The sequence below is a fragment of the Salvelinus fontinalis genome, chromosome 12 (assembly GCF_029448725.1).
Source record: "Salvelinus fontinalis isolate EN_2023a chromosome 12, ASM2944872v1, whole genome shotgun sequence".
Classification (NCBI taxonomy): Eukaryota; Metazoa; Chordata; class Actinopteri; order Salmoniformes; family Salmonidae; genus Salvelinus; species Salvelinus fontinalis.
Window position 1 is genome coordinate 36,353,303 of NC_074676.1, and position 70,949 is coordinate 36,424,251.

Genomic DNA, 70,949 nt, shown 5'->3' on the forward strand with positions numbered 1-70,949 from the left:
GTCTACACCGTTTGTTGTTTTGTTAGTTTATTAGTCAAGTTCGTGTTTTCGTGTTATTCTTTAATAAATTATGTCTTCAAACTCCGCTGCATTTTGGTTCCCTCACTACTCCTCCTTTTCGGTTGAAGAGGAGGAGGACCGCCGTTACAGAACCACCCACCGATCCAGAACCAAGCGGCGTGAAGTCGAGCAGTGGCCTGCTACACAGGAATCATGGACTTGGGAGGAAGTATTGGAGGGTAAAGGACACTGGGCTCACATTGGGGAATATCGCCGCGCTCGTGAGGAGATGGAGGCAGCGAGAGCCCAAGAGCGGTGGTATGAGGAGGCAGCAAGGAGACGTGGCTGGAAGTCCGAGAGGAGACCCCAAAAATTTCTTGGGGGGGGGGGCTAAGATGTAGTGGGCCAAGAGGTAGTGGGCCGAGGGCAGGTAGGAGACCTGCGCCCACTTCCCAGGCTTACCGTGGAGAGCGGGAGTACGGGCAGGCGCCGTGTTACGCAGTAGAGCGCACGGTGTCTCCTGTACGAGTGCATAGCCCAGTGCGGGTTATTCCACCTCCCCGCACTGGTAGGGCTAGATTGGGCATTGAGCCAGGTGTCATGAGGCCGGCTCAACGCGTCTGGTCTCCAGTGCGTCTCCTCGGGCCGGCTTACATGGCACCAGCCTTACGCATGGTGTCCCCGGTTCGCCTACATAGCCCGGTGCGGGTTATTCCACCTCCCCGCACTGGTCGGGCGACGGGGAACATTCAACCAGGTAAGGTTGGGCAGGCTCGGTGCCCAAGGGAGCCAGTACGCCTTCACGGGTCCGGTATTTCCGGCACTACCTCCCCGCCCCAGCCCAGTACCACCAGTGCCTACACTACGCACCAGGCTTCCAGTGGGTTTTCAGAGCCCTGTGCCTCCTCCACGCACTCTCCCTATGGTGCGTGTCTCCAGCCTAGTGCCTCCAGTTCCGGCACCGCGCACTAAGCCACATGTGCGTCTCCTAAGTCCTGTGCACACTGTTGTATCTCCCCGCACTCGTCCTGAGGTGCGTGCCCTCAGTCCGGTACCACGCACCAGGCCTATAGTGCGCTTCGAGAGGTCAGTGTGCCCTGTCCCTGCTCCCCGCACTAGGCTTGAAGTGCGTGTCCCCAGTCAGGTGCCTCCAGTTCCGGCACCACGCACCATGCCTACAGTGCGTCTCAGCCGGCCAGAGTCTGCCGTCTGCCCAACGGCGCATGAACTGCCTGTCTGCCATGAGCCTGCAAAGCTGCCCGTCTGCCATGAGCCTACAGAGCCTTCCGCCAGACAGGAGCAGCCAGAGCCTTCCGCCAGACAGGAGCAGTCTGAGCCATCCGTCTCTGCAGCGCCATCTGAGCCATCCGTCTCCCCAGCGCCGTCTGAGCCATCCGTCTCCCCAGCGCCGTCTGAGCCATCCGTCTCCCCAGCGCCGTCTGAGCCATCCGTCTCCCCAGCGCCGTCTGAGCCATCCGTCTGTCCCGAGCCATTAGAGCCGCCCGTCTGTCCCGAGCCGTCAGAGCCGATAGTCAGTCAGGAGCCGCTAGAGCCAGTCGTCAGTCAGGATCTGCCAGAGCCGCCAACCAGACAGGATCTGCCAGAGCCGCCAACCAGACAGGATCTGCCAGAGCCGCCAACCAGACAGGATCTGCCAGAGCCGCCAACCAGACAGGATCTGCCAGAACCGCCAACCAGACAGGATCTGCCAGAGCCGTCAGTGAGCCATGAGCGTCCAGAGCCGTCAGTGAGCCATGAGCGTCCAGAGCCGTCAGTGAGCCATGAGCGTCCAGAGCCTTCAGCCAGCCATGAGCGTCCAGAGCCGTCAGCCAGCCATGAGCGTCCAGAGCCGTCAGCCAGCCATGAGCGTCCAGAGCCGTCAGCCAGCCATGAGCGTCCAGAGCCGTCAGCCAGCCATGAGCGTCCAGAGCCGTCAGCCAGTCATGAGCTGTCCCTTAGCCCAGAGCGGCTATTTATTCAGAACTGCCCCTCAGTCCAGAGCTGTCTCTCTGTCCGGAGCTGCCTTTCAGTCCAGAGTTGCCCCTCTATCCTGAGCTACCTCTCTATCCTGAGTTACCTTACTATCCTGATCTATCCCTCTGTCCTGAGCTATCCCTCTGTCCTGAGCTATCCCTCTGTCCCGGTGCTGCCCCTGGTGTCGATGTTACCAAAAGGATTTAGTGGGGGTAAGATGAGGGTGGTCATTCATAGGGGGAAATGGAAGCTGGGATTGACTATGGTGGGGTGGGGACCTCGCCCGGAGCCTGAGCCACCACCGTGGTCAGATGCCCACCCAGACCCTCCCCTAGACTTTGTGCTGGTGCGCCCGGAGTTCGCACCTTATGGGGGTGGTTATGTCACGTTCCTGACCTATTTCTGTTAGTTTGTTGTATGTGTTAGTTGGTCAGGACGTGAGTTTGGGTGGGCATTCTATGTTTTCTGTTTCTATGTTGGTTTATGGGTTGCCTGGTATGGCTCTTAATTAGAGGCAAGTGTTTGGCGTTCCTCTAATTAAGAGTCATATTTAGGTAGGTTGTTTCACAGTGTTCATTGTGGGTGGTTGTCTCCTGTGTCAGTGTTTGTCGCACCATACGGGACTGTTTCGGTTTGTTTGTTCATCGTTAATTTATGTGTAGGCTATTTTCCCTGTTCGTGCGTTATTCGTGTTATGTGAGTCCGTTGTCCAGGTCTGTCTACACCGTTTGTTGTTTTGTTAGTTTATTAGTCAAGTTCGTGTTTTCGTGTTATTCTTTAATAAATTATGTCTTCAAACTCCGCTGCATTTTGGTTCCCTCACTACTCCTCCTTTTCGGTTGAAGAGGAGGAGGACCGCCGTTACACCATGAGGTAAAAAATTAACAAATATGTGCTTCAAGTACACAGATGATATTCAAATGCTACTCATTAGACTTCCACTCAGGGGATACTCACAATATAAAAGTGTCAGTCTTCCCTAAAGGCCTTTCAACTGTTACTAGCAGCAGGGATGCCCCCTGAACTCACAAGAGGTGATCGATTATTATAAGTTTTTTAATGAATTTTTCTTGATTTGTATGTTGTTGTTTTTTTTATTATTTAAATGGTATAGCAATACACAATACAATATTTTTTTTTACTCATGTCAGGCTAATATTCAAATGACATTTCTCTTGAGCATTAATGGGCACATACAAAAGCAAATAATATTTATTAACATTTTATAAATACTTTACTGATATACTTAATCCACATAAAGTATATCAGTAAAGCATTTATAAAATGACTGTACAAAAATATCTACATAAGCAATGTTTTACTGCAGTTTAATTACATTATATCATAATAAAGATATTCATCTTCAGACAAAACATTTCACTTCCAAGCCGCTGAATAGCCAAAATAAAGATCTGTGCACAAAACATTTATGTTTTACAAATTGTACAATGTACCTGTGAATAGAGCTTGTGAATTTACCTCAAGAATATGCTTGTTATACTTACATTAATGTTGAAGGCATACAAGTGTTTGAGGATAAACCTAAGTATTGTAATTCAAATATCAGGGCATTGGCCAGTGCTTCATGCCTGACTCCCTTACAATTAATATCTGAACGAAGCACTTTTCCTGTATCACAGCTAAGACACATTAGCCATGTCCTTCCACGACCCCAGTTATACACTGCTCAAAAAAATAAAGGGAACACTTAAACAACACAATGTAACTCCAAGTCAATCACACTTCTGTGAATTCAAACTGTCCACTTAGGAAGCAACACTGATTGACAATAAATTTCACATGCTGTTGTGCAAATGGAATAGACAACAGGTGGAAATTATAGGCAATTAGCAAGACACCCCCAATAAAGGAGTGGTTTTGCAGGTGGTGACCACAGACCACTTCTCAGTTCCTATGCTTCCTGGCTGATGTTTTGGTCACTTTTGAATGCTGGCGGTGCTTTCACTCTAGTGGAAGCATGAGACGGAGTCTACAACCCACACAAGTGGCTCAGGTAGTGCAGCTCATCCAGGATGGCACATCAATGCGAGCTGTGGCAAGAAGGTTTGCTGTGTCTGTCAGCGTAGTGTCCAGAGCATGGAGGCGCTACCAGGAGACAGGCCAGTACATCAGGAGACGTGGAGGAGGCCGTAGGAGGGCAACAACCCAGACGCAGGACCGCTACCTCCGCCTTTGTGCAAGGAGGAGCAGGTGGAGCACTGCCAGAGCCCTGCAAAATTACCTCCAGCAGGCCACAAATGTGCATGTGTCTACTCAAACGGTCAGAAACAGACTCCATGAGAGGGTGGTATGAGGGCCCGACGTCCACAGGGGGGGGTTGTGCTTACAGCCCAACACCGTGCAGGACGTTTGGCATTTGCCAGAGAACGCCAAGATTGGCAAATTCGCCACTGGCGCCCTGTGCTCTTCACAGATGAAAGCAGGTTCACACTGAGCACATGTGACAGACGTGACAGAGTCTGGAGACGCCGTGGAGAACGTTCTGCTGCCTGCAACATACTCCAGCATGACCGGTTTGGCGGTGGGTCAGTCATGGTATGGGGTGGCATTTCTTTGGGGGGGCGCACAGCCCTCCATGTGCTCGCCAGAGGTAGCCTGACTGCCATTAGGTACCGAGATGAGATCCTCAGATCCCTTGTGAGACCATATGCTGGGGCGGTTGGCCCTGGGTTCCTCCTAATGCAAGACAATGCTAGACCTCATGTGGCTGGAGTGTGTCAGCAGTTCCTGCAAGAGGAAGGCATTGATGCTATGGACAGGCCCACCCGTTCCCCAGACCTGAATCCAATTGAGCACATCTGGGACATCATGTCTCGCTCCATCCACCAACGCCACGTTGCACCACAGACTGTCCAGGAGTTGGCGGATGCTTTAGTCCAGGCCTGGGAGGAGATCCCTCAGGAGACCATCCGCCACCTCATCAGGAGCATGCCCAGGCGTTGTCGGGAGGTCATACAGGCACGTGGAGGCCACACACACTACTGAGCCTCATTTTGACTTGTTTTAAGGACATTACATCAAAGTTGGATCAGCCTGTAGTGTGGTTTTCCACTTTAATTTTGAGTGTGATTTCAAATCCAGACCTCCATGGGTTGATAAATTTGATTTCCATTGATCATTTTTGTGTGATTTTGTTGTCAGCACATTCAACTATGTAAAGAAAAAAGTATTTAATAAGAATATTTCATTCATTCAGATCTAGGATGTGTTATTTTAGTGTTCCCTTTATTTTTTTGAGCAGTGTATTTTGACGAAGCACAGTACTATGTAGGCTTGGAAGATGCTGATGCTGATAGTATTATTAATCCTTTGTCTCTCGCTGTAAGCCAATTGTACAAAACATAGGCCTATTGAGTGATGTAACGTCACAACAAGCTGAAGTCAATTACTGTAGCCTTGTTAGTACATAAAGCTGCAATATAATTAATGTACTTTACAGTACAACCCTGAAATCTTAACCTTTTCACCATTGTATCTTTCTCACGGATTTTTTAGAAGTACTGAAATGTAATGATTAATGTGAGCACAAGATGGTGCTATTTATCTATCTATCATCTGTACTGCTACGAATAAGTGACAACAAATCCGTGAGTGTAATGTGTGTATGTGTGTTTGTGGTGTGTGTTTGTGGTGTGTGCGTGTGTGTCTGTGCGTGTGTGTCTGTGTATGTGTGTGTGCATTTGTGGTGTGTGTGTGTCCGTGCGTGTGTAACAGTATAGCTCTAGTCCGTCCCCTTGCCCCGACCCGGGCGCGAACCAGGGACCCTCTGCACACATCAACAACAGTCACCCACGAAGCATCGTTACCCATCGCTCCACAAAAGCCGCGGCTGGTTCAAAGCAAGTGACGTCACCGACTGAAAGGCTGCTAGCGCGCACCACCGCTACCTAGCTAGCCATTTCACATCGGTTACATTCTCTTCTGGTGGAGCCTGGCTAAACAGGAGGCCAGACTCTGTAGCATTATTTCTTAACCTCCATGGAGGTCCATGGAGCAGCACTGGTTCCTGAGATGTTGCTGACAGGTCCCTCAGATAGTTCATAGTTATGGGAGAACTTCACTTCTCAAGTGTTCAATTTCAATATAAGTGGCCCACCAAAATTGTTTGTTTAAATCCAAAGAGAAGATCCATAATTTTCCAGTCCCTAGTTCAAAATCTGTTGCAAAATCCCTGGTCTATAGGATAACACAGACACTGGTAGGGTTGTGCTTGTCCATAACAGCAGTGGTCGTCCTGCCGTTCTTACTGCCAAAGTCCTCAGGGTAAAGGGCTGCGTATCCCACCGCCTCCACAGACCTCCTCTTCTGGACGAGGTGGAGGAGGATACGGTACGTCCCCGTCAGGGGGCTGCGATTGTCTGTATAGGTGTTGTTCTGCAGGTGGACTCCCTTGATGCCCAGATCAGACAGGGCCGACTTCACCTCCTGCTCCTCCACACACAGGACCTGGGAGGTCTCAGCCATGTGAAAGGGTGTCTGGGGCAGGGGGGCGTACGCCCGAGGGTACTCAATGCTCTTCAGCCACGTGCTGGTCATTATCAGGGAGATGGAGTCACGGTCGGCGGGCACGGACCTCAGCATGCCCTTTATGGCCAGTTGGCAGGGGTTGGGTACATAGTCAGGGAAGGCGTAGGCTCCCTGCATGATACAGCGCTTCAAACGACCAAGGTTGTCGGCGTGGAAAGGCATGGTGGCGGTGACCATGAAGTAGAGCAGGATTCCCAAGGCCCAGATGTCCACGTAACGACCCACGTAGCCTTTGTCTTTGAAGAGCTCTGGAGCGGCGTAGGGTGGGGAGCCACAGAACGTGGTGAGGACTTCAGATGGAGCACTCACGATACTGAAGCCAAGGTCTCCCACCTTGATGCAGTAGCTGGTGGTGTAAAAGATGTTCTCTGCTTTCAGGTCTCGGTGGACGATGTTGTTGTCATGCTGAAATTATAACAAAAAGGGGTAAGGTGTGGGTACGTTAGTTGGATGTGCTACAAAATTACGATGTGCTCTCTGAATCAATCAAGCAAGAATAGCCTACAATAATTGGATACATTCTGGAAAATCCTGGCCATAGACAATGCATGATTTATGCAAAAGTTATGCATCCAATCCTCAAGTTAGGAAGCTGCCTTAATCACAGAGTGGAATTGACATCTGTGCCCGTCTACTGTTCAATGCTTTGACTGGCTATAGCTCACCATGTGTTTGATGGCAGAGATGATCTGGGCAAAGATGAGCTTGGTCTCCAGGTCAGACAGACGCCCCCGGTTGGTGATACGTGAGTAGAGATCTCCTCCACTACCGTACTCCATCACCAGGTACAGGCGCTTGGTGGTCTCAATCACCTCATAGAGACGAACAATGTTAGGGTGGGACAGTTTCTCCATACAGCTGATCTCTGTGGCAAACAGAGACTGAGACTTCTTGTCCAGCCGAAGCTTATCCAAAATCTTGATTGCGACCCTCTCTGAGGGAGGGAGTGAGAGAGAGAAAGACACAGAGAGAAGGGGGGGAGAGGGAGAAACCAATACAGAAATGATAGGAGAGCAGGAAGGGTGATGAGACATGGCAAATGGTGTAATTTAATTTGAAGCTTCACCAAATTATATAACGTCCAGTGAAACATGTGCCTGAGAGGAGAATGTGAGGGTAAATGAAGAACTCTCCTTTTCCCCACCCCCCATCTCGCCATCTCTCCTGTGTTATTTCCCTGCAGGGATCTCTAACTGCCTGCTACAGAAATTAAACAGAGCTGTATAAAACATGAATTCACCACAGGGGGTGAGGGGGGGATCTGAGGCGATCAGGAGGTGCTTAGTTCAGGTGACCACCCCTTGTCCTCTGGCATCAGTATTCACCCTGTTATAATACCCCCCTGGAGACAGAGTCTGTGTGGCAGGCATGGGAGGCTAGAGACAGGGTCAGCTCAGAGGGAACCAGTCAGTAAGAATGTGTTAGAGAGCTATATCTTCATACTGCCAGGTCCCAACCATTGAGTAGGAACTGTAATGTCCATTTTGTTACATTTTCCAAAGTGGCATCAGTTGGTGTACTGAATGGAACATATGATTATATCATTGGAGACGAGGTACAGTGTATTGCTCAACTCTCACTCTGTTTACTGTACCAGTCAGGCTTGACTAGATTAATGAATTGACCAATTAATAATTTAACTAACTACTGAAAAGATGACAAACAAATAAATCTCTCCTTACCTTTAGTCAGGGCATGGATACCCAATCTAACGTGGGAGAAGTTCCCACACCCTATTTCCCCCCTGAGCTCGTAGAAGGAGATCCTCCGGCCCAGTATGAGGTCGTTGACTACCCTCTGGTCATGGTTCATGTCATAAAGCACCCTCTCAAACGGTGTCTGCCTCATCCTCTGTTCTGGGGTCAGTTCTGGTATAATAGGACAGGTTGAAAGGACTTTGGGTGTTTTATCCAATGGCGTTACACTCGTCTCACTTGGCTTGGCTTTCTTATCCTCCTTGTCCTTGCGTTTCGGCCACGCTAGTCTGGATTTGAGTCCTAAAAGGCACAAAGAAAAAAAATGAATTACAGGTGAGATTTTAATTTGGGTGAGGTTCCCTGTGTTCAATGTCAGGGATTACGATTTGGGACTATTGGGGGTAGATGTTCTCTGGCCTCTCCAGTTAGCTCTATTCACATAAAATAACATCACACAACTTCTTAAATATCCTACCGCTCCCTTCTATCATGCATTGATACAAATGACTTACCTGTCTTTCTTATTCCTGTTAGCTCCTATTGGATCAAATGGATCATTGAGCATTGATACAAAGGATCATTGATTCAAACTGTCACATATTATAACTCTCTCTATCTGACATTCTTTGTTAGAGGCTTGGGGCACAGCTCTGCTGATGGTCTGGCTGGCCTTAAGGATTCATAATAGCAGTCAAAATGTCTTTTAGGTCATCGTTACAAAAGGTGATTTAATTGCAGACGTGGAGCTCCACCATTACCTCTGGGTAAATGTGCAGTATGCAGGACTGTCATAATGAGATTGGCTCACACTAATCTCCATGCAGGAGACTCCTGTTGACTTGAACGGAATGTCCGGCCAGCTAAATAATCACCTTAACAGCTTTAAGTGACATTGACTATTCTTACTAGTGCATATTGGAGACAGCGACACTTGGAAATAGCACAGCAGTATTGACTCTAAGAACTCCCTATGGTCAAATACATGGATCTGTTTAGTTTTTTTTTATCCCAGCGAAACAAATCATTCAGTCCCTCAGATACAGTAAATCAATCAATAATGAACAATTTACAAATCGAAAGGAAAACTACATAAAGAGCAATGCATTTAACAATGGAAATAAGTGCTAGACTTTATTGTGTTATCCTCAAGGATTTTACTCATGTGCATGTATTGCTTTTCAAGTTTTATGTGTGCTTATTTTTTAAAATGGTTGTATTAATAAACTAAACTAAACTGTCTAGTAAGAGGAGAAAAGGCAGTGATTGGCATGTGTGCACACTGCTGATTACAATATATGGCACATCAAGCACTATCCCCTAAATTATATGTGGCCTTGTACTTGAACTGAAGATCATCAACTCGAAGCATAAAAAGAGGTGGGGATTGACCTTACACACAGCATCACTACATTATTTATTTTGTGGGCACAGATAAGGTGTTACGCCCTGACCGTAGAGAGCTTTTTATGTCTCTATTTTGGTTTGGTCAGGGTGTGATTTGGGTGGGCATTCTGTTCTTTTTTCTATGCTTTCTATTTCTTTGTTTTGGCCGGGTATGGTTCTCAATCAGGGACAGCTGACTATCGTTGTCTCTGATTGTGAACTATACTTAGGTAGCTTTTCCCCACCGATGCTTTGTGGGTAGTTATTTTCTGTTTTGTGTTTCTGCACCTGACAGGACTATTTCCGTTTCGTTCATTCTCTTTGTTATTTTGTTATAGTGTTCAGTTTAAATAAAAAGCATGAACACTTACCACGCTGCGCTTTGGTCCGATTATTCCTCATCCGACGACGACACCCGTTACATAAGGTCAGGTTGGGTCATGGAGATATATGACTGTGAGGTCAGAACCAACATCTATAATAGTTGGTAGGATAAGCCAATGAGGCCTTCGTCTAATGAGGTCAGAGCAGAGAATCTCATTTTGGGCCTGGGCAGGCCATTATACCGTTATACAAAATCTTATGTACAGTATAACTGTATTGTGCATTCCTACACTGCTTTGAGAAATAAACTGAATCAAAAGTAATAATTGGGCACTGAAGCACTTAACAATGTTAAATCCATGATATCCCTAGACATTGCTCTTGTAAAGAGTATGAATACGTGAATTACATGTAAAAATAGGATGGGACTGAATCCCATGGTTCTGTAATGTAGCCTACAGTATGAACCAATGTAGCCTTCAAACAATAGACTGGAAAAGACTATTAAAGTCATGACGGCCCAAGACAACAGGTGCATCAGGCTTTTTTTATTTTATTTAACCTTTATTTAACTAGGCAAGTCAGGCTTAAAGGAAATGTTCACCCAAATTACTGAATTACATATTGATTTCCTTACCCTGTAATCAGTCTATGGACAAGGTATGACACCAATCCATGCTTTGGTTTAATTTCCCTGTCACAAATCCCATTCACAATCAATGTCATATACTTTCGGATTATTTGGACATGATGCGCGAAAAATGCTGATATTGGTAGGCCACCGTGAAAAGGAAACAAAACCAAAACATGGATTGCTGTCATACCTTGTCTATAGACTGCTTACAGGGTAAGGAAACCAATGTGACATTTTGTAATTTGGGTGAACTATCCCTTTATGAGCACAGAACCATTTTAAAAGTGATAAGGGTATCTATACTTATACATTTAGGTTTAGCTCATCCCTATATATTTGTCATCTCAATCTGGTTTATATTTAATGGATGCTGACACATCAAAGATGTTGCTCTCCCCTTTGGAAACACTCTCAATGCAGGTCAGGATTAGACAGAGCTCAGTTTAGGAGGTTAGTTCTGTTCTGAAAATACAACTGAAAATGCAATAGATAACACTCAGTATAGGGAGAGCACAAGACGTTGAAATTACTTATTTTTGGTTTAAAAGACGTTGAAAAGACGTCTTTCAACCAATTTTGCTCACTGGTACAGTACTGTACTCTCTCGCTGTGCTACAAGAAGCTATCTGGTTGAACTGTTACACAACACAATGATCAGTTACAACTGGATCGGTGCCCCTGAACTTTATGTGATAATATATTCTGATGCAATGCAATTCCTTATAGTTTCTCTGTAACCTGTAATGTTTTTCAACATACACTAATATCAAATTCATGCCATTATTTTTGCCTAGGTGTCTGTTTTGTGCTTGCAATTGCCTTATACGGTACATTGATTCAGAAATGAATGTAATAACAGGAGTTCCCAGGTAAAAAGCAATGAGGTTTGCACAGAATTCCAATTTAAAACCACAATTTTGATTAATTTGTTTGATTCTATTCTACTATTGCAGTAACATACACCATTTCATAATGCCCTATAGAAATGGCAACACATTGTTATGGGGCACAATAAATAACTGCTTTTGTCTTATTGATCTGATAGAAAATGTTATGTATTTTATCTAAATTTGTTGGGACCAAATTAAAGGCCTAAATAAGTAGACTACATGCAATTAGACTATATGTCAACCCATATTGGCGTAATGAACACATCTGCATCTAAAATAAACAAAATATCAAAAAAGTTATTTATATGCACTTTATATGCTCTTTCGCATATAACTAACTACTCACAAAATAATAGTTTTAAGTGTTACCTGGTAGTTGCGGATCCCTCATCCTTTAAGTCCAGCAGTAGAGAAGATACAGTGTGTGTGAATGGAGTGGCTCACCATCACTAAACCTCAGGGCATCACCCTGCCAATCCTATTATCACCGTGTATTAATATCCATTAGAGACTGATATAGACAAGGCAGCACTAAATCTCTGGACACGCAGCTAGAGCACTTTTCTATATCATGTGAATCTAATGTAATGATAAACATTAAACATTTTATTGAAAGGTAGGCCAATCAAATTCAATATTTATGACAGGTCTAGCTACAAACAATTAATAATTGCTCACATTTCTACAGCAATAGAGAAATGGAGATGGCAATTGAATGCAACAGATATATGATAGAGTTCTTAATTAGTGTCATGATCTGTCATGTTTCCTATTCAGCATCGTGGGCGTTCTGTAGTCAATGTTCTAATGTAATGATAAACATTGAACATTTTATTGAAGGGTAGGCCAATCAAATTCAATATTTATGACATGTCTAGCAACAAACAATTAATAATTGCTCACATTTCTACAGCAATAGAGAAATGGAGATGGCAATTGAATGCAACAGATATATGATAGAGTTCTTAATTAGTGTCATGATCTGTCATGTTTCCTATTCAGCATCGTGGGCGTTCTGTAGTCAATGTTTCACAACGTTTAGGAGGAGCGCTGAGGAGTTGTGAACACTTTGTTTGGCTTCCGTTCGAGACAATCGTCGCCTCATGAAGTCGGCAATTTATCCAATCACACACAAGGAATAGATGGCGGGAGTGAAAGGGGAGGGACATTCGAATGTGTGATTCTCGAATTCGAGCACATTTTCTACGCTAGGAAAGTAGCACATGCTAACTACGAACTGTATGTGGCTACAAGAGAATGGCGGAAAGTGTTGCAGTCTCTGTCGCCCCCTTGGGACCCACAGAGTCGGACCCAGAGCGATGTGAAGGCGAGGAAGAGGTACGGGGGATCGAGGCTGGCGAGAACAACCAACAAACGGGGCCTGTTGCAGGAGGTCCCCAGAACCGTCTCGCGAAGTTACCGCTATCCCGCATCAAGGCATTGATGAAAGCCGACCCAGACGTGTCCCTCGCCAGTCAAGAGTCTGTGTTTATCATAGCTAAAGCCACAGTAAGTTAAAACTATTACGTGGAGTAGCTACCAGTATGATAGTTTGTTTTCATATTTGGTAGCCTACAGTCAACATGGACTAATGCCATGTAACTGGCTAGCCAGCTGATTTATGGTCCTTGTTGTAGTTAGTTGAGTATCACAGGATGACACAATACCCATAAAACCTAGAGGTCAAACAGGGAAATGGTTCCTATCGTTTTCCACCTTTCATTTTTCCCATAGGGGATTTTGGAAACACTTACAATAAGGACTGTGTTTCGTGTAGACTTACCCTGGCGCGACGTTTTCATAGCTGTGTAAATCTCTCCTAACAAATATATTTGCATGTATTTACCCTCCCAAAAATGAAATGCTAATGTGGCTATCATAAGGAACTACAAATGCTATGTTAATCTGGACAAGACTGCCAAATTGAAGTAAAACTAAGATTCTATGGATTAACTATATAATTTTAGCTAGATGTAGGAATAGATAGGCTAAATTTCTTTAAATGGACAATTCTGTGAACTGTCTTCTGCACATTTTTTTAAATTGACACAATACCTTTTAGCAAAGGGATCAGTTAGCGATGATGTGGTGGAGCTTGCAGGGATTTGTAGTTTTGCATTATGTCTATTTTGATGCTAATTAGCAGTTTTGAATCTGAGCGTAAATAGAGCCGAATATATTGATAAGTCACCTTGTCCGAGAGAGATTTACATAGTTATCAAAATGTCACGCCAGGGTAAGCCTACGTCAAATCAAATGTTATTGGTCACATACACATATTTAGCAGTTGTTATTGCGGGTGTAGCGAAATGCTTCTTTGTGCATAGCTCCAACAGTGTAGTAGTATCTAACAATTCACAACAATACACACACATTTAAAGGAAAATTATGGAATTAAGAAATATATAAATATTAGGGTGAGCAATGTCGGATTGGCATTGACTAGAATACAGTATATACATATTAAATTAGTAAAACGGTATGTAAACATTATTCAAGTGACCAGTGATTCCATGTCTATGTACTTAGTGCAGCAGCCTCTAAGGTGCAGGGTTGAGTAACTGGGTGGTAGCCGGCTAGTGACAGTGATTAAGTTCAGTGCAGGATACTGGGTGGAGGCCTGCTAGTGATGGCTATTTAACAGTCTGATGGCCTTGAGATAGAAGCTGTTTTTCAGTCTCTCAGTCCCAGCTTTGATGCACCTTTACTAACCTCTCTTTCTGGATGATAGCGGGGTGAACAGGCCATGGCTCAGGTGGTTGATGTCCTTGGTCTTTTTGGCCTTCCTGTGACATCGGGTGCTGCAGGTGTCCTGGATGGCAGGCAGTGTGCCCCTGGTGATGTGTTGGGCAGACCACCATCTGGAGAGCCCAGCGGTTGCAGGCTGTGCAGCTGCTGTACCTGGCAGTGCTACAGCCTGACAGGATGCGCTCAATGGTGAAAGTTTGTGAGGGTCTTAGGGACCTAGCCAAATTTCTTCACTACACTGTCTGTGTGGGTGGACCATTTCAGAATGTCATTGACGTATAGGCCGAGGAACTTGAAGCTTTTCACCTTCTTTACTGTGGTCCCGTGGATGGGAGTGTGCTTCCTCTGCGGTCTCCTGAATCCACCATCAGCTCCTTTGTTTTGTTGAGGGAGAGGTAATTTTTCTGGCACCACTCCGCCAGGGCTCTCACCTCCCCCCTGTAGGTTATCTCGTCATTGTTGGTAATCAGGCCTACTACTGTTGTCGTCTGCAAACTTGATTGAATTGGAGGCGTGCATGGCCACATAGTCATGGGTGAACAGGGAGTACAGGAGGGGGCTGAGCATGCACGCTTGTGGGGCCCCTGTGTTGAGGATCAGCATAGTAGAGGTGTTGTTTCCTACCTTCACCACCTGGGGGCGGCTCGTCGGGAAGTCCAGGACCCAGTTGCACAGAGCGGATTTCAGACCCAGGGTTCCGAGCTTAATGTTGAGTTTGGAGGGTACTATGGTGTTGAAGGCTGAGCTGTAGTCTATGAACATTATTCTTACATAGACATTCCTCTTAGGGCAGTGTTCAGTGCGATGTCTATTGCGTAGTCTGGATCTATTGGGACGGTATGCAAATTCAAGTGGGTGTAGGTGTAAGGTGGAGGTGATATTATCCTTAACTAGCCTCTCAAAGCACTTCATGATTACAGAAGTGAGTGCTATGTGGCGATAGTAATTTAGTTCCTTTTTTACACTTTTTTATTTAACCTTAATTTAACTAGGCAAGTCAGTTAAGAACAAATTCTTATTTACAATGACGGCCTACCAAAAGGCCTCCTACGGGGGCTGGGATTAAAAATAAAAGATAAATATAGGACAAAACACACATCATGACAAGAGAGACAACACTACATAAAGAGAGACCGAAGACGACAACATAGCAAGGCAGCAACACATGACAACACAGCTTGGTAGCAACACAACATAACAACATGGTAGCAACACAACATGGTAGCAGCACAAAACATGGTACAGCCATTATTGGACACAGACAACAGCACAAAGGGCAAGAAGGTAGAGACAACAATACATCACGCAAACCAGCCACAACTGTCAGTAAGAGTGTCTTTGAATGAAGAGATTGAGAATACTGTCCAATTTGAGTATTTGTTGCAGGTTGTTCCAGTCACTAGCTGCAGCGAACTGAAAATTGTAGCGACCCAGGGATGTGTGTGCTTTTTGGGACCTTTAACAGAATGTGACTGGCAGAACGGGTCAAGTATGTGGAGGATGAGGGCTGCAGTAGATATCTCAGATAGGGGTGAGTGAGGCCTAAGAGGGTTTTATAAACAAGCATCAACCAGTGGGTCTTGTGACGGGTATACAGAGATGACCAGTTTACAGAGGAGTATAGAGTGCAGTGATGTGTCCTATAAGGAGCATTGGTGGCAAATCTGATGGCCGAATGGTAAAGAACATCTAGCCGCTCGAGAGCACCCTTACATTTACCTTTGCTTTCGTGGGTACAGGAACAATAGTGGACATCTTGAAGCAAGTGGGGACAGCAGACTGGGATCGGGAGAGATTGAATATGTCTGTAAACGCTCTAGCCAGCTGGTCATGAAACACAGCCCTTATTTGAAGTGTTTCTAAAATCCCCTATGGGAAAAATGGTGGACTGCTAGGTTTTATGGGTATTATGGAAAGGGAAAAGGGGACAACTAGTCAGTTGTACAACTGAATGCATTCAACTGAAATGTGTCTTCTGCATTAACCCAACCTCTCCACTGTGGGGCTCTATAGCCGACAGTAATTGCGGGCTAGTCTTTGGGTGCTGAAGTCAGTCCTTCTTTGGGATTTGGATGGTGGATCGCATTCAACTTTTAGGTGCATACACCGCCACCTATTGTCATGACCTACCTACATTAAATTCTCTTCATTAGTCCTGTTCCTCTACGAATGTGCAATATAGCCCTAGACAACACCACCTTTACTCATTAAATATACACTATCCCATTCCACTACATTGACCCCATCTGCTCCTGCACCATGCTAAGGTCCTGGGAGGATCGAACACCACCTCTCAACAAACCTTGTAACTATTTTGATGTCAAATCTCTTATACCCAAATACATGTCTCCAGCTGCCACCACAACATCTATTTTCTGTGATTTACATTCAATAACTGCGGTACAGTTGATAACCATTGCTATGAATGCTAAGAAGCCAAACTTACTAATGCATAAATTACTTGTTGGCCTATCGCTCTGTGCTGGCACAAATCTACTACTCACTGGAATCCTCTCAGGATTCCTCACTCTTTTCCCATCCTTGTCTACTTCAAAATACATTTTATTTGTCACGTGCTGAATATAACAGGTGGAGACCTTAGTGTGAAATGCATGTTTGAGCCTTCCTCTGACACTGCCTAGTATATAGGTCCTGGATGGCAAGCAGCTTTGCCCCAGTGATGTACTGGGCAGTATGCACTACCCCCTGTATTGCCTTACAGTCGGATGCCGAGCAGTTGCCATACCAGGCGGTGATACAACCGGTCAGGATGCTCTTGATGGTGCAGCTGTAGAACTTTTTGAAGATCTGGGGACCCATGCCAAATCTTTTCAGTCTCTTGAGGGGGAAAAGGTACTGTTGTGCCCTCTTCACGACTTTCTTGGTGTGTTTTGGACCATGATATTTTGTTGGTGATGTGAACACCAAGGAACTTAACTCTTGACCTGCTCCACTACTGCCCTGTCGATGTGAATGGGGGCGTGGTCTGCCGTCCTTTTCCTGTAGTCCATGATCAGCTCCTTTGTCTTGCTCACGTTGAGGGAGAGGTTGTTTTCCTGACACCACACTGCCAGGTCTCTGACCTCCCTATAGGCTGTCTCATTGTTGTTGGTGATCAGGCCAACCATTGTGTCATCAGCAAACTTAATGATGGTGTTGGAGTCGTGCTTGGCCACAAAGTCGTGGGTGAACAAGGAGTACAGGAGGGGACTAAGCACGCACCCGTTAGGGGTCCCCATTTTGAGGATCAGCGTGGATGATGTTGCCTACCCTTACCACCTGGGGGTGGCCCATCATGAAGTCCAGGATCCAGTTGCAGAGGGAGGTGTTTAGTCCCAGGGTCCTTAGCTTAGTGTTGAGTTTTATGGGCACTATGGTCTTAAACACTGCGTTGTAGTCAATGAACAGCATTCTCACGCAGGTGTTCTTTTTGTCCAAGTGGGAAAGGGCAGTGTGGAGTGCGATTCAGATTGCGTCATCTGTGGATCTGTTGAGGCGGTATGCAAATTGGAGGTGTCTAGGGTTTACGGGATGATGGTGTTGATGTGAGCCATGACCAGCCTTTCAAAGCACTTCATGGCTACTGACGTGAGTGCTACGGGACGGTAGTCATTTTGGCAGGTTACCTTCGCTTTCTTGGGCACATGGACTATGGTGATCTGCTTAAAACATGTAGGTATTACAGACTCGGAGAGGTTGAAAATGTCAGTGAAGATACTTGCCAGTTGGTCCGCGCATGCTCTGAGTACACGTCCTGGTAATCTGTCTGGCCCGCGGCCTTGTGAATGTTGACCTGTTTAAAGGTCTTGGTCACATCGGCTACGGAGAGCGTGATCACACAGTCGTCTGAAACAGCTGGTGCTCTCATGCATGCATCGGTGTTGCTTGCCTCGAAGCAAGCATAAAAGGTATTTAGCTTGTCTGGTAGGCTTGCGTCACTGAGCAGCTCGCGGCTGGATTTCCCTTTGTAGTCCGTAATAGTTTGCAAGCCCTGCCACATTCGACGAGCGTCAGAGCCTGTGTAGTACGATTTGAGCTTAGTTCTATATTGACGCTTTGCCTGTTTGGTGGTTCGTCAGAGGGCATACCGGGATTTTTTTTTTTATAAGCGTCCGGATTAGTGTCCGACTCTTTGAAAGCGGCAGCTCTAGCCTTTAACTTGGGCGGATGCTGCCTGTCATCCATGGCTTCTGGTTGGGATATGTACGTACATTCACTGTGGGGACGATGTCGTCGATGTACTTATTGATGAAGCCGGTGACCGAGGTGGTATACTCCTCAATACCATTGGATGAATTCCGGAACATATTCCAGTCAGTGCTAGCAAAACAGTCGTGTAGTGTAGCACCCGTGTCATCTGACCACTTCCGTATTGAGCGAGACACTGGTACTTCCTGCTTTAGTTTTTGCTCCTAAGCAGGAATTGGGAGGATAGAATTATGGTCGGTTTGCCAAATGGAGGGCGAGGGAGAGCCTTGTATGCATCTCTGTGTGTGTGGAGTAAAGTGTGGAGTAAAGGTGGTCTTGAATCTTTTTTTTCCTTCTCCCCTCTGGTTGCACATGTGACACGCTGATGGAAATGACTTAAAACAGATTTAAGTTTCCCTGCATTAAAGTCCCCGGCCAATAGGAGCGCCGGTTCTGGATGAGCATTTTCTTGTTCGCTTATGGCCTTATACAGCTCGTTGAGTGCAGTCTTAGTGCCAGCATTGGTTTGAGGTGGTAAATAGACAGCTATGAATAATATAGATGAAAACTCTCGGTAGAAGTGTGGTCTACAGCTAATCATGAGATACTTTACCTCAGGCGAGCAATATCTTGAGACTTCCTTAATAATAGATGTTGTTCACACCCCCCAATTCTCACAAGGCACCCCGATCTCCACCCCCTGTATTTCCGTAAATGCATTATTACCTCCAACTTGGCCCAATTCACATTTCCAATTGCCCATCCTGACATACCGAGCTAGAACGGGCCCTACGTCTCAACTAATAGCCAAGCAATTATTCAGCAACTTCCAGAGAGGGTCAGGCTCCTTGGGCTTTGTGGTGGCTACTCTGGTTTGGGTGTCCTCGGCAGTCTCTGTAAACAAGTGGTCACACATTGTTCTGGGTTCCACTGCGCAAAGGGGGTTCGTTGAGTTTTATGAACATCAAGGCAGACGCACAGTGACTTGACTTTTTTTTCACAGTTCTAATTGGCCAAGTGGTCAAGCCTCCTACGGGTCTCCGCAGTGCGCACACACACACAGCCTATAGTTAATCATTCTAGCCACTCCCAGAGATAAGACAGGGAAGAAACCACCATTTACCTCTAGGCTGCTATACATATTTATTTGGTTTGTCATTCTATAATTTTTCATGGAATTTTAGTGGTAATTAAATATCATTTGATTTAGAAATCATTAGAATGCGTTTTCCAGAAGTAGTTTTACCAGCTCCATGTATTCTAAAATTGAAAAGTGAGGGAGCGCCGCTCCTGGATGTTACTCACTGTTTACTAAACTTCAGTTCATGTCTTCCAGGAACTCTTTGTTGAGATGATTGCCAAAGATGCCCTGGTGTATGCCCAGCAAGGAAAGAGGAAAACTTTGCAGAGGAAAGATTTAGGTTAGTAATAGTAATGCCTATATACCATATGCTTAGTGTAATGGTCACCAACCCCTGGTTCTGGAGAGCCGCAGGGTTTGCAGACTTTAGTTCCATCCCCGTACTAAACACGTATTAGGCCTATACCTGATTCAACTGATCGAGGTCTTAGTGTTGAGGTAGAACAAAAGCCTGCGCACCAACTCCCACCAACAGTAAACACTTTCATTGTAGGACACACACACACCTCATTGAGGGCTTGATGATTCGTTGACAAGAGGAATCCGGTGTTTATCTGGGGCTACAGCAAAAGTGTATATTTGAGTTGGTGTGCAGGCTTTTGTTCTACTTCACCACTAAGACCTTGGTAAGTTGAATCAGGTATAGGCCTAACTCTACAGGACCAGGATTGGTGGCCACTTAGGCTAGACCAGGGGTAGGCAACCCTAGTCCTAGGTTTTTGATTAAACCGACCTAGAAGACCAGGTGTGTTGAATTTAGGCAGTCACTGAACTGATCGATTAGCTCAGTTGGTCAGGTGTGGTGCCTAGTTGGAACAAAATCCTGAAGTACCTACCGGCACTCTAGGTACAGGGTTGGCTAGCCTTTGACTAGTTGTTCCTAACTATTGTTTTTTTTTTCACTAACAGACAATGCAATCGAGGCCATAGATGAGTTTGCTTTTCTGGAAGGTAAGTTCTCTTCCATTCTCTGCCAAGCGTGCTTCTTTACTAAACCTCTACCATGTTTTTATCCTCATAAGATTGCTAATAGATTTTATGTAATTGGATGATCATGCTGTGATGCATTAGCCTGATTTCATTGGCTGTACTGAATCGGTAATGATTCAAATAAAAGTTTATGGGTTGCGTACACATATTTGCAGGTGTTATAGCAGGTGCAGCAAAATGCTTATGCTACTAGCTCCAACAGTGCAGTAGAATATCTTGCAAATACAATACAAATAATAAAATCAAGAAATAACAATCCAAAGTGAATATATAGTTATATACACTGCTCAAAAAAATAAAGGGAACACTAAAATAACACATCCTAGATCTGAATGAATGAAATATTCTTATTAAATACTTTTTTCTTTACATAGTTGAATGTGCTGACAACAAAATCACACAAAAATGATCAATGGAAATCAAATTTATCAACCCATGGAGGTCTGGATTTGGAGTCACACTCAAAATTAAAGTGGAAAACCACACTACAGGCTGATCCAACTTTGATGTAATGTCCTTAAAACAAGTCAAAATGAGGCTCAGTAGTGTGGGCATGCTCCTGATGAGGTGGTGGATGGTCTCCTGAGGGATCTCCTCCCAGACCTGGACTAAAGCATCTGCCAACTCCTGGACAGTCTGTGGTGCAACATGGCGTTGGTGGATGGAGCGAGACATGATGTCCCAGATGTGCTCAATTGGATTCAGGTCTGGGGAATGGTCCATAGCATCAATGCCTTCATCTTGCAGGAACTGCTGACACACTCCAGCCACATGCGGTCTAGCATTGTCTTGCATTTGGAGGAACCCAGGGCCAACCGCCCCAGCATATGGTCTCACAAGGGGTCTGAGGATCTCATCTCAGTACCTAATGGCAGTCAGGCTACCTCTGCCGAGCACATGGAGGGCTGTGCAGCCCCCCAAAGAAATGCCACCCCACACCATGACTGACCCACCGCCAAACCGGTCATGCTGGAGGATGTTGCAGGCAGCAGAACGTTCTCCACGGCGTCTCCAGACTCTGTCACGTCTGTCACATGTGCTCAGTGTGAACCTGCTTTCATCTGTGAAGAGCACAGGGCGCCAGTGGCGAATTTGCCAATCTTGGTGTTCTCTGGCAAATGCCAAACGTCCTGCACGGTGTTGGGCTGTAAGCACAACCCCCACCTGTGGACGTCGGGTCCTCATACCACCCTCTCATGGAGTCTGTTTCTGACCATTTGAGCAGACACATGCACATTTGTGGCCTGCTGGAGGTCATTTTGCAGGGCTCTGGCAGTGCTCCTCCTGCTCCTCCTTGCACAAAGGCGGAGGTAGTGGTCCTGCTGCTGGGTTGTTGCCCTCCTACGGCCTCCTCCACGTCTCCTGATGTACTGGCCTGTCTCCTGGTAGTGCCTCCATGCTCTGGACACTACGCTGTCAGACACAGCAAACCTTCTTGCCACAGCTCGCATTGATGTGCCATCCTGGATGAGCTGCACTACCTGAGCCACTTGTGTGGGTTGTAGACTCTGTCTCATGCTACCACTAGAGCTTTCAAAAGTGACCAAAACATCAGCCAGGAAGCATAGGAACTGAGAAGTGGTCTGTGGTCACCACCTGCAGAACCACTCCTTTATTGGGGGTGTCTTGCTAATTGCCTATAATTTCCACCTGTTGTCTATTCAATTTGCACAACAGCATGTGAAATTTATTGTCAATCGGTGTTGCTTCCTAAGTGGACAGTTTTTGATTTCACAGACGTGTGATTGACTTGGAGTTACATTGTGTTGTTTAAGTGTTCCCTTTATTTTTTTGAGCAGTGTAAATTACACTGAGTGTACAAAACTTTTGGAATACCTTAATATTGAGTTGCACCCCCTTTGCCCTCAGAACAAACTCAATTCGTCAGGGCATGGACTCCACAAGGTGTCGAAAGCATTCCACAGGGATGCTGGCCCATGTTGACTCCAATGCTTCCCACAGTTGTCAAGTTGGCTGGATGTCATTGGGTGGTGAACCATTCTTGATACACATGGGAAGCTGTTGAGCGTGAAAAACCCAGCAGCATTGCAGTTCTTGAAGCACTCAAACCAGTGTGCCTGGCACCTAATACCGTACCCTGTTCAAAGGCAATCTTTTGTCTTGCCCATTCACCCTCTAAATGGCACACATACACAATCCATGTCTCAAGGCTAAAAAAAAATCATTCTTTAACCAGTCTCCTCCTCTTCATGTACAATAAGGGATCATAGGTTTCACCTGGTCAGTCTTTGTCATGGAAAGAGCATGTGTTCCCTAATGTTTTGTACACAATGTGATAGATACTGTCCGTGTGTGTGTCTATCACACTGTGTATAAAACATTAGGAATGCCTTCCTGATATTGTGTTACATTATGGGGTATTGTGTGTAGATGGGTGAGAAAAGAACAATGAAATAAATAGTTATTGCATAGTTTGGAGCGGTCATTGTCCTGCTGCAAAGTCTGGATCCCAACAAATTAGCTGGGCTAGACAATCTGGACCCTCTCTTTCTAAAATTATCTGCCGAAATGGTTGCAACCCCTATTACTAGCCTGTTCAACCTATTTCGTATCATCCGATATCCCCAAAGATTGGAAAGCTGCCGCGGTCATCCCCCTCTTCAAAGGGGGAGACACTCTAGACCCAAATGGTTATAGACCTATATCTATCCTACCCTGCCTTTCTAAGGTCTTTGAAAGCCAAGTTAACAAACAGATCACCGACCATTTCGAATTCCACCGTACCTTCTCCACTATGCAATCTGGTTTCTGAGCTGGTCATGGGTGCACCTCAGCCACGCTCAAGGTCCTAAACGATATCATAACCGCCATCGATAAATGACAGTACTATGCAGCCGTCTTCATCGACCTGGCCAAGGCTTTCGATTCTGTCAATCACTGCATTCTTATCGGCAGACTCAATAGCCTTGGTTTCTCAAATGACTGCCTCGTCTGGTTCACCAACTACTTCTCAGAGTTCAGTGTGTCAAATCGGAGGGCCTGTTGTCCGGACCTCTGGCAGTCTCTATGGGGGTGCCACAGGGTTCAATTCTCGGGCCGACTCTTTTCTCTGTATATATCAATGATGTTTCTCTTGCTGCTGGTGATTCTCTGATCCACCTCTATGCAGACGACACCATTCTGTATACATCTGGCCCTTTGGACACTGTGTTAACAAACCTCCAAATGAGCTTCAATGCCATACAACACTCCTTCCATGGCCTCCAACTGCGTTTAAATGCTAGTAAAACTAAATGCATGCTCTTCAACCGATTGCTGCCTGCAACCGCCTGCCTGACTAGCATCACTACTCTGGACGGTTCTGACTTAGAATATGTGGACAACTACAAATACCTAGGTTTCTGGTTAGACTGTAAACTCTCTTTCCAGACTCACATTAAGCATCTCCAATCCAAAATTAAATCTAGAATCAGCTTCCTATTTTGCAACAAAGCCTCCTTCACTCATGCTGCCGAACATACCCTCGTAAAACTGACCATCCTACCCATCCTTGACTTCGGCGATGTCATTTACAAAATAGCCTCCAACACTCTACTCAGCTAATTGGATGTAGTCTAGCACAGTGCCATCCGTTTTGTCACCAAAGCCCCATATACTACCCACCACTGCGACCTGTATGCTCTCGTTGGCTGGCCCTCGCTACATATTCGTCGCCAAACCCACTGGATCCAGGTCATCTATAAGTCTTTGCTAGGTAAAGCCCCGCCTTATCTCAGCTCGCTGGTCACCATAGCAACACCCACCCGTAGCACACGCTCCAGCATGTATATTTCACTGGTCATCCCCAAAGCCAACACCCCCTTTGGCCGCCTTTCCTTTCAGTTCTCTGCTGCCAATGACTGGAACGAATTGCAAAAATCACTGAAGCTGGAGACTTATCTCCCTCACTAACTTTAAGCATCAGCTGTCAGAGCAGCTTACAGGTACAGTGAATCTGTAAATAGCACACCCAACTACCTCATAAACCCCATATTGTTATTTATCTTTTTGTTCTTTTGCACTCCAGTATCTCTACTTGCACATCATCATCTGCACATCTATCACTCCGGTGTTAATGCTAAATTGTAATTATATCGCCTCTTTGGCCTATTTATTGCCTTACCTCCCTAATCTTCTACATTTGTTCACACTGTACATAGATTTTTATATTGTGTTATTGACTGTGCGTTTGTTTGTAACTCTGTTGTTTTTGTCGCTTTGCTTTATCTTGGCCAGGTCGCAGTTGTAAATGAGAGCTTGTTGTCAACTGGCCCACCGGGTTAAATAAAGGTGAAAGAAAATAAATAAAGTAGGAGGAAATTGGCTCCAATTAAGCGCCGTCCACAGGGCATGGCGTTGCAAAATTTAGTAATAGCCTTCCTTCTTCAGGATCCCATTTACCCTGTACAAATCTCCCACTTTACCACCACCAAAGCACAACCAGACCATCACTTTGCCTCCACCATGCTTGACAGATGGCGTCAAGCACTCCTCCAGCATCTTTTCATTTTTTCTGCATCTCACGAATGTTCTTCTTTGTGATCTGAACACCTCAAACTCAGATTTGTCTGTCCATAACACTTTTTCCAATCTTCCTCTGTCCAGTGTCTGTATTCTTTTGCCCATCTTAATCTTTTCTTTTTATTGGCCAGTCTGAGATATGGCTTTTTCTTTGCAACTCTGCCTAGAAGACCAACATCCCGGAGTCGCCTCTTCACTGTTGACGTTGAGACTGGTATTTTGTGGGTACTATTTAATGAAGCTGCCAGTGGACGACTTGTGAGGCATCTGTTTCTCAAACTAGACACTAATGTACTTGTCCTCTTGCTCAGTTGTTCACCGGGGCCTCCCACTCCTCTTTTTTTATTCTGGTTAGGGCCAGTTTGCGCTGTTCTGTGAAGGGATTAGTACAGATCAGTGTACGAGATCTTCAGTTTCTTGGTAATTTCTCGCATGGAATAGCCTTCATTTCTCAGATCAAGAATAGACTGATGAGTTTCAGAAGGAAGTTCTTTGTTTCTGGCTGTTTTGAGCCTGTAATCGAAACCACAAATGCTGATGCTCCAGATACTCAACTAGTCTAAAGAAGACCAGTTTTATTGCAGCTTTAATCAGGACAACAGTTTTCAGCTGTGCTAACATAATTGCAAAATAGTTTTCTAATGATCAATTAGCATTTTAAAATGATACACTTGGATTAGCTAACACAACATGCCATTGGAACACAGGAGTGATGGTTGCTGATAATGGGCCTCTGTATGCCTATGTTGATATTCTATTAAAAATCAGCCGTTTTCAGCTACAATAGTAATTTACATTTACAACATGAAGAATGTCTACACTGTATTTCTGATCAATTTGATGTTATTTTAATGGCCACAAAAAATGCTTTTTTTTCTCCAAAAACAAGGACATTTCTAAGTGACCCCAAACCTTTGAACGGTAGTATATATTAATAATAGATTTGTATAGTATGGTTGACAATATTTTGTTTTTTGTTTTTGTTTTTCTATGTTCTCTTTCAAGGTACTCTAGATGCCTAGACACTCTCAGAAGAAAGAAGGCAGTTCAAAGATCAGAGGCATTTGGAAACCAGACTGACCTGTGTTGCTTTTGAAGTGACATCACTGAGTTGGTAATTGCATATTTGAGAAGATTTTGGTACTGGTTGCAAGGAGTTCCCTTCCTGAACATGTTCAGTAAATACTGACATCATTGATGATCCTCCTTCAATCAGTCTTGTATGCAAGGAATCTGACTTTTTTGTTGTTGTAAATAATGTGAGGTATGTTGAAATAAATCATACAAATGTTTGTAAATCTAATAATTGTCGTTTTAATCAAGAAAGCTTTATTGGGAACGGTCATTTATTTTCAAAAGAAATACATCCATCTTCATTTAGTGTTCCGTAGTGTCCAGCTGTTTAGGCAACAACTACACTGTGCCAGTTTCCAATGTGAGGAAAATATAGACTTAACATTTTAATAAAATGGAAAGTACGAGACATCAAATTCTATCCGGCCAAAATCATTTAAAACCTCTAGCAGACACAATGCTTTACAGGGGGTCTAGCAAATGACCAGGTCTATATTTTGCGGACTAAGGGGTAAGACGTTGGGCATTTCCTTTCCTAATATCTATTACTCTGTCTGCAGGTTCCAAGCTTAAAGACTATATTTACGTATCATACCATTATATCCTGTTTGTTTTGCTGTTTCTATAAACTATCGGGCCAGAGAGAGGGACTTGAGCTGCAGGACAGGTCCATAATCAAAAAAGCATAATATGAGCTTTTCTGAAGATTTACGATGGCTCACGCCAGGACAGACACACATGCCGGGGAAAGTGGCTGTGCTGGTGGTCTGGAGCTATGGCAAATGAAATCAAGACTGGACAAAAAATACCCAACATCTTAGGCACTCCTTGTGCATTCCTGAATAGATTCTGCTTTAGTGTATCAACAGAATGGTGGGTTGAGTGCAGTTTAGCACACCTGCCATTTAATTATATTGCTGCAGAACAATATTTCATTCCCAAATTATTTCTAATGAACAATTACACACTTCATTAAACATATATCAAATCTGATGGGTGTAACTCATCCCTTGGTTACTTTTCAGTATTTCTGAGAAATTTCTGTCATTTAATGTCATTGTAATTTATTTCCTAGCACCAGTAAAATTGGGAGGATTATTTATTACAAGGTCCCCTACCTTCTCGATTTGACATGTTTTTCTTTTTGCAGTTTTTGATGAACACATCCGTTTTGGAAAAGTGTTCTGTTTCCCCACATTGAGCACTGTCAAGATCATTGAGTGTTGCAATGATTTTAAATAATTGATTTCTATGTTTAACCAAACACGTTCTGGTTTAGTGTTACAGTATAAAAATACAAACCTGTGTGAACCACAGATGTTAGTTTGAGGACTGCCTCAAAGGGTTCCAGTCTACTCCCACCAGTCTACTCCCACCGTTCTATGCCAGGCAGCATAGAACATCTAGTGACCTGGCTATAATAAAATATCATCACATGTTGCATTATTTTATTTGCCACAGTAAATAAGGAAATTATCATATAAAGTAAGATGGTTCCACCTAGAATCATTCATTATGTAACCATGAAGAAGTGTTTGTGTTTTACACCCATTTTAAATGACACATGAGCATATATAGAATATGTCTTGATTAATTTTTTCTAAAGTTTACTATTCCCTAAGTCAAAACATCCCCAACTTTATGGGGATTGTGTCAACTCATGCTTTTTACAAGATCAGAACATAAAGAACTGTGAAACAACTTTTAAATTAGGGCATAAAGCTGATTAAAAGTGATCAATCTTCAGGTAGTTGTAGAGAAGACCATGTCCTAAAATGACTATAATCACCCATTCATTAACACTGTTCCAGACATTCCATACCAAATTTGATGTGCTTGATAAATTATATATCTCAAAATTGGACAAAGATGTGCCCTCTGAAACCTAACTTAACACTAGATCGAGTCCCCGAGCTGACAAGGTAAAAATCTGTCGTTCTGCCCCTGAACAAGGCAGTTAACCCACTGTTCCTAGGCCGTCATTGTAAATAAGAATTTGTTCTTAATTGACTTGCCTAGTTAATAACACTCTTTTGGGTTAAACAGCCCTGGCCTGGACCACAGGTATAGTTATCCTTACCCTACAACATCCCCAGGACATACTTATCCCTCCTCTGACTCTCTACCTCCTCAAAGAGGAACACTGGTGTAGTCCATGACTTCATAGGTGGATTTACAGTCACTTGTTTTTTTTAATACTTTTACAATGATCTATTAATCGCCCCAAAGATATGCATGAAATGTGTCTGGCTCAGGAGCAGACTGGAGTAATGGGGAAGGTATGTTTTTGCAGCTGAAAGATTCCAATCCTGATTTCTTAAGGGTTGAATTCTTGCCCCCTCCACACCCCTCAACAGACTGCATAGTTTCACTTCCAGGGCTCAGGTATGCACACAGTAGGGATTACACTGTGGCCTTGTCATCTTAATAAATGCCACTACCTAAATCCCATCGTTCAGCAGGGATTTAAAGCATAATTTTTCCTGTATTCATTGGCGGTGTGTTTTACCACGTTGACTATTCATTGAATTTGGAATTCTCTCCAAGTGTGTATTATCCCTTTGTACAACTACATAATTATATGGAACAATACATTTCCAGTAGCTACTGCTGTAAAATACAAAACAAGATATGAAGTGTCTTAACGTTACAGTAGTTAATAGCTTAACACTTCCTTGTATTCACTGGAAGCATTTATTCTAAGGTACATTAAACAGTGGGTATTCAGTCTCAAAATTAAAAGACTAATGTTATTTGGGTTTTCTTGTCCAAAAGGTTTTTTTTTCTCCAGTTTTTGTTTGTTTTTCAGACAAGGGTTTTATTTCATTTGTTCAGTTTTAACTTTGTGTATATTTTATGTATCAAATATTTTTATAGCATTCCTTCCACTTCCTTTTGCAACCTTGTTTATTTAATTGAATACCAAAGGCATTAGAGAACGTGCTGTAATTCTGCAATAGTTTCATTGCTTGGTTAGAAGGGAGGTTTCTGACATCGTAGGGAGCATCAGCTGGGTTCTAATGACACCCAACCTGCCAAAGCAAACGGTCTCTTCCCAAAGACACCACTCTGAGTCTCCGGGTCATTCAATCATCAGCGTTAACTTTGTATCCATTTCCTCTAACATAAGCCATTTTACATTTTATTATTTAGTTATAGTCGTGAATTTGGGGGCTTGTCCCACACGGGTCCTAAAGGCAATTAAGTAATGCACTTGCCAACTTTTTCTATTATACTTTGGATGCTCTCGTGGGCAGCACGATGCATCCCATTTCTGACACCAAATGTTGTAAATTCATGGGGTAGCCTTCTGGGACTTGCATTTGTCAGTCCAAGACCTTTGCCATTACACCAAGAGAGGTCCAAACCTCTTGACAAGGTTGTGAGGTGTTGTATTGAGAATGTTAGAATCAAGCTTCTATACAAAGTCTGTCACAGTTGAGACTATGGAAGCTATAATGTACATTAGTCTGGCAGATCAGCTCCTGTTTTCAATATTTATCATAATCTTGTGATCTGTCTAATGGTAGAGAGCTGGTTGCTATTTTATGTCATCGTCTGACTATTGACATCTGTTTTGAACATATTTAGTTGAAATGAAAACCATAACAGGAGCAGACACACCTAATACTTGTTGTCTCCTGCTAATCACATCCTGCTGCTGTTGGTTCAACTCACTCTTTAATAATGGGAATTGTTGATGCTTGAACCACAGATAAGCTAAAGCCTTCAAGCGTACGGTGGTGGTTGGTTTTGGAAACAGGCTGCGTGTAACTTTCTTGTATTTTGAACCATGTCGGTATTATTGATGCCTTAGTCATATGCATGGATAAAAACCACATGAATGTATTACAGTACACCAGTGGAGGCTGCTGAGGGGAGGACGGCTCATAATAATGGCTGGAACGGCACAAATAGAATGGCAGATAACACCTGGAAACCATGTGTTTGATGTATTTGATACGATTCTGTTCCAGCCACTACCACGAGCCTTCCCCAATTAAGGAGCCACCAACCTCCTGTGCAGTACACTGTAACATTTGTCTTATAAGTAGTGTATCACAGGCTTTGTGGTGTTCCCTGTATTGCACAGGAGGTTGGTGGCACCTTAATTGGGGAGGACGGGCTCGTGGTAATGACTGGAGCGGATTAGTTGGAATGGTATCAAACACGTGGTTCCCATGTGTTTGATACCATTCCATTTGCTCCGTTCCAGCCATTATGAGCCGTCCTCCCCTCAGCAGCTTCCACTGATGTATTTTGCTCAAGCAGTGGGTCATAACATAGCAGTGGGTCATAACATAGCAGTGGGTCATAACATAGCAGTGGGTCATAACATAGCAGTGGGTCATAACATAGCAGTGGGTCATAACATAGCAGTGGGTCATAACATAGCAGTGGGTCATAACATAGCAGTGGGTCATAACATAGCAGTGGGACATAACATAGCAGTGGGACATAACATAGCAGTGGGTCATAACATAGCAGTGGGTCATAACATAGCAGTGGGTCATAACATAGCAGTGGGTCATAACATAGCAGTGGGTCATAACATAGCAGTGGGTCATAACATAGCAGTGGGACATAACATAGCAGTGGGTTATAACATAGCAGTGGGTCATAACATAGCAGTGGGTCATAACATAGCAGTGGGTCATAACATAGCAGTGGGACATAACATAGCAGTGGGTCATAACATAGCAGTGGGTCATAACATAGAAGTGGGTCATAACATAGCAGTGGGACATAACATAGCAGTGGGTTATAACATAGCAGTGGGTCATAACATAGCAGTGGGTCATAACATAGCAGTGGGTTATAACATAGCAGTGGGTTATAACATAGCAGTGGGTCATAACATAGCAGTGGGTTATAACATAGCAGTGGGTCATAACATAGCAGTGGGTCATAACATAGCAGTGGGTTATAACATAGCAGTGGGTCATAACATAGCAGTGGGTTATAACATAGCAGTGGGTCATAACATAGCAGTGGGTTATAACATAGCAGTGGGTTATAACATAGCAGTGGGTTATAACATAGCAGTGGGTCATAACATAGCAGTGGGTTATAACATAGCAGTGGGTCATAACATAGCAGTGGGTTATAACATAGCAGTGGGTTATAACATAGCAGTGGGTCATAACATAGCAGTGGGTTATAACATAGCAGTGGGTTATAACATAGCAGTGGGACACACCTACAACAAGGTAGATCCCTTTTCATGACTGCATTAGAGAATGCCATAAATCTGAATTATTTTAAGAGCTTTATTTTGGAAAGCACCTTTTGAAGAGTGGGAAAGACAGAAATGAACACAGTGAGTGGGGCACTGGAGGATGAGGGAGAGGGAGGGGAAGAGTGTGTGTGTTTGAGGGAGAGTGTGAGGGAGGGAGAGTGAAAAGGAGGGAGGGAGAAATATAAGAGACACGGCAATAGAGGGGAAGGTAATACAGCGGATAACTTCCCTGTCAGGCTCACCATGTTTCTGCTGCAGACTGTGACTGTTATTTCTTTGACTGTCGTTCTCCTGGACGCAGTGGAAGGTAAGACACAATAACACCTACACTAGACCGTCAGCAGTATGCACCCTGCTGGGAGCCAGTTTAGCAGGGAAGTGATGGCGAAGGAGATGAAGCTAGAGGAGAGAGGGAGGGAGGGGAGGGGAATAGAGCCAATACTGGAGCAGCAGCAGGGAGAGCCATGGATGTAAACAGAGGGCTAGAATGCAGGAAGACAATGATTTCACATCAAAACCTTGAATGCTAATAACAAGCTAACTGAATACCTCATAGACTTTCATGGGAAAAAGTGATAGATGATGTCAATGATAATATATGACAAGGTTCAGAGCAGCTTTTATATGACATGCATATGGTAACTGTTATCTCGGCTAATGTTACTGTGTTTACTCACTCTGATTGGATGAAAAGGCTTGTCATGTAGTCACAGTGCCACTGGCATAACAGTACATTGTTGGGGATCATGGGATGATCTAGCTAATTCCTCTGGCATTCTTGTGTGTATAGGGGGTGTGCAATACTCCTGACTCTGTCTGCACACAATATTACATATCCTGTCAACGAGCAACCATTACATATTAACCTTGCATAGTCCAACTATACTGTATAGAACAGTGCAATGAAATGCCTTGCATTCCTACAAAAATATTTGCTATTTGAGCTCATATCTATCATAACAACCCTCCTTATGAGCCAATAGCAATCAGCCTTCATATACTATAAGTGTGCTTTGACGAGTCTGACATAAGGGTATGTCTCTCTCTCCCTCACTTCCTCTCTCTCTCCCTCTTTCTCTCAGGTGATGGGGTACAGATGCAGAGAGACGTTCAGTGCTGTATGCAGTACTCCCAGGGGAACGTGCGCACCAAAGATGTGCTGAGGTTTGAAGTGCAGACGGAGGGGCCAGACTGCAGCATACAAGCCATCATGCAAGTATTCCAACTATCTCCAAGCAACCTGCAGACATAGAACATTTTCTCTCAGAGATGTGAGGCATTGTCATCTATCCAGGTCATGTTGTTATGGCTCAGATTCTACTATAATTGCCAGGGATGTGAGGAAGGAAATATGTGGGAATAACAAGACATAAAAAGAAAAGATGCCTCGCTAGCCAACTTTGTTGAAGCTTTGGTTCAGAGAATGCTTTCTTGAAACCATGCTCCATATCTATAGTGTGTTCTGTATGTTTCATTTGAAAAGTTGGCTTGGTGAATGTTCTTTATCTGTTGTGGCTGCAGACTGTACACCAAGAAGGCGGTGAAGTGTGCTGACCCCAGAGATAGAAGGGTCAAGAGGTTACTGAGGAAGCTGCTCCAGAGGCAGAGGACCAAAGCACATAGAACCATGTGGCTCCACCCTCATGGCAACCTGCCAGTCATGTCGGAGGTGGGAAATATGCACCTTGTTTATACACATAGGGCTCATTTTAATCTAACGCACATTGCAGTTATGTATACTACTTTAAAATACTACATAAACATTCCTATGGTGGGAGAGATTAAATCCATCCTGTACATCCAAATGGCTTTATTAGAGAGAGTGGTAATGTTAGCATTCTTGAAACGTGTGCTGTAGTTGTTCTCCCTGATTATGTCACCATAGACAATGATTTTCCACACTTTTCTCTCTCAGGATAAGAAGGATGGGTGGGATGCCCTCCATGTGGAATGAGTGTGAGGTTGCTGTTACCACAGAAGGAGAATTATTGTCATAGGTGACAGCTGTTTATCATTTTACTCCAGCAATATTGTACTGTATTTTCTCCGCATAAACTTAGTGTCTGAAATTTATGCTGCACTTAAATTGCCCTTTGGGGACAATAAAGATGTATTGAACTGAACTATCTCTCGTCATTGCAGGCCAAGTAAACTTCCAGCGGCTTCTCATCCTAACTCAGCCAAGCTTGCTGACTCTCCAGTCGTCTCGTGTCACTATCTGGCTGGGAGTGTGTAGTGGCTGAGCTGTCATCGCCATACATTGCGGAGTCCATGAGAGGTTTTGATATATAGCTAAATGTCTTTTACACACTGTCGCTAACTATGCCAAAGTATTTGCCAAGTATTTCTGATTACTCTTTATTCCGAGAAACCGGTCTTCACCATCTATGTATGGCTGTTCAACTTCATAGACGGCTTGTTCTCGCCTGAAACACAATGTTATTTAGAAAAATGCACTGTATGTTTAAACACATCTTCAGTGGATCTTTTATAAATAAATTAACCTGAAAGAGTTAGATTTTCCTCCTCGTTGCGTCTTATTGCCACATAGGCTCTTTCTTCAAAAGTCTATATTATAGGTCAGTGGGTTCTTTACTTTTTCAAGGTATATTTTTGTAATTTTTTTGCTTTATTGAAGAGATAGTAAAGACTGGGGGAGGGGGAGTCGAAGGGCAGTGGGCCGGATTCTAACCTATGCTGACATACATGTGCGCCAGGGTCAGAGGCTTTAACTGCTGGACTACACAGCACACAGTGGGTAACTCAGAGTATCCGTGTGCTTATATACACTGAGTATACAAAACATTAGGAACACCTAAATATTGATATTGTTTTGTATACATTGGTTAAAGTAGGTTACCCTATGATTTCTCTTATAGGTACAGTTCTCAAAGGTACTGGTATAAAACAAGCAGAATAACTGCTGTATTAATAGTTTGGAACAAAACTGAGTCGCCCAGAGAGACAGCGTTGGTTCCCCTCTGGCTGAAACCACACGCTGCTTCTGTTTCCTGTGTCTGGGTGGATGCACTCTGTTTGATGTTGAGGTGCCAAGCATCTTCACTCCCAGATACAAGTTGATTAATGCTTCCCATAGCATTGAGCTTCTGACTCAACACTGTTTGAGACGCCCAAAGCTGCTCTGGCACTCCATTTGACAGTTTGTTAATTTCAACAAAGACAGTTTGACACCATATCACTACCTAGAGGTTTAGACCACATAACTGGCAAAAATGTGGAGGCTTTACTCAATGAGAGGCAGTACTGTAAGTGTGAAGCCAGCTGGAATGCACCGCAGGTGTTCAGTACTGTAGTTTAGACTGGTCGGAGGAAGAATCCATGGTGAATCAGAGACAAAAACAGGAGATTCTCCACCAGGGGTAGCCATTTTCTGTGCATTAAGAATACAGCCATGCTATTACACGATCTCCTCAGATCAACCAAAAGAACAGGAATCTCCTGGAGAATCTCTCGCTGTCTGAATAGACTCGTTAATACCTGACGCTAACATGCATCCTTGGTCCTGATCTTGTCCACATTCTGATTGTGCCCACATTTTCAGATATGCGTCTACACATGGTAGTAAAATGTGTCTCTTATCCCTCCAATGTGTTTGGATTGTGACCAGAGTTCCTGGTCCCTCCCTGTATGCATATTATTTGACAGATATTCTTCCAAAATAATATTTATTTATTTTAAGACACATATTGATGTCATAAGTCAATGCTGCCAGCTGTCAATGATTTTAGAAGGAAGGATAATGATGCTTAAATGGCTTTACTGTCCAGATCTGTCTACACCTGTGAGCTATCCAGACACAGTGCGTGCCTGACTACCTCCGTTGGTGGTCAGGAAGATCTGAAAACAATCAGATCAGAATGTGTGTTTTGAGTGTATACACCTGTCTACAAATGTGAGCACAAAAGCACCAGGTACAAACAAGGCTTCTGTCTCTCTCGAGCACACTTATCACAGCCTACAGACTCACACAATTGTTGTCAATTCCTGAGACATTTATTTGTTGCAACTTTCATATTCTTCCATCAAAATACTAAAGCCATCAAAATATAAACCATCTCACGAAAACATAAATCAACTATTTAATACGTAAAACAAGAGGCACAAATTAGGCTACATGACATGAATGAGCGCGTATCTCGTGCACTAAATGATGCCAGGTAAAAATGTTAGGACTGCAGAGGGTTTATAATAACTAGATTGTTTTCAAATCCTCTGGAATGCCTCTTTAACATTCAACTTAATTGCCTTTAAATTATGTATATACATGTAACTGCTTTAGGCATAACATTTTTCCACTTATTTTCCCACAGTCAAATAAAAGAGAAAAGCCATAATCATAAATGAACGGAAGTGCGTGCATCCATAAAGCACTGGATGTTGTATTGAAATTAACTGAAATGACCATGTAAGATTACAGCATCAAGGAAAGGGAATATCTAGTGAGCATTTTAGTTATTTTAGTCAAGAAATCTACTTAGATCTCCCTGCTCATATTCTACAAATGGACCAAATGTACATTCAATTCTCGCATGGTCTGAAAACACTCAAACAACCAGGAACATTGGGGGAAAACATATAAAGTAATACAGTAGCCCATACGACATCCTTTTGTCAATATTTCTCCATCTTTACAATGTACAGCAACGTACAACACCCCCAATATATCAACATTTCACATACTTCAGTCTTGAGTGACTTGTGTTAAAATAACAGTGCACTAGTACCAACATATGTTCAGTTAAGAAACACTGAAAATAAATCTTTGTTACCAATATTGTTTTCAAAAAATTAAACTCTAACAACCCCAATTTATCTCAATAAGTAACACAGAAATCACCCAAGTGTACAATATTATTACAGATATCCATACAAATATATAGTATACATTCACACTGATGTACATTATATCAAAACTGATGACAATACTTCAGTGTTTGTTTTCAAAACTGGTGAAAAACTGGTTATCAAAGTTGGTAACATGGACAATATGATAGGCCTACAACATTTCCTCTAGGTAATGTTTGGGGCAGAAAATCAAATGGCTTAAGAGAAAGCATAATGTACACTTGAATTATATTAGAGGTAGATTCGCAATAAAAACAACAACCACCAACTACAGAAGTGCAACTGAGGCTGCTATAAACTCAAATTGATTACATCAATGATGCTAAAAGTGTCAAAATATAATAAAAATTCAAGCCATGCAACAAAACCAGCTACGTGATGGTGAGTATAGGAATGGATTTCCCATTTATTCACATATTTAAAAAGGTAATTGAATGGCAATAATTTTCTTGTTCATGTAAATGAATCCGATACTGAGTACATAACAGTCTAAAGTGTTCTCTACTGATATGAAAACATGGGATAAGTGAAATCAATATGGTAGCTAGATATCTATGGAAAATGTGATTTCACCTGTCCAGTTCTTTCATCAGTGTCCTGTAGAGTAGACAATGTATCCATGGACTCAGATTTGGACTGAAATTACCAAAAGAGTTGGTGATATGGTTAAGAGTGTCAAAACAATGCCAAACCACTATCCCTAGAGTGTTTGCAGATCTGAAGTTAACCAGATAGGTGTTAGCAATTTGGTGATGGCTCAACCTAGGAATCCAATATCTTTCCCCATATTGTTTACATCTACTGTATCCAGTTCTTCCATATCCACAAACACTGAAAATCAAATTGTATTGGTCACATACACATATTTAGCAGATGTTATTATGGGTGTGGCGAAGTGCTTGTGTTCCTAGCTCCAACGGTGCAGTAGTATCTAACAACAATACACACTAATCTAAAAGTAAAATAATGGAATTAAGAAATATATAAATATTAGATTGAGCAATGTTGGAGTGGCATTGACTAAAATAAGAAGTACAGTAGAGGCTAGTGGTTGTTTTCAGACTGGGCCTATAAATTCCCCTATCCTGACCCCTACATGGGGGTCTCACTGTTGTGGTGCTTCACTGAGTCGTTCTCCTGGCAGATGAGCTGGTAGGGCTTTTCGTTCTCTTCGATCACTGAGTTGCCCACCTCAACATCCTGGCTCTGCAACTCCTGGTGTGACAGGTGCTCCACGATGCCCGCCCCCAGAGAGTCCCCCAGCACGTTGGTAGTGGTCCTCAGTCGGTCCCTGCACAGGTACATACATTATAAAGCACAGACATTATTTTTTACACACACACACACACACACACACACACACACACACACACACACACACACACACACACACACACACACACACACACACACACACACACACACACACACACACACACACACACACACACACACACACACACACCACCCCCTCAGGGTGTCAACCTCTGCACAGCCACACAAAAACACAATGCAATCCTCGGAGTAATCCATCCACAAGTTATAAAAAAAATATATATAACCATTGTGTGTAAATCCAACTATGAGGCATGCAGAAAAGCGTATACCACACCACAACATTAGAGAGGGCTAGTTGTTAACAGTTCATCAATAATCTGATGCGCATAATGCATGGCCAACCTTTCAGGGGGATCTGTTCTCTGTTATAGTGGGGTGGCGGCCTTACAGTGACATTTAGGCAGACTTACAGGAACCAGTCCACAGCAATGATCAGCGTTATGTCCTCTGTGGGCAGTCCCACCGATGTCAATACAATCACCATGGTAACCAGACCAGCCTGCGGGATGCCTGCTGCTCCAATGCTGGCAGCTGTTGCTGTGATACTGTGGAGGGATGGCACCATTTAATAAGAAAGAGAAACACACATTGCATTAGGGAATCGGTGGTGAGTGATGTGTGAAAAATACTTAAGGCTGATCTGGGAGGACATGGTTATAGACTAACCGCTGCACGCCGATAATAACTTGACCTGTGTCCCATAATGTATCTGCTAATAATGACTAGCCATCTCTTAAATTAGCATATTCTTGCACATATGCTGCTGCTACTGTCTATTATCTATCCTGTTGCCTAGTCACTTTACCCATCCTACAGTATATGTACATAGCTACCTCAATTACTTTGTGCCCCTGCACATCGATTCAGTACTGGTACTCTGTGTGTATAGCATGTTATTTTTACTCGTTATTGTTATTCACTGTGCATTTATTCCTTTTGTGACTATAAAAATACTTTTTTGTATATCTTTAACTGCATTGTTAGAACAAGACCTATAAGTAAGAATTTCACTGTTAGTCTATACCTGTTTATTATGAAGCATGTGATTTTTTTATTTGTGTTTGCTAGGGATGGGGGGGAAAGTGTGACACCACTCTGGCCCCCAAGGACTGGAGTTGTCCATCCCTGAGCTAAATCAACACTCCGTGGTAGAGGTAATCCATCTTGGGTTGTGAAGTCAATAGAAGAAAGCCAACAGCATGGAGAAGTTCGGCAGAGACCACAAAATCCATCTCATCAAAACCACAAAAACTCATTGTTATGAGTTATGAGTCTCCTCTTAATGGAGTTACAAAATTAGCTAATATGCTTTCGCATATCCTTTCCAAGTTGAGATTTAATCAAATATGTATTGTTAAAATTAACTTAATTCTTAAAAATAACTTCATAGTTGAAGGTCTAGCTCATTGATAGCATTGTGGCTTATCAGATGAATGGTCTTAACACTCACCTGATGGTGAGGATTTGGCCAAAGTTGAGTTCCATGTCATTGACCTGAGCAATAAAGATGGCTGCCACAGCCTCGTAGAGGGCAGTGCCATCCATGTTGATGGTGGCACCTACGGGCAGGATGAAGCGTGTCACTCTCTTGTTCACACGGTTGTTCTCCTCCAGACAGCGGAAGGTGATGGGCAGGGTGGCAGAGCTATGGCAGGGTGGCAGAGAATAGAGGACGTTATGAGATCATAATGCTCCAAACAACAACTAGCTGTGTTTCCCAACTCCAATCCTCGAGTACCTCCAACAGCACACATTTTTGTAGTAGCCCCGGACAAGCACACCTGATTCCACTTGTCAACCAATCATCAAGCCCTCAATGAGTTGAATCAGGTGAGTTTGTCTGGGGCTACAACAAAAGTGTGCACTGTTTGGGTTACTGGAGGACCGGATAACCACTGAACTAGAGGATATCCCCAGGGCAATGAATTAGCTACATCTGACCCTGAATCTGTTCCTACACCCACCTAGAGGACGTCCCCAGGGCAGTAATGAGGGCCTGCAGCAAGCCAGCGATGAATGTGTAGGGGTTCTTCCTGGTGACCAGGAAGTAGAGCAGGGGCAGGACGAAGAGGCCGTGGATGAGCAGACCCACGATGACAGTCACCGTGTACATCCCCAGCTGACCTCCCACCTCGGCCAGATTCTTCATCTCCACGATCTTACCTGCTATCAGGAACAGGATGCCCACTGGAGCGTACCTGATGGGGAGATATTTGTAGGATAGCCCACACTCTACCTAACACAACAAATCCCCCGAAAGCAACTGTTTTGAGATATATACTGTATGTGAGAAGTAATGGTAAAAGCATTTACGAGTACATTAACACGTTACTTTGCAACCACTAATCTGACTACTAACCAGATGATTATGGCCACTAGGCGCATGATGGCTTCGTTGAGGCAGTCGAAGAAGTCCCTGAGAGCCTGTCCCTGCTGCTTCATGCTGCCGATGACCAGGCCGAAGCATATGGAGAACACCACCAATCCCAGGGCGTTCACCCCGTTAGAGGAACCAGACACTGGGATCGTCTCCACCACTGTCTCCTGGAGTAGAACAGCCCCTTCACATCACATCACATTTACACTTATCCAAAGTAACTGTAGTACTTGTTCCCCCAAAGGACTTTACATTGGGGTAAGTCACCCCACCACCGATGTGTCACCCACCTGGATGGTCTGCAGGACTCTGCTCATGTTAGCAGCCAAGGCAGCCTCTGTAGCGTTTAGGGAGTCAGTCAGGTTGAGGGTAACGGTCACTTTCTTGGTGTAAATGGTCTTCTTGTAGACTGTTTTGTACTGGTGGAAACAGTGCAGGCATTGAATACATGTATGTATTGTATAAGTAAAGAGTATCAGTCCTTAACAATTTATTTGGTGTGTAAGCATTTTAACACAGTGTATTGAAGAATAGCTGCTTGATCAATTGGCAAGTGAATTCCCTTACCTGCTTGAAACAGGCTTCCACCAAATTTGGTGGGAACATGTTCCTGAAAGATAAACAATGCAGAACTATTATCACAGTGAATAAAGGACAACCAATTATTAATATCTTCTATTGACTTATTGTCACTGGGATCCTACAATAGTTACTTAACCTGATGAGATCCAGGAAGGCGTCAGCTGCTTGTACTGGCTCTATGGTACCGCTAGAGGCAACTGGACTGTCCCTATGGCCTTTCCCTGGTTTTATGACAATCACAATGACGATGCCAATGAAGACCGCGATGAGGGTGGTCACCATGTAATAAACCACAGCCCGCATTCCCATCTTCCCAGACGCTTTGCTGTCCAGAGAGGAAATACCTGCAAGACAAGACAAAGTTAATAATTTTCTCATTAATACTCTAGCTGCTACCACAAGACTATTACTGTACCAACTAACTTTGAACTCAAAATAGCAAGAAGTATGGAAAATGTAAAATAAAAACATGCAGAAGGGGTGAGAGATCTCCATGAAATGTAAATCACTTTGAGTTTGACAAAAGCAATACATACTGTAATTGCAAATAATTATAATGATGCTAAGGAAGCAGTACTCCTGTGACCAGCTACCTGTGACCAGGCTGGAGACGATGAGAGGCAAAACCAGCATCTGCAGCATCCTCATCAGCAGCTCTCCAGGGAAGGCAAAGTACTTGATCTCCCTGAGGGTCAGGTTGTGGGGCCGCAGGGCGAAACCCAGCATGATACCTGGATACACACACAGGAGACATGATATAAAGGCTGGATCATTGATGAAGAATACTGTATGTATTTCAAGTCTTCTTGACACAGGAGTCTACACTTGGGGGCTGCAGCTCATATGCCTGTGTAATAACACTGCAAATACTATAGTTTTTTAAATTAATATTGTATTAACTATTAACAAACAACCAACAAACTAACCATAACCTTAGCTCTTAACATCACCTTAGCCCTAACTCCAATAAGACAGTAACAAAGTATTTTGTCCACTTGCCCAGAGCCACTGCTGCGATGGTGAGGAGGACAAAGAGGTTGCGTCTCAGGAAGCCATTGACGCTCTCCTTAGTGATGGAGCTCATCGTGTCCTTGGCACTGGCCGCTCTCTTCTGCATGGCCCTATGTAGCCACCGCCAGAGGCCTTGTTCAGGGAGGGAGGGCTTGTCGGCGTCCTCGTTCAGGAAAAGGCTGGTGGTGTTGGTGGGCTTCTCATTCATAATCAGCTCCAGCACCTGGTCCAGGAGGCAGGTTTCCTGTGAAACTGGAGGAGAGGAGATGGAGGAGACCATAAGAATTCTGTTATAATGCAGTGAAGGAAAAATGTATATGAAGTGTACATGACTGCTTGATAGAGGAGTTGGTTGGACATATTAATATCAATTCAGCAACACTGAAGTCAGAAAATTATTAAAATCGATTGCAAAAGAACACTCAAGAACCTGATGGTTGTTGCTAATACTCAAACAGTACTGGATGAGCGTTGATGAAATGCATGACAAATACATACAGTGCAGTATCACAGCTCTGCATTTAAATATGAGTTATTTTCTGAGTGATGATCCTATCATCCTACCTGGTCCAAGGCAATCCTATAAGACAAGTAGTGTATCTGATTCCCTCACTGCTCCTTCCAGTATGGTAAGGGCCTGTTCTAAGCCATATCATATAACTAATCCCAGGAAATTCACCTAATATGTCCTTATAACAAGAAAACAAGAAATGCTCATCCAGAAGCGGCGTTCCTAGTGGCCAGGGACTTTAATACAGGCAAACTTAAATCCGTTTAACATCATTTCTACCAGCATGTCACGTGCAACCAGAGGAACAAAAAAAACTCTAGACCACCTTTACTCCACACAGATGCATACAAAGCTCTCCCTTGCCCTCCATTTGGCAAATGTGACCATAATTCTATCCTCCTGATTCCTGCTTTCAAGCAAAACCTAAAGCAGGAAGTACAGTGACTAGCTCAATATGGAAGTGGTCAGATGGCGCGGATGCTATGCCACAAGACTGTTTTGCTAGCACAGATTGGAATATTTTCCGGGATTCATCCAATAGCATTGAGGAGTGTACCACCTCAGTCACCGGGTTCATCAATAAGTGCATTGACGACGCTGTCCCCACAGTGGCCATACGTACATTTCCCATCCAGAAGCCATGGAATACAGGCAACATCCACACCGAGCTAAAGGCTAGAGCTTCCGCCTTCAAGGAGCGTCAATACAGGACTAAGATATAATAGTACTAAACCGTCTCCAACGCTCATTGGATGTGGCAGGGCTTGAAAAATATTATGGACTAGAAAGGGAAACCCAGCCGCGAGCTGCCTAGTGACGCGAGTCATAAAGTGCTTCGAAAGGTTGGTCATGGCTCACATCAACACCATCATGCCAGAAACCCGAGACCCACTCCAGTTCGCATACCGCCCCAACAGATTCACAGATGCAATCTCAATCGCACTCCACACTGCCCTTTCACACCTGGACAAAAGGATCACCTATGTGAGAATGCTGTTCATTGACTACAGCTCAGTGTTAAACAAAATAGTGCCCACACAGCTCATCACTAAGCTAAGGACCCTGGGACTAAACACCTCCCTCTGCAACTGTATCCTGACGGGCCGCCCCAGGTGGTAAGGGTAGGCAGCAACACATCTGCCACACTGATTCTCAACACTGGAGCCCCTCAGGGGTGCGTGCTTAGTCCCCTTCTGTACTCCCTGTTCACCCAAGCACGGCTCCAACATCATTATTAAGTTTGCTGATGACACAACAGTGGTAGGCCTGATCATCGACGACAGCCTATAGGGAAGAGGTCAGAGACCTGGCAGTGTGGTGCCAGGACAACAACCTCTCTCTCAATGTGAGCAAGACAAAGGAGATGATCGTGGACTATAGATAAAGGAGGGCCGAACAGGCCCCCATTAACATTGATGGGACTGAAGTGGACCGGGTCGAGAGTTTCAAGTTCCTTGGTGTCCACATCACCAACAAACTATCATGGTCCAAACACACCAAGACAGTCGTGAAGAGGGTACAGCAATACCTTTTCCCCCTCAGGAGACTGAAAAGATTTGGCATGGGTCCCCAGATCCTCAAAAAGTTCTTCAGCTGCACCATCAAGAGCATCCTGACTGGTTGCATCACCGCCTGGTATGGCAACTGCTCGGCATCTGACCATAAGGTGCTACAGAGGGTAGTGTGTACGGCCCAGTACATCACTGGGGCCAAGCTTCCTGACATCTAAGACCTATATACTAGGCGGTGTCAGAGGAAGGCCCAAAGAATTGTCAAAGACTCCAGTCACCCAAGTCATAGACTGTTCTCTCTGCTACTACATGGCAAGCGGTACCAGAGCGCCAAGTCTAGGACCAAAAGGCTCCTTAACAGCTTCGTTCCGCAAGCCATAAGACTGCTGAACAACTAATCAAATGGCCACCTGGTCTATTTACACCCCCCCCCCCCCCCCTTTGATTTTACACCGCTGCTACTCGCTGTTTATTATCTATGCATTGTCACTTTACAAATTACCTTGACTAACCTGTACCCCCGTACATTGACTCTGTATTGTTATGTACATTTGTGTTACTATTTGATTGTTTTGATTTTTTTTTTTTACTTTAGTATATTTAGTAAATATTTTATTAACCCTATTTCTTGAACTGCATTGTTGGTTAAGGGCTTTTTCAAGTAAGCATTTCATGGTAAGGTCTTGTATTATTATATTCGGCACATGTGACAAATACAATTTGATTTGATTTAATGTTGATTTTACTCCCAAAGGGGTGCATACAGGCAGCAAACAAGCATTATTTTGAAACGAATGACGATTCAACTACAGTACATACTACAGATGTAGAATCTTAATTTGAGCCAGTTAGCTACAGCAGGAAAAATAATCCTGCAAAAACAGGACATGTAAATTATTATGTGGGTTATAATTAATGGACATTTTTGTAGGGGTTGATAGACGTTGGCAGCTCTATAGGCAACATTATCTTTATATCTGCAATGTTCTGAATGTTTCACCCAAATGAACATGCCCTGTGTGCACCCTGGCAGGCTGGCAAGCTGCAGGTTGAAATTAAAGTTGCATGCATTTCTTACTGGACGAGTCCCTGGATGTCACCACCCAGGGCACAGGTAACCTACATTAGCCTTGCCATGGTATGTATGGAGAAGTTGGCTTAAAAAGGTGATGGTATTTCATGCCTAACTTACAAGAAACCCTTGAGCCTCTTCAAACTATCCTGCTAAAATATGCAGGAACACAGAGTACCAACACTACAGTATGATTCTAACACGTAAAAGCCAGAAGCAAATCACAGCTTTTATATGCAACAAGTTTTGTAAACAAAGAAGCAAAAATCAAACAACACAATGGATATCAAGAAAATTTGCTGAAAATATCAACTGGTCCCTTAAACTCCCACTTTTTTTCAAACTGACTCAATCTGCCTTACCTTTAATATCCCACTGGGCAAGATTGTTTCCACATAATTTCCACACAAAAAAATATACGTGGAAAACTGACTGGATTTGCAAAAAGTTGTCAATGTAAGGGATTTTAGTATTTTTTTTATCCAACTTTTCACCTAAATCCAATAACATGGTGATTTTTGTTTATGATTTCATGTTGAATTCACGTTAGCTGACAACTCAACCAAATGTAAATCAAAACTAGATGTTGAACTGACATCTGTGCCCAGTGGGATATTCTTTAAGCATAGCATACTCACCACTCATGGTTTAGTTCAGGGCTTCTTTTCCAAACAGTCCAAAGCCTAGAGATACAACAGATGCAGTCTACCCTTACTGTCAGGGGCAAATTGACTGGAGGTGACGGTTCGCTGATTTCATAAGCAGGCAGACATGAGAAAGGTCTGTCATCTCGTCTGACCTAACCTTCTTATGCATGCTCTGCTCTGCCCTGCCCACCCGCCCACCAGCACACACACAACTACAAAGCCCTGGGACAACCGCAGGTACAGTCCAACCCCCACCTATTCCACCCATGCCCCACTGTCCTAGCCAACATTAGTCTCCGCAGCAGTTCCAGGGCTGGAAATAGCAATACATGACAATGCAACTTCAGTTTTTGAAATTGGTCCTCTAGTTGTACCATTCATATAAAACCAATGCTCTTTTTGTTGGTGGACATTACATCACCACCACTGCCACTATTCTACCATGGGGCTGTGATAAACCTAGCAGAGCAGAATCATTATAACTAGCCCTAATCCCATAAATGGTTAAGAGACATACTGAGCATCAACAAGTGAGCTATCAGTGTCAGCTCTGGGAGCTCCCTTTTTCCTTTTCAATGCTGGAGGATATTAGCTGTTGTTCTTTTTTTCTCCAAACACTGACAGCAAATCAGGACAATATTTCAGTTATTACTGTCAAGTTCATTGTCACTTTTAAATGTGTACCCTTTTTAATAACTGCAAAAAAAAATCTGCAATGAAAAAGATACCCCGTTTATGATGTTTTTTCTCTTCCCAGAACACGATACAGTCATGGAGAGCTCCTCTGGTCTGGGTGGAACGTCTTCAACTGGTGGTATAATCATAGAATATGCTTCAAAATTACAATATTATAACTTGTGTACAAGTTATCAAAGTTGGTATCTTTGATAGACATGAAATAATGTATCTAGCTGTTAAGTGAGAGTGAATTCACCTAAATCGGAGAAGTACATGTGTTGCATGTTATAATCAACCCTTAATTAAAAATTAATACATTCCAAAAAAGTTGTATTTTCATACCTTCTCTCAAGACGGTCCTTACACGGTATGGTTAATTCCTTTGCTTGCCTTCCACTCACATAACTGAAGTAGCCCAAAGTAGCACACATTCACATCTACAGTTAATTTCCCTCAATTACATGAGCTTGAGCTTTACTCTAGCCCTCCTGCACGATAGGAAAACGCTTCAATATCGAGCAGAGGTCTGCGTGGGAGGGAAGAGGTTTTAAGAAAGGTTTTAAGGATTCTTCTGGCGTGAAGAAAAGCCACCTGCTGTCCATCCGAATCGGCGGAGCTCGCGTAGTCCCAACATTTGTGAGTGGTAGAGTGGTTATGGCAATAATGATGAGAGATCATTTGCTGCCTAAAAATATCCTAAATGCTCTACCAGTTAAAAGCTTAATCAATTTGCTGTCATTATATGGATGATTGTGAGGTTGACATGATTGAGAATTTGATTTTGTATTGAGACATTTGTTCTCAAATGTTTTAATCGTTTTGTTTTCTCCTTGGATATTGTGAACTTTGAGAGAGAGAGGTGAAGATACATACATAAACGCTGCTCTTATTTCCATGACAACCGGCCTTCCCGCACTTGCTCAGGGTCTGGCCTTAGCAGCTAAAGGGAACCATATTGTATATGTATAACCTTTAACTCCTGACTACCCACACTCCTGCCCACACATATTGTTTTTGTATACAATCATTACTTCAATGTGGATATTCTAGAACTTTACAGGGGGCTACAAAGAACTCCATGTTCAGAATGCATTGGCTCCTCATCACCATGCCATTGACGTAAGTATTTTCACTGATATAACACCATTCAATTCTCCAAAGTAGTAAAATAATGCTTAGTATTGGAGCTCTAATGTGGGTGAGGTCATGCAATACTCAGTCCTGTTTATTACATTTTTTACCTTTATTTAACTAGGCAAGTCAGTTAAGAACAAATTCTTATTTTCAATGACGGCCTAGGAACAGTGGGTTAATTGCCTTGTTCAGGGGCAGAACGACAGATTTTTACCTTGTCAGCTTGGGGATTCGATCTTGCGGTTACTAGTCCAACGCTCTAACCACTAGGCTACCTGCCGCCCCAGGTAGAAAACAATAGAAAACAGGTGAATATCCTTCAATCATGTGAGCATTGCCATTGTTATTTCTGATAACTCCGATATACTCCGCTCATATTTATGTGAAAAATGCCTTCTTATATTCATGACGACATTTAGACCACTGTGATGAAGGGTGATTTAAGAGTAAAGAGGAAGTGTCTTGAACATCTTCAAGCATTCTACCATGAGCATTTGACATTGTTTTTAAACTGTCCCAGGTGGCCTCAGAAATAAATCAGGCGTAGACACGTGAATACCTTCTGATCTCCAATAGTATGCAATGTTTTTCCTAATGAGAGACAAAGTTCAAGCCAAGAGAGTTATTAAAGGCAATATTTGGACATTTTCCACTTAAACCCTCCAAATGTGTGCTTCTGTTTAGTCACAATGTAATGTATTTCCTAATCCCTAGTACTGAGTGAGTATGAGCAATGCTCTTAATCTGGGGGGGTTTCCCACTCAAATGGTGAAGACTGGAATTGACCAACAGCTATGAATACATTGTGCGCTGCATTATTTCAGTCTTAACTAAGTGGTAAACCATCATCATAAGGAATGGCTTGAAAATCCTTTTCCCTCAGAAGAAGCAGAGATTGGAAGCTATGGTTCCATGATCACATGATTCCAATCTGGTATCTCCAAAGTGTTGGAAGCAAATTGCATCACTATGGAAACACAATTACCCTGCCTCAGCGTGGGAGGTGTGGCCCGTGTATGATCCACATTTAGCCAGATAATTATGCACGTCCCTGTAGAAAGTAGCACATCATTTGCAGGATAGTATGTGTAATGGATGATGGCTTCATTGTCTTGCATGAAATCTGATTTCTTAATTAAATTGACGTGTTTTCCTCAAGTGTGAAATGGTTGATTGATCTGATTAAAATGAATGCAGATAACAAAAAAGTAATTAAAGGGAAATGTCAAATATGTTCTACTTCATATTCTTCATCTCCAGTACTACCCCAACATCAACATATGTGAAAATGGCACGTTTCTATGTTTTGTAGTCAAAATGATAGAGGAAGATATGTTTTTCCACCGCATCATCTGGTGTGCTTCATGTGATTTCAACCAATTACGAGTAGGCATTGCCTACTAATTGGTTAAATTCACATTGTGAAATTTCCCTTTAAGGTCTTCAAAACTGTATTTTGCCTTCTAAAAGCCAACGGAAATTGATATTGACAAAAGTCCAGTTGATTAGTTAGCATTATAGTAGAATTATTAGTAGAATATTTGTATGAATACTTTCACAATAGTAATATATATTCTTTAGGGTGTAGATCAGCTTTAATATTGCAGATAGATGTGGCTTCTATCAATGTAATCTATCAATGTCTGCATCATTTCCAATTTCCCATATATATATTTTTTTCTGAATATATAATTTTATATATATATATATATATATTTTTTTTTTTTTATATATTTTTGTTATCTTTTTCCCCTAACCCCACAACTCCCCTAACTGGAGTAAACTAATTGACAACAAAACTTAGACTCTCTCTTCCAGCTTACACATACTACTGTATACACATTTTATAAACACAGTATACACTATATACAAAAGTATGTGGACACCCTTTTAAATTAGTGGATTGCTGACAAGTGTATAAAATTGAGCACACAGCCATGCAAGCTCCATAAACAACAATTGGCAGTAGAATGGCCCATACTGAAGAGCTCAGTGACTTTCAATGTGTCACCGTCACAGGATGCCATCTTTCCAACAAGTCAGTTTCTGCCCTGCTAGAGCTCCCTCAGTCAACTGTAAGTGTTGTTATTGTGAAGTGGAAACGTCTAGGAGCAACAACGGCTCAGCCGCGAAGTGGTAGGCCACACAAGCTCACAGAACGGGACCGCCAAGTGCTGAAGCGCGTAGCGAGTAAAAACCATCTGTACTCAGTTGCAACACTCTCTACCGAGTTCCAAACTGCCTCTGGAAGCAACATCAGCACAGGATGTCAGGAGCTTCATGAAATGGGTTTCCATGGCCGAACAAACGCACACAAGCCTAAGATCACCATGCGCAATGCCAAGCGTCGCCTGGCTGGAGTGGTGTAAAGCTCGCTGCCATTGGACTCTGGAGCAGTGGAAATGTGTTTTCTGGAGTAATGAATTACGCTTCACCATCTGGCAGTCGGACAGGCGAATCTGGGTTTGCTGATGCTAGGAGAATGCTACCTGCCCCAATGCATAGTGCCAACTGTAAAGTTTGGTGGAGGAGGAATAATGGACTGGTGCTGTTTTTAATGGTTTGGGCTAGGCCCTTAGTTCCAGTGAAGGGAAATCTTAACACTACAGCATACAATGGCATTCTAGACAATTCTGTGCTTCCAACTTTTTGGCAACAGTTTGGGGAAGGCCCTTTCCTGTTTACGCATGATAATGCCCCTGTGCACAAAGCAAGGTTCATACAGAAATGGTTTGTCGAGATCGGTGTAGAAGAAATTGACTGGACTGCACAGAGCCCCGACCTCAACCACATTGAACACCTTTGGGACGAATTGCAATGCCGACTGCGAGCCAGGCCTAATCGCTCAACATCAGTGCCCAACCTCACTACTGCTCGTGGCAAGGTGAGGGCAAGTCCCCACAGCAATGTTCCAATATCTTGTGAAAAGCCTTCCCAGAAGAGTGGCGGCTGTTATAGCAGCAAAGGGGAACCAACTCCATATTAATATCCGTGATTTTGAATGAGATGTAACATTCGTTATCTTTTGTTTGTTTTTAGTCCCAGCCTTCAGCTACCCTCAACCCCTCCAATCTATCTCTGAAGACCATCCTGTTTTGATTTCTAGCTGCCATATATTTTTCCACTGATGTTTCACAAAAGTTCTGATTCTTTCTATTCTGATTGTTTCTACAGATTGTAAATGAAAGATTTAAAAAAATTCTAAGAATATTATTATTTCTCCTTTCCCCCTTCTGATGACCAGGTGGCGAATCGCATCTCTGCATGTCTGGCAGACATATCAGTGTGGATGACGGATCACCACCTCAAGCTGAACCTCGGCAAGACGGAGCTGCTCTTCCTCCCGGGGAAGGACTGTCCGTTCCATGATCTCGCCATCACGGTTGACAACTCCATTGTGTCCTCCTCCCAGAGCGCTAAGAACCTTGGCGTGATCCTGGACAACACCCTGTCGTTCTCCACCAACATCAAGGCGGTGGCCCGTTCCTGTAGGTTCATGCTCTACAACATCCGCAGAGTACGACCCTGCCTCACACAGGAAGCGGCGCAGGTCCTAATCCAGGCACTTGTCATCTCCCGTCTGGATTACTGCAACTCGCTGCTGGCTGGGCTCCCTGCCTGTGCCATTAAACCCCTACAACTCATCCAGAACGCCGCAGCCCGTCTGGTGTTCAACCTTCCCAAGTTCTCTCACGTCACCCCGCTCCTCCGCTCTCTCCACTGGCTTCCAGTTGAAGCTCGCATCCGCTACAAGACCATGGTGCTTGCCTACGGAGCTGTGAGGGGAACGGCACCTCAGTACCTTCAGGCTCTGATCAGGCCCTACACCCAAACAAGGGCACTGCGTTCATCCACCTCTGGCCTGCTCGCCTCCCTACCACTGAGGAAGTACAGTTCCCGCTCAGCCCAGTCAAAACTGTTCGCTGCTCTGGCACCCCAATGGTGGAACAAACTCCCTCACGACGCCAGGACAGCGGAGTCAATCACCACCTTCCGGAGACACCTGAAACCCCACCTCTTCAAGGAATACCTAGGATAAAGCAATCCTTCTGCGCCCCCCCCCCCCCTTAAAAGATCTGATGCACTATTGTAAAGTGGCTGTTCCACTGGATGTCATAAGGTGAATGCACCAATTTGTAAGTCGCTCTGGATAAGAGCGTCTGCTAAATGACTTAAATGTAAATGATTAGAATATTGATCGATTGACTATGAATTTTCAAATCACCCAGCAGTGTTATTTGTGGAGTTAGCTCCAAGTAAATGTCTAAAATGTTCAGCCATTCCTGAACCTGCAACCAAAAACAAGCAACATATGTGCAGTACCAAAACAAGTGATCTAATGATTCTGTCTCTTCGAGGCTAAATCTGCAGAGCTGGGATGGTTGTATCCCCCATATACAGTGCCTTCAGAAAGTATACAGACCACTTGACTTTTTCCACATTTTGTTACATTACAACCTTATTCTAAAATTGATTAAATATTTTTTCTCATCAATCTACACACAATAACCAATGCATCCTGTTTCCACTGATGATTTTATTAAATGTTTTATTTACTAGGCAAGTCAGTTAAGAACAAATTCTTATTTACAATGATGGCCTACCCTGGCCAAACCCAGATGACGCTGGGACAATTTCTACAACTTGATTGGAGTCCACCTGTGGTAAATTCATAATCTGGAAAGGCACACACCTGTCTATAAAAAGGTCCCACAGTTGACAGTGCATGTCTGAGAAGAACCAAGCCATGAGGTAGAAGGAATTGTCCATAGAGCTCCGAGACGATATTGTGTCAAAGCACAGATCTGGAGAAGGGTACCAAAACATTTCCGCAGTATCCAAGAACACAGTGGCTCCCATCATTCCTAAATGGAATAAGTTTGGAACGACCAAAACTGTTCCTAGAGCTGGCCGCCCAGCCAAACCGAGCAATCGGGGGAGAATGGCCTTGGTCAGGGAGGAGACCAAAAACCCGATGGTCACTCTGACAGAGATCTAGAGAACCATCTCTGCAACACTCCACCAATGGTAGAGTGGACAGACGGAAGCTACTCCTCAGTAAAAGGCACATGACAGCCCGTTTGGAGTTTGCCAAAGTCACCTAAAGACTCTCAGACCATGAGAAACAAGATTCTCTGGTCTGATGAAACCCAGATTGGACTCTTTGACCTATAAGCCAAGTGTCACATCTGGAGTAAACCTGGCACCATCCCTACGGTGAAGCATGATGGTTGCAGCATCATGCTGTGGGGATGTTTTTCAGTGGCAGGAACTGGAATACTAGTCAGGATCAAGGAAAAGATGAACAGAGCAAAGTACAGAGAGATCCTTAATGAAAACTTACTCCAGAGAGCCCAGGACCTCAGACTGGGGCGAAGGTTCACCATTCAAAAGGACAATGACCCTAAGCATGCAGCCAATACAACACAGGAGTGGTTTCAGGACAAGTCTCAATGTCCTTGAGAGGCCCAGCCAGAGCCCAGACTTGAACCCTATCGAACAACTCTGGAGAGACCTGAAAATATCTACGTAGCGATGCTCCCCATCCAACCTGGCAGAGCTTGAGAGGATCTGCAGAGAAGAATGGGAAGAACTGGCTTGTATGGCGCAACTGTAATTGTTTTTGTCCTGAAATGAAACTGGTATACTTTTTTATTTATCAACATTTTCTTTAGCCAATTTTAGTCTTTATTGCAGGGTCGACAGACAAGTTTCTTACCTTCTCCCCTTTCCACATGCCTCATCCATTTTTGCGGGAATGCTGCAATCAGTTGGTTGTAATTTTGGATAGAGCAGACGTTTCCTGCATGTTTGCTGCATGTTTGACATAACTCCACCAGTCCTATTTATGATATAATTTACAAAGATTATACTGTTTTTAAACATTTCTTCCAAAAATAAGTTTTTGTTTAACTGTAATATTTGTTGTAATATTTGTTTTGTCTTTTCTGGTGGATTAAACTGAAATTGCAACCAGTTTTCTATGGCTTGTCTTAAAAATAGTGATATTTTGGAGATTTCATTTTCAAATAACTGAAAGTGAGAGGCTGTAATCTGAATAAAAGGAAAAAGGCCATTCTTGAACATGGGTGAGCCATTCTTACTAATCTGCTAGACAACCAGTTCTGATTTAAGTATAGTTTCTGCATGACTGAAGCCTTTAGTTAGAGGTCCAATGCTTTAATATTTAATAATTTATGCCCTCCAAATTCATATTCATTATATAAATAGGCCCGTTTAATTTTGTCTGGCTTACTGTTCCAAATAAAGTGTAAAATATTTTTTGCTCATACATTCTGAATGTGTTCAGACCCCTTGATTATTTCCCACGTTGTTATGTTACAGCCTTATTCAAAAATTGATGAAATTGTTTTTTTCATCCTCATAAATACACACACAATGCCCCATAATGACAAAACATAAAGTTTTTTTAGAAATGTAAAAAATTCAAATAAAACATTTTTGGGGAAATAACACATTTACATAAGTATTCAGACCCTTTACTCAGTACTTTGTTGAAGCATCTTTGGCAGTGATTACAACCTTGAGTCTTCTTGGGTATGATGCTACAAGCTTGGCATACCTGTATTTGGGGAGTTTCTCCCATTCTTCTCTGCAGATCCTACAACACTCTTGTCAAAATGGATGGGGAGCGTCGCTGCACAGCTATTTTCAGGGCTCTCCAGAGATGTTTGATTGGGTTCAAGTCCGGGCTCTGGCTGGGCCACTCAAGGACATTCAGATACTTCTCCCAAAGCCACTCCTGCATTGTCTTGGCTTTGTGCTTGGGGTCATTGTCCTGTTGGAAGGTGAATATTCGCTCCATTCTGAGGTCCTGAGTGCTCTGGAGCAGGTTTTCATCAAGGATTTCTCTGTACTTTGCTCTGTTCATCTTTCCCTTGATCCTGACTAGTCTCCCAGTCCCTGCCGCTGAGGAGTGGCTTCCATCTGGCCACTCTACCACAAAGGCCTGATTGGTGTGCTGGGAGATGGTTCTCCCATCTCCACAGAGGAACTCTGTCAGAGTGACCATCGGGTTCTTGGTCACCTGCCTGACCAAGGCCCTTCTCCCCCGATTGCTCAGTTTGGCCAAGCGGCAAGCTCTAAGAAGAGTCTTGGTGGTACCAAACCTTTTACATGTAAGAATTATGGAGGCCACTGTGTTGTGTTCCTGGGGACCTTCAATGCTGCAGAGATGTTTTGGTGTCCTTCCCCAGATCCGTGCCTCGACACAATCCTGTCTCTGAGCTCTATGGACAATTCCTTCAACCTCATGGCTTGGTTTTTGCTCTGACATGCACTGTCAACTGTGGGACCTTACACACACAGTGTGTGCCTCACACACACACACACACACACACACACACACACTTGAAAAAAATACTTTTTGTTTTGTCATTATGAGGTATTGTGTGTAGATAGATGAGGATTTGTTATTTTTTAAATCCATTTTAGAATAAGCCTGTAACGTAACAAATTGTGGAAAAAGTCAAGGCGTACTTTCCGAATTAACTGTATTTAAAAAAAGTTCTTAGGCATAGGCAGGGCCATAAACAAATGTGTCAACTGGGATATGACTAAAGAATGAATCAGTGTGATTTTTCCACAAATAGATAGGTGTTGTCCTTTCCATATGTAGCGAGGTCGAATCTAAATTGCCTAACTTTCTATTTAAATGTATTGTAGTGAGATTATTTATTTCGGGATAGTAATACCGAGTATGTCCACTTCACAGTCGGATCATTTTATTGGTAAACTACACAGTAATGTAAAGTTTTTTTTTTTTTTTAGAAAGTTTTATCCCATATGGTGCATTTATCATAATTCGGTTTTAATCCAGAGATGTTAGAAAAAGTATCTAGATCCTCTGAGGCTGTGCAGGGATCCAAATTGCGGTTTTAAAAGAGAACATAAATTGTCAGCGTATAATGACACCTTTGTGTTTAAGCGCTGGATTTCTAGCCCCTTGATATCATTGCTGGATTTGATTTTAATAGCTAACATTTCGATGGCCACAATAAATAGATATGCCGATAGTGGACAACCTTGTTTTACTCCTCTTGACAATTTAATACTTTCTGAGAAGTAGCCATTATTTATTATTTTACACCTGGGGTTAATATACATAACTTTAACCCATTGTATAAGAGATTCTCCAAAATTGTAATAATCCAGACATGCATATATACAGTGAGGGAAAAAAGTATTTGATACCCTGCTGATTTTGTACGTTTGCCCACTGACAAAGAAATGATCAGTATATCATTTTAATGGTAGGTTTATTTGAACAGTGAGAGACAGAATAACAACAAAAAAATCTGGAAAAACGCATGTCAAAAATGTTAGAAATTGATTTGCATTTTAATGAGGGAAATAAGTATTTGACCCCCTCTCAATCAGAAAGATTTCTGGCTCCCAGGTGTCTTTTATACAGGTAACGAGCTGAGATTGGGAGCACACTCTTAAAGGGAGTGCTCCTAATCTCAGTTTGTTACCTGTATAAAAGACACCTGTCCACAGAAGGAAATCAATCAATCAGATTACAAACTCTCCACCATGGCCAAGACCAAAGAGCTCCCCAAGGATGTCAGGGACAAGATTGTAGACCTACACAAGGCTGGAATGGGCTACAAGACCATCGCCAAGCAGCTTGGTGAGAAGGTGACAACAGTTGGTGTGATTATTCGCAAATGGAAGAAACACAAAAGAACTGTCAATCTCCCTCGGCCTGAGGCTCCATGCAAGATCTCACCTTGTGGAGTTGCAATGATCATGAGAACGGTGAGGAATCAGCTCAGAACTACACGGGAGGATCTTGTCCATGATCTCAAGGCAGCTGGGACCATAGTCACCAAGAAAACTATTTGTAACACACTACGCCGTGAAGGACTGAAATCCTGCAGCGCCCGCAAGGTCCCCCTGCTCAAGAAAGCACATATACATGCCCGTCTGAAGTTTGCCAGAGGACAACTGGGTGAAAGTGTTGTGGTCAGATGAGACCAAAATGGAGCTCTTTGGCATCAACTCAACTCGCCGTGTTTGGAGGAATGCTGCCTATGACCCCAAGAACACCATCCCCACCGTCAAACATGGAGGTGGAAACATTATTCTTTGGGGGTGTTTTTCTGCTAAGGGGACAGGACATCTTCACTGCATCAAAGGGACGATGGACGGGGCCATGTACCGTCAAATCTTGGGTGAGAACCTCCTTCCCTCAGCCAGGGCATTGAAAATGGGTCGTGGATGGGTATTCCAGCATGACAATGACCCAAAACACACGGCCAAGACAACAAGAGTGGCTCAAGAAGAAGCACATTAAGGTCCTGGAGTGGCCTAGCCAGTCTCAGCCAATCAAATACTTTTTTCCCTCACTGTAATTCCAGTTGTACTTTATCAAAAGTCAGCTATGGGGCCTCCCGGGTGGCGCAGTGGTCTAGAGCACTGCATCGCAGTGCTAGCTGCGCCACCAGAGTCTCTGGGTTCGCGCCCAGGCTCTGTCGCAGCCGGCCGCGACCGGGAGGTCCGTGGGGCGACGCACAATTGGGCTAGCGTCGTCCGGGTTAGGGAGGGTTTGGCCGGTAGGGATATCCTTGTCTCATCGCGCTCCAGCGACTCCTGTGGCGTGCCGGGCGCAGTGCGCGCTAACCAAGTGGGCCAGGTGCACGGTGTTTCCTCCGACACATTGGTGCGGCTGACTTCCGGGTTGGAGGCGCGCTGTGTTAAGAAGCAGTGCGGCTTGGTTGGGTTGTGCTTCGGAGGACGCGTGGCTTTCGACCTTCGTCTCTCCCGAGCCCGTACGGGAGTTGCAGCGATGAGACAAGATAGTAATTACTAGCGATTGGATATCACGAAAATTGGGGAGAAAAGGGGAGAAAAAATAAATAAAATAAAAATCAGCTATGAATACCAGGCCTGGTTTCCCATATTTTTCATAGTGTTCTATTGTTTACAGTACTTGTCTTATATTATCTCCAATGTATTGTCCATGTTCAAAACCTGTCTGATTAGGATTAATAATATCCAACAATACCGTTTCAATATTATGCACTATGCATTTTGCTAGGATTTGGGCATCACAACACTGAAGTGTATAGTAATAGTAATATTTGGAAGTTATTGTTTTGGCATCGTTTTGGTTTGAGTTTCTAATTCAATGAACTGATTACCTCAACATGAACAACAACTACTCTACATATTATTAGGATGGGTAGTACTGTATTGTAGTATTGTTATTTATTGAGATGGATGTGGTTCTCTCCTTATAAATCCAGTTACCTAGCAACAAGCAATGTGATAATGTCGTGGACAATATGGCAAGATTGGATCGTATTAGTGAGAACACAGAGTTTTAATGGATTACTGGTGTGATTTCTTTGTGGAAAATGTGTGCTCAACCACATTCACTGTAGCCCCACGTCATATCTCCCTGGGTAGTGTTTAGGCAAGTGGAATGGAACCAAAATAATGTATGTAGCTAAGTCCCTATGAGACAAACAAAACTCTTACTGATGTCTTCATGTCAACAGACTCACTCTCTCATACTGAGAAAGCACACACAGATACACACACACACTTCATCAATTATTTCTCAAAGGGGAATTTAGCTAAGCCTCACACTGAATCGATCAGCCCCCCTTCCCCTGATTCTGGGAACAGCATAACCCATTTGGGTATGTCATTAGCAATATTATTAGTAAGTTAAAAACTGTGCCATGTATTTCTTTGATAATGACAGCCATGAATAAAAAGATGCTGAATTGGATAAAAGCTGATGTGATAAATTGATTCAGGACTGTGCTGCTATTCTTAAAGGGGAGAGGATGGACCAGGTTGCTCTCTGGGTGGTGCATCGGGTGTTGTCTCCACACCTGCAGTTAAAAGAGGAGTGTTTGTTTTTAGACGAGTGGCAATATTAAGAGATGAAAGTGGAGAAACTGCTCATATAAAATGCTTGAGTACACAGGGAAAGGTCAGGTAATAGATTCACTGCTTTGAAATGTCATCTGATTACTTTCAAGTTGGTAACATGAAGATATCTAAAGCCAATGGTGATGATAAAGGCCAAAGATCAAGACAATTGGACCAAATACGGTATGATGCAAGATCTAATCTATCAATATGTCAATAATAAAAGTCAACCTATGGAAATACTGTATCGCATATATTCCCACATCTGTATTTCTATTGAGTAATATCCTTCATACAATGGTCAATGACAGGGTGATGGTAAGCTGTGCAACTGCCCACACACACCATGAATCTATGCACACACCAGGATGCTCCAACAGCTTCTCAAATCTAAAATTCACACCTCCCTCCCCATCTTTCTAATGCTAACAAACACCATTTAATTAGCAGCTGTGGATCTGTGAAGAACAGATGCTTTTCATCATTCATTTTTTCATAAAATTAGCTTGTCTTGGTATAGGCTACTTCTTCCAACATACACTGCACACAGAGAAAATATTACCCCTGCTCATGTCACAGAACCACATATTCCCTGTTTTGTCAGAAAATATCACCGCTCGGTGACAAGTCAATTTTGCAAAGTGCCTGACAAACACATAATACCCAAAAAGGATGCATTCAGTGTTGATTTTGATTTATGTTAAAGAACATTCGAAGTATAAAGTATACCAAAATGGTAAATTCAAAAGCTTTTCCTCATATACTCTGAGTACTTATGAAGATCAAATAAAATGATAGTTTAACAGTTGACATGTAGATAGAAATCGACCTCATAGAAAATGTTCATACAAGGCTACATTTACCAAAAGGTTGGTCAGTCTTTTGAAGTGTTTATTCTTTTAAAAGTTGGGTGTGGAGGTAGATGTGTCAATCTGCCATTGATATTTAAGCAATAAGGCCCGAAGGAGTGTGGTATATGGCCAATAAACCACGGCTAAGGGCTGTTCTTATGCGCAACACGGAGTGCCTGGACACAGCCCTTAGCCGTGGTATATTGCCGATATACCACAAACCCCCAAGGTGCATTATTGCTATTATAAACTGGCTACCAACATAATTAGAATATGAAAAATACATGTTTTGTCATACCTGTGGAATATGGTCTGATATACCACGGCGGTCAGCCAATCAGCATTCAGGGCTCAAACCACCTAGTTTATATATAATTATAATCTCCAAATAAAATAAATTCTAACAAAAACAAAGCCATATCAAATACTAAATTAGTAGAACATACTAGGGTGTATGTATATTAGGTACCATTGGAATATGCATTACAACATTACTTTATCTTTGATCCATTTTAATAGGAACTGAGAAGATTAGATTAAATCAGTGAGGCATTCCTTTTTATTGTACGGCTAAGGCAGTGATAAAGTTTACATATCATTGAACAATAGGAATGGAGAAGGGCTTGAATAGAAAAAAACACTATTTCACACCATCACGATTTAGTGGTACAACCACTAGATTTTCATTTAAGGCTGTTGTGTATCAAACATCTCTCTCAAGTCATTAGATCCTTCAAACTTGGACAAAACAATTTCAGGGTGCAACTAGCAGTCTAAGATCAACCAGCAAGTGACCTAATGAAGAATCCAACATGCCACTTTCTCTATATGAACATGAGAAAGAAGGCACTTGTAAAAAGGTTGACTATGCCCTAGCCTTGATTTCACATCAAGGAAGCAACACCAGATTAACTATATGGTTGAGAAGTAACTGTTTTCCTGCACAACATACAAAACTAAAATCCTCAAATGAATATTACAGTATTTGGTAGACATGAAGTGCAATATTGTAAAATGGAATATAAAGTATGCAGTTCAGGTGTGCTTGTTACTTTGGTGGATGCACAACATGGATGATACCAAAATAAAGATTCCAAAATCATCCAAGCCTGAAGATGAATATTCATTAGTTTTCCAGACGACATGGCGGTGTTAAGCACTTAAGTGTTAAATTGTTATTAAAGCCATATATTAAACTCAAAAACACAAGTCATATAAAGAGGACACCTCTATGGAAGACATACAAATTAGTGTTGCAGATTAATGCTGGAAAGTACCATATGTGCTTTGTATGCATATGTTTGCATAACAACCTCTATCCCCACTATAAAACTGCTCATGCAAAATATGTGGAAGTTACACCACATGACATAGTTACATTTATTAGTCTATAGTTTCTTTGAATTGTGTTCTTTTGGCTTGTACAGACATTGACTCGAAAACATAGATATAAAATGTAGAGTAAATCAAATCATGACTGAGATCATGAAATGTACTAATAACTGAAAAAGTAATAGACAAGTCACCTAGTTAAAGGCGTTAATGATCCCAATAACTAAAACCATACTGATGAATTGTAGAGACATGGTATAAATGGAGTGTACTCTGTTTGGGAATATGCGAGTACAGCCATAATCAATTTCTTTTCAACTCAAACTCAGGAATCCTTCATGAAAATAAATTGCACTTTTCAATTTCATTCCATCTCCTGAATTGACAGAATCGATGTGGAATTCACCCCAAACTTACAGTATGTGATAAAGGATTTGAAATACTATGCTCTCGGTCACTGGCATTGTCTCACGTCCAATAGCAAACTCTGTCTGCACTAAAGGACTAGCGTTGGAGTCATTACATCATAGAATGTCTGACGGCCTGCTCCAGTGATTTCCTGGTCACCAGTAGCCGCACAATGTCTTCATTCTTCTTCGTCAGCCGTTTGCGTGCCTGGTCGTGTGTCACCATGGTCATATCCCATCCATTTACCTGGTGGAGACAGATATCAACACTGTTAAGTCTTCCTACAATAGTTTGCCATTACAGTTTTATATATTCTTGTTGCGATGTAAGTGGAATATTGGTATACAGTGAATAGTTTCATGAGTGTTTCCATGTTCTCATCACCAAGAACTTTATTATGGTTACCAATACTGACCACTGAGTGCAGTGTTTTTAAGAGCTTCTGACCACTGACATTCCTCTTATTCACCATCATGCAGACTCGCTTTGGTAGAACATGGCGCTTGCAACGCCATGATTGTGGGTTCGAATCCCAGGGCCACCCATACATGAAATGTATGCACGCATGTCTAAAGTTGCTTTGGATAACAGCGTCTGCTGATTGGCATATACACTATATATAGAAAAGTACGTGGACACCCGTTCAAATTAGTGGATTCGGCTATTTCAGCCATACCCGTTGCTGACAAGTGTATAAAATCGAGCACATCTCCATTAACAAACATTGGCAGTAGAATGGCCTTACTGGCGAGCTCAGTAACTTTCAACGTGGCACCGTCATAGGATGCCACCTTTCCAATAAGTCAGTTTGTCAAATTTCTGCCCTGCTAAAGCTGCCCCGTTCAACTGTAAGTGCTGTTATTGTGAAGTGAAAACGTCTAGGAGTAACAATGGCTCGGCCGCGAAGTGGTAGGCCACACAAACTCACAGAACAGGACCCCCTAGTGCTGTAGCCCATTAAAATAGTCTGTCCTCGGTTGCAACACTCACTACAGAGTATCAAACTGAATCTTCTCTTGAAACAGACTGAAATCTGGGACCAATAACATCTCACACTCAGAAAACCTACATGATCTTTAAGCTTTCCCTTTAGGTGCTTCATGAAATGAGTTTCCGCAGCCAAGCAGCCACACACAAGCCTAAGATTATGTGCAATGCCAAGCGTCGGCTGGAGTGGTGTAAAGCTCGCCGCCATTGGACTCTGGAGCAGTGAAACGCCTTCTCTGGAGTGATAATCACGCTTCAACATCTGGCAGGCCGACGGACGAATCTGAATTTGTCAAAGGGAAATCTTAATGCTACAGCAACATTCTAGACTATTCTGTGCTTCCAACTTTGTGGCAACAGTTTGGGGAAGGCCCTTTCCTGTTTCAGCATGACATTGGTCCCGTGAACAAAGCGAGGCCCATACAGAAATGGTTTGTCGAGATCAGTGTGGAAGAATTTGACTGGCCTGCACAGAGCCCTGAACTCAACCCCATCGAACGCCTTTGGGGTGAATTGGAACGCAGACTGCAAGCCAGGCATAATCACCCAACATCAACGCCTGACTTAACTAATGCTCGTGGCTGAATAGAAGTCCCTGCAGCAATGTTCCAACATCTAGTGAAAAGCCTTACCAGAAGAGTGGAGGCTGTTATAGCAGCAAAGGGAGGACCAACTCCATATTAATGCCTATGATTTTGGAATGAGATGTTCGACTAGCAAGTGTCCATACTTTTGTAGTGTATATCAACCCTAGTGAAATTGAGTAAATGGTGCCACCTTGTGGAAATGCATCAATAAGGTAAAATTAAATGTTTATCGGGGTCAAAAGTTTGAAACATGCATTTCTGAAGCAATTAATGTAAAAAAATGGCATACCTGCATTACTTTGTCTCCCATCATCAAGCCCGCAACTTCTGCTGGTCCCCCTGGTGTCACCCGTGTCACATAGATGCCCTGTGATCATGCAGAAAAACATCAACACAGCAAAAGAGAAATACATATGAAAGTCCAAAATCTGTGCATCTACATATAAAACGTATTAACTAACGTCAATTCATTATAGTCTAGTTTGATGATAAATCCGAACTACAAAATGTCACTGTTTGAGTAATCCATCCATGCAATCAGCTATCTGGGTCTGTAGTGTTTCTACCTGAGTCTAGAGGTGATGTGTCCAGGACCGCCTCTCTAATACCTTAGTTTACTGTTGATGTTAGAGTTTTGCCAGAGCAGAGCTCACTAAGAACTGACAGGGAGAGTATTTCCATGTGTTTTACTCGTACCTTGTCGGACTTATCTTCAGAGAAGGGGTTCTGACCAGGGTCTTGGTCTATTCCCCCTCCAATGCTGAAACCCAGGATCAAATGTTCACCCTGGCGAAGTTTGCAGATTTCAATTCGTTGCTGTAAAGCACATGAAAGTTGAAAGTGGAGCTGGGAGAGGAAAGAACTCATAATTTCAACAACCACCAAGTATCTGTTCGCATTCCACCAGGTTATAAAAATGTGGTAAATGACTACCAATAGTTCCAATAGCATAACTAGCCACAATATTTAGAATGAGGTGATGACTTACATAGAACGTCAAATTTAGTGCCGAGTCCCCCACATCATGCACTGTGTTTCCTTTAAGAATGCAGAAGGGCATCTCCATGGTTTGGTAACCAAAGTTTGGTAACAGAATGCACAAACCATGATTCTGTTACCCAACGTTGCATCTGCACTGTTCTTCAAGTAAATGTGTTTTTCTAAATGTTTGTGGAAATTGTTAAAAGTAGTCATTGAGAATTGTTTTTTGTTTGCCAATCATTTTAATGTGAAAATCTGAGTCTCAACATCATTATGTTACTGTGGAATTGTCTCAACATCATTATGTTACTGTGGAATTGTCTCAACATCATTATGTTACTGTGGAATTGTCCAGAACACTAGGGTTATGAATAGACTAGTTCCCTGAAGGGACAAAGATAATCTCCCTGTCGTGTGTTTGGTGAGTGACTGACTTAAAGGGAAACTCTCTGCCACCAACTGACTGGAGACAGATCTTTTCTCAGTCTAGCTATCCTCATGGACCTCAGACAGCTGCCCTCTCAATAAAACAGATGGAGGAGTCTGGCACATCCAGCTCACTGCTCTTTACAGCACAAAGCAAGTCTGTGTGATGGTGAATAAGAGGAGCCTCAGTGGTCAGAAGTTCTTAAAACCCCTGCACTCAGTGGTCAATATGGTTAACCATCATTCAGTGGATCTGAAGTTCTTGGTGATGAGAACATGGAAACACTCATGGAATTGTATAATGCAGGCTGACCACCAGGATCTCCGTATTAATGGAAATATCAACCCATTGTCACTAGGCAATTACTTCATGACTCATTTCTAGCTGGATGTTAGGAATGAACAGTGTGTTGAGAGGCATAGCCTTTCATGAATTACAGAGTATTGACCATGTTACTTCAATGGCTGTGTCAATAGAGTAAGCTAACGTTATGCAAGCAGTCTCAGGTAGGTAGGTGACACCCTTCTCTGAAACACTTCACTTTCATGCATGCAGCATAGCAAACAAGTTGACTAATAATGCTAGCTGCTATCCATAATATACAGATAACAGGCTACTCCTAAAGAAAAAAACATGTTGGCAAGGCCGCACCGTGTAATATTAGCTAACTAGATACATGTATTTTAGGGGAAAAGATTTCTCATCATGTGAAAATGAAATACAACTAACTTCATAACCCATTACATGAAGTGCTCCTAAACTGTTATCCAGCTGGATACGGCAGCTAACGTTACAACAGAAAGGAGTAAAACGTAGATACTGTAGGTTTGATTAGAACCTATCGAACAGCAATGTTTCATAGGAACTTTGCTGCTAACTACAATGTAACCATTTTGACAAGGGTAAGTTCGAACAGTTACATAGCCAAGAGTAAGCAAGCACGCATGACCACAGTGTTAAATTAACTTTTATAACCAGTAATGCTAGTCTACATTTTTGGAATAAATACTTTACCTATTTATAGTTCGCGTCTAGGCACTAATTGCAGGATTTTAGACCTGGACAATGGATTCCGTAGCTATTGAATTAAGAGTAGCCTGTTCCAAAACTTACCACAACAGCAGTAACTGGTTGTCCTGGGATGAAAGACATTGTTTCAGACTGTAACTCGGACACAATTGTTTTGTGTTTCTCCGCGGTTGCAAATAACTGAACGATCTATGGTAGTTTTTGTTCCTTTGAAGAAATTATACAGTATTCGAAGCAGCTTCCCTTTGTGTGAGTAACAACTAGCAAATGATTCCTAGCATGTAAAGGCAGGGTTGGTGATGTCATATTGCCTTTCCGTGGTTAGTCGTCATCATGGATCCTGGGGTGTATTTATTAGTCGGATTCCGTTGTAAAACGTTTCGTAACCGAAACCGTTTACTCTAGGAACCAAACGGAAGCAAACGAAACAGAGAGGGACTTGTGTAGGCTACATGCATTTGTCCAATAGAAACTCTCGTTTTCGTTTCAAAACGTTTCCGTTTGGAGTAAACGGCTTCAGTTGCAAAACGTTTTGCAACAACTGAATCCGACTAATGAATACACCCCGGGGGTGTGTAATCATTAGTCCAAAATCCAAACAGTTGCGTTTTGCAAGGAAAACAAGAGTTTCTGTTGGACAAATGCAGGTAGGTCCCTCCCCGTTTTGTTCCGTTTGGTTCATAGTGAATATACCCCTGTAGTATCCAGGGCTGCGTTCAGTACGTTTTTACGTTCTGGAACGTTCAATTGAACGGAAATGGTGCTGCACTGAACGACCAGTTGAAATACGGGGTTGGGTTGTGGCATAAATTGTAAAATATTTGTGGGTTGGGCAATGCCATCAGCATTGATTGGCCACTTGCTGCGTTCAAAATAAGTGGGAACTCGGACCCCGTAAATCTCTGAGTTCCGAATTCAGTGCGTTCAAAACAAGTGGCAAGTCGGGAAAAAAACAAGCTTCGACTGAGAAAAACGGTCATCCAACTCGGAATTCCAAGTCGGAAACCGTGCCATCTTTTTTTTTCTTCTTTTTTTTTTTTCTTTAGGGGTGGATCAGCTTAATATTGCGGAAAGAATGTTGCTTCCAATGTAATTGTCTGCATCATTTCCAATCCCCCATATTTTTTGGGGTAAATATATATATCCATACACGTATGCATACATATACACATATATACATACACATACCTATATAGACATACATACTTTTTTAAAGAGTATACCTTTACTATTATTCCCCGCAAACCCTACCACCGATCCCCCAATTGGAGTAAACTGATAAACATTTCTGTTTTTACCTTCAATTTATAAATCTTATACACATTTTACAGACACAGTCTAGTTTATAATAGTTCTCTCTTGATTGTTCTTAGTCCTTCCTCTATTTCTGTTGTCCATCCAGTTTGATTTCCACTTGTAACTGTGCTATTTCACAAAAGCTCCGCACCTATACACATTTCACAGATCCCGTATGCCCTACATTGTTTATCTTGTTATTAGTCCCACCCTTCAGCTCCACTCAAACCTTCCCATCTATCTTCCAACATCATCCATTTCGGATTTTTTGCCACTCTGCCATCTTTCTAGAGCTCCGACTTTCTGACCTGGAGAGTTCTAATGCCATGTTTAAAAAAACTGGGAACTCTGAAAAATATGAGGTCAAATCATGACGTTAGTGATTTTCAGGCTGGAAAGTCGGAGCTCTAGAAAGAGGTGTAACGGATGTGAAATGGCTAGCTAGTTAGCGGGTACGCGCTAGTAGCATTTCAATCAGTTACGTCACTTGCTCTGAGGGTTGTACTTGCTCTGAGGGAAGTAGGGTTGCCCCTTGCACTGCAAGGGCCGTGGCCTTTGTGGAGCGATGGGTCACGATGCTTCGTGGGTGACTGTTGTTGATGTGTGCAGAGGGTCCCTGGTTCGCGCCTGTGTCGGGGTGAGGGGACGACGTAAAGTTATACTGTTACATTGATGCTGTTGACCCGGATCACTGGTTGCTGCGGAAAAGGAGGAGGTTGAAAGGGGGGTGAGTGTAACGGATGTGAAATGGCTAGCTAGTTAGCGGGTACGCGCTAGTAGCATTTCAATCAGTTACGTCACTTGCTCTGAGACTTAAGTAGGGTTTCCCCTTGCTCTGCAAGGGCCGTGGCCTTTGTGGAGCGATGGGTAACGATGCTTCGTGGGTGACTGTTGTTGATGTGTGCAGAGGGTCCCTGGTTCGCACCCGTGTCGGGGCGAGGGGACGGTTTAAAGTTATACTGTTACAGAGGCTTGAGTTAAAATCGATTTTTCCCAGTCGGAGCTTGTTTTTTTCAAAGTTCCCAGTTATTTTGAACGCAGCACCAGTTGTCAATTGCCCTTTAAATACATCACTCATTGATTCAAGCAACACCCACCAAACATACCACAAAGTTGTTCAATAACGTTTTGAGGAAACATGTTGTTCAGTACAAACTGTTCCACAATCTAGCAAATGTTCAAGCAAACTGAATGCACCTCAGTTGTGGCGTATCAATGATGTATAATGCCTTCATCACACCGACAGTGCATTTGCACTTCTGGTACAGAAGTACATTAATTTCCAATGGAACTCTGTGTTTGCCTTGCAGCATTGTGTTGCAGAGGCAGTTGCAGTGCGTTCTGTGTGGTACATACATTGGATTTATAGAACATATGCAACAAATTGTATGCGTTGACGGCTTGACAGAAATGGTAATAGAAGGGGAAGGTTTAACTTTTGCTGCACAAATATCCAGATAATACTGCATACCATTTTGCGCACAAACGCTGTCTGTGTGATCGAGGCGTAAACCCTGGGATGTGTATAGTACGTTTTTATGTTACTTTGAACTGAACAGAAGCCGGGCTGTACTGAAAGACCAGTTGAAAAACAGGGAGGTTGTGAGTTGGGTAATGCTGTCAGCATGGCCACTGCCCTTTAAATACTTCACTCATTGCTTCAAGCCACACCCACCAAACGGGAACAACATACCTCAAAGTCTGTTCAAGAATGTACAAAACCGTTTAGGGAAACCGTTTAGGGAAACCGTAGCCTACGCAAGTCCCTCTAAACCGTTTAGGCAAACCGTTCCGCAACGTAGCAAACGTTCAAGTGACCTGAACGCACCTCAGGATTGCTGATGCTATGTATTTTCAAGTGAGAGTCTTTGAAGCTACCGTTTTAATTTTAAATGTTTATGTTGAGCTCACATAATATAATTTAAAAGTATGCATTAAGGTATCTGTAATATAATAAACGTGGAAAAAACTAATGTAGACATTAATAAATGCTTTTCTATACCTTCCAAAATATATTTTTTACAATAGGGGGGAGTGCCAAGATGGAGGTGTGGTGGCTTCAAAACAGCACCCTTTTCAATCAAGTGTTTAAATAAATAATTGGGTGTGTCCTAGAAAAGGGTTAAGGCCATTACAGTATTTATATTTGTAGGATAGGCCTACTACCGTACCTGCCAATGAAGAAAATAATTCTGTCAAGAGCTTTACTGAATGCCCACTACTTTTTAGGGACATGAAACTTTGTGTTTGAGTTTGACTGGGGATGCATCTCACGTTAACTGCCTAAAATCAATGGCCTCTTGGCCTTTTCTCCTGATCTCTGAAAAACCTGCACAGGTGGAAGTAAAATTACCTGAGAAAATCAGAAAAGGAGACCATGATGATGTTGAGACGCAGCAGTGCAAGTAATTACATCAGGAGGAGTAGGGCTAATGGAAAAGGTCAGACTGTTGGAGTGTTTGTCAGTGGCAGACATAAAAACAATGGGCCTATTGTTCTATAGAGTAGGGACCCATACAGATAGTCACAATCACTGCCTATTTACCTAGGCAAGTCAGTTAAGAACAACTTCTTATTGTCAATGATGGCCTAGGAACATTGGGTTAACTGCCTTGTTCAGGGGCAGAACAGATTTTTTTTTACCTTGTCAGCTCTGGGATTTGATCTTGCAACCATTCAGTTACTAGTCCAACACTCTAACCACTAGGCTACCTGCCGCTATGATCCCTTATTGATGTCACCTGTTAAATCCACCTCAATTAGTGTAGATGAAGGGGAGGAGACAGGTTAAATAAGGATTTTTAAGCCTTGAGACGTGGATTTTGTGTGTGCCATTCATAGGGTGATTCATGCTCAACAGTGTGCATCAAGAATGGTTCACCACCCAAAGGACATCCAGCCAACTTGACTGCGGGAAGCATTTGAGTCAACATGGGCCAGCATTCCTGTGGAACGCTTTTGACACCTTGTAGAGTCCATGCCCTGATGAATTGAGGCTGTTCTGAGGGCAAAAGGGGGTGCAACTATTAGGATGGTGTTCCTAATGTTTTGTACACTCAGTCTGTTGGGGACCATTTCATCACAAGCTGTAGAGAAGCAGGCATCCAGGTAGCCTGATCCATCATCCGGTGATAGCTTGGGCTAACACATACCGTCTGAAATATAGCAATATAACTGTTTTAGACAGTTATGTGCCTGCCAAGATACTGAATAAAATGACATTGGAATTTACTCTACTGGTTGGTCCTTATGCAGCTGGGCATTTTTTACAAAATATCCAAAGGAAATCATTTTTAAACAGACTTCAAAATGCTGGAAGAGCGTTCAGATTTCGATTACCTGAACCATGAGTACACAATGTAAATACATGCAAAAAAATGTACTATAGATTAAGTGCCTATTAACACGCCCCCCTCAGAGAACATGTTTTTTTTACAAAAGGATAGATTTGAAGTTAGATCAACTTTTTCGGCAGGTGCATATGCAGAATGCTACCCTCCACAGCATGGCATTCGCTCCAGATCAGAACTCCAAACCTACAACCTAATTTTGACCAAAGTTAACTGGAGAGATGACTACTTTCAAGGTTCTTTTTCCAAGCTATACGGAGGGTGCTCTAACAGCAGAGACCTGAGGACACCATTCCAACCTGGAACTGAGTGAGTAGTGTTTGGTCCGATTCTATTTTGTAAGCCAAATAGAAAAGGAAAAATGAAATAATGAAAAATAAAGTACATTACTGTAACGGCAGCCTTCCTCCTCTTCACGAGAAGAGGAGGTGTAGCAGGGATCGGACCAAAACGCAGCGTAGCCAGTGCTCAACATGTTTAATAAACGAAACTGTGAACACTTACAACAATACAAAAATAACAAACGTGGCAAACCGAAACAGTCCTCTCTGGTGAAACGAACACAAAGACAGGAAACAACCACCCACAAACCCCAACACAAAACAAGCCACCTAAATATGATTCCCAATCAGAGACAACACAAAACACCTGCCTCTGATTAAGAACCATATTAGGCCAAACATAGAAACAGACAAACTAGACACACAACATAGAATGCCCACCCAGCTCACGTCCTGACCAACACTAAAACAAGTAAAACACACAAGAAATATGGTCAGAACGTGACAATTACGATTATATATTTTATTTTATGGGGACTGAATGCTGAGTTAAGGCTCCCAGGCTTGCAAGGACAGACCAGATACAAATTCAATTAGCACTAAGGTGTGAGGTAAACGGTGTCAAGGCCTTTGGGCCCAACAAGTGTCAGGAGTCTTTGAAGCATCCTCTGAAGCCCCCTCCTGCTGTTCAAAGACCATTCACAGGCATTTTCTACAAGAAATCTGCCTCCAGAAATAAAAGCTTCTCCTAAGTGGGTGTGACACCTACTCTCATTGCCTGCTGCACTGCTGCTTGGATAACACCTGGTGATCTGTTCACCGTCTGCCTTGGCCTGTCTCCCCTGTCTGGTTCAGGTACATCCACCACACTCACCCCTCTCTCCCGACCTTTCGCTCGCCTCAAGCACTCACGCACTGTTGGGGCGAGTGACTCTGATCTTACAATGGCAAGCCCCAAGTCGTTGTATATTTTATTTTTTGTGCATTTTGCTATTTTGCTATTTGCCTCATGACTCCTGCATACTTTGTTGACTACAAACTTTCTTTACCCAACCGTGGGACAGACTATGTTTGTTCCCACACTCGGGACTCTGACTCTCTATTGGTTACACAGACTTTTGGCCTCCCATCCTCTTCTAACCACCATTCGTTGGCTTTGTATTCATGTTACCTGATGATATTGCTGTACAATATGATCTTGTTGCCATCTGATGCACATTCACATGTCATAATTCAGCACTGCAGAGTTGTCATGAGAATTTTGTTCTCGATGTTCATAAACTGAACTTCAATTAAAATACTCTGTCTGTTACTAAGAATTTGTAAGGTTCTTATTAAAATGAAACAGACAGAGGCCAGTCTACCATAGTCAGCATGTTTATTTACGAGAGCTCTGCCCATCCTTACATGTACATTGGTTTATATACCTCTCAT

At 43.0% G+C, this 70,949-nt stretch overlaps 5 protein-coding genes across 7 annotated transcripts; 2 read left to right on the top strand and 3 right to left on the bottom strand.

Moving 5' to 3' along the window:
• Positions 1–3,047: 3,047 nt before the first annotated feature.
• Positions 3,048–12,370, bottom strand: LOC129867274 (serine/threonine-protein kinase NIM1). Its single transcript, XM_055940563.1, has 4 exons — positions 11,820–12,370; positions 8,205–8,519; positions 7,188–7,456; positions 3,048–6,927 (listed from the first exon to the last, which is right to left on the bottom strand). Exons 1-4 carry the CDS (start codon positions 11,839–11,841, stop codon positions 6,172–6,174), a joined length of 1,362 nt encoding a protein of 453 aa, XP_055796538.1. The 5' UTR covers positions 11,842–12,370; the 3' UTR covers positions 3,048–6,171.
• Positions 12,371–12,609: 239 nt separating this feature from the next.
• pole4 (polymerase (DNA-directed), epsilon 4, accessory subunit) lies at positions 12,610–26,330 on the top strand. 2 transcript variants are annotated; one of them, XM_055940565.1, is made up of 5 exons: positions 12,610–12,959; positions 19,723–19,807; positions 20,437–20,478; positions 24,754–24,807; positions 26,044–26,330. In XM_055940565.1, exons 1-4 carry the CDS (start codon positions 12,708–12,710, stop codon positions 24,768–24,770), a joined length of 396 nt encoding a protein of 131 aa, XP_055796540.1. In that variant the 5' UTR covers positions 12,610–12,707; the 3' UTR covers positions 24,771–24,807; positions 26,044–26,330. The 2 variants fall into 2 exon arrangements, with proteins under 2 accessions (XP_055796540.1, XP_055796539.1); XM_055940564.1 differs by lacking the exon at positions 24,754–24,807 and having other exon boundaries at positions 12,614–12,959.
• A 5,169-nt stretch (positions 26,331–31,499) lies between these two features.
• On the top strand, positions 31,500–33,867 carry LOC129867276 (C-C motif chemokine 21-like). The gene is made up of 5 exons (XM_055940566.1): positions 31,500–31,658; positions 32,434–32,563; positions 32,873–33,020; positions 33,267–33,348; positions 33,494–33,867. Exons 1-4 carry the CDS (start codon positions 31,595–31,597, stop codon positions 33,303–33,305), a joined length of 381 nt encoding a protein of 126 aa, XP_055796541.1. The 5' UTR covers positions 31,500–31,594; the 3' UTR covers positions 33,306–33,348; positions 33,494–33,867.
• A 1,476-nt stretch (positions 33,868–35,343) lies between these two features.
• On the bottom strand, positions 35,344–46,830 carry LOC129867277 (excitatory amino acid transporter 1-like). 2 transcript variants are annotated; one of them, XM_055940568.1, is made up of 12 exons: positions 46,287–46,830; positions 45,995–46,074; positions 41,514–41,777; positions 41,108–41,245; positions 40,651–40,858; positions 40,500–40,542; positions 40,223–40,351; positions 39,915–40,099; positions 39,520–39,753; positions 39,006–39,200; positions 37,966–38,100; positions 35,344–37,508 (listed from the first exon to the last, which is right to left on the bottom strand). In XM_055940568.1, the coding sequence occupies exons 3-12, from the start codon at positions 41,731–41,733 to the stop codon at positions 37,310–37,312; spliced, it is 1,686 nt and encodes a 561-aa protein (XP_055796543.1). In that variant the 5' UTR covers positions 41,734–41,777; positions 45,995–46,074; positions 46,287–46,830; the 3' UTR covers positions 35,344–37,309. The 2 variants fall into 2 exon arrangements, with proteins under 2 accessions (XP_055796543.1, XP_055796542.1); XM_055940567.1 differs by lacking the exons at positions 45,995–46,074; positions 46,287–46,830 and adding an exon at positions 45,258–45,424.
• Positions 46,831–59,378: 12,548 nt separating this feature from the next.
• LOC129867279 (tax1-binding protein 3) lies at positions 59,379–64,962 on the bottom strand. Its single transcript, XM_055940569.1, has 4 exons — positions 64,673–64,962; positions 62,848–62,967; positions 62,441–62,518; positions 59,379–60,823 (listed from the first exon to the last, which is right to left on the bottom strand). The coding sequence occupies exons 1-4, from the start codon at positions 64,709–64,711 to the stop codon at positions 60,689–60,691; spliced, it is 372 nt and encodes a 123-aa protein (XP_055796544.1). The 5' UTR covers positions 64,712–64,962; the 3' UTR covers positions 59,379–60,688.
• Positions 64,963–70,949: the final 5,987 nt, after the last annotated feature.

What these genes read in the sequence shown, in the direction of transcription:
- LOC129867279 (XM_055940569.1), bottom strand. Translation starts at nt 64,711, where the DNA reads ATGTCTTTCATCCCAGGACAACCAGTTACTGCTGTTGTG. An exon ending in AACCAGTTACTGCTGTTGTG is followed by an intron (nt 62,968 to 64,672) that starts GTAAGTTTTGGA and finishes TGTGCTTTACAG; the next exon opens with CAACGAATTGAAATCTGCAA. An exon ending in CTGAAGATAAGTCCGACAAG is followed by an intron (nt 62,519 to 62,847) that starts GTACGAGTAAAA and finishes GCATGATCACAG; the next exon opens with GGCATCTATGTGACACGGGT.
- LOC129867274 (XM_055940563.1), bottom strand. Translation starts at nt 11,841, where the DNA reads ATGAGGGATCCGCAACTACCAG. An exon ending in GAGGGATCCGCAACTACCAG is followed by an intron (nt 8,520 to 11,819) that starts GTAACACTTAAA and finishes TGTGCCTTTTAG; the next exon opens with GACTCAAATCCAGACTAGCG. An exon ending in TCTCTGCCATCAAACACATG is followed by an intron (nt 6,928 to 7,187) that starts GTGAGCTATAGC and finishes TTATAATTTCAG; the next exon opens with CATGACAACAACATCGTCCA.
- pole4 (XM_055940565.1), top strand. Translation starts at nt 12,708, where the DNA reads ATGGCGGAAAGTGTTGCAGTCTCTGTCGCCCCCTTGGGACCCACAGAG. An exon ending in TTATCATAGCTAAAGCCACA is followed by an intron (nt 12,960 to 19,722) that starts GTAAGTTAAAAC and finishes CATGTCTTCCAG; the next exon opens with GAACTCTTTGTTGAGATGAT. An exon ending in TTTGCAGAGGAAAGATTTAG is followed by an intron (nt 19,808 to 20,436) that starts GTTAGTAATAGT and finishes TTTCACTAACAG; the next exon opens with ACAATGCAATCGAGGCCATA.
- LOC129867276 (XM_055940566.1), top strand. Translation starts at nt 31,595, where the DNA reads ATGTTTCTGCTGCAGACTGTGACTGTTATTTCTTTGACTGTCGTTCTC. An exon ending in TCTCCTGGACGCAGTGGAAG is followed by an intron (nt 31,659 to 32,433) that starts GTAAGACACAAT and finishes TCTTTCTCTCAG; the next exon opens with GTGATGGGGTACAGATGCAG. An exon ending in TGCAGCATACAAGCCATCAT is followed by an intron (nt 32,564 to 32,872) that starts GCAAGTATTCCA and finishes TTGTGGCTGCAG; the next exon opens with ACTGTACACCAAGAAGGCGG.
- LOC129867277 (XM_055940567.1), bottom strand. An exon ending in TGGAAGCCTGTTTCAAGCAG is followed by an intron (nt 40,352 to 40,499) that starts GTAAGGGAATTC and finishes TGTTTCCACCAG; the next exon opens with TACAAAACAGTCTACAAGAA. An exon ending in CTAGTGGCCATAATCATCTG is followed by an intron (nt 39,754 to 39,914) that starts GTTAGTAGTCAG and finishes TCTCCCCATCAG; the next exon opens with GTACGCTCCAGTGGGCATCC.